At 40.9% G+C, this 54826-nt stretch overlaps 1 protein-coding gene across 1 annotated transcript; it reads right to left on the bottom strand.

The window, feature by feature from the left end:
• On the bottom strand, positions 30251–42081 carry LOC109850065 (rhomboid-like protein 20). The gene is given in 9 exon segments (XM_020419986.1): positions 30251–30749; positions 31525–31575; positions 31577–31645; positions 33577–33678; positions 33768–33916; positions 36101–36167; positions 36416–36556; positions 41761–41861; positions 41958–42081. Coding segments are annotated over 9 exon segments (879 nt in total). The 5' UTR covers positions 41983–42081; the 3' UTR covers positions 30251–30575.

The following is a 54826-nucleotide window of genomic DNA, read 5'->3' as shown; positions in this document are numbered from 1 at the left end:
TCGCACCAACAAGTATGGCAATTATACTTCGATGGTGCTTCGAGAGCAGTTAATAGGGCAATAACCCCCGGATGTTCTACAGTCTCCTCCGGAGTTGGAGTTGTCTTAGTTTCCCCGGGGAAGCATGTGATGCCTCGAGCTTATTCATTGACTAGTCCATGCTCCAATAACGTAGCCGAGTACAACGCGCTTCTCATTGGACTCAGTTTCGCCAAGGAGCTGGGGGTCGAATATCTCGAAGCTTTTGGGGATTCTCAATTGATAGTCAACCAAGTCCGTGGAGGGTATGAAGTCAGGAACCAAGACCTGATCCCGTACCACCAGGAGGCCATCAAAATGGCAGAATCTTTTGAAGAATTCTTCATTGAATATATCCCTCGTCTCCAGAACGCTTATGCGGATGCACTGGCAGCACTAGCGGTATCACTTGCACAGCCTCCTGAAACTGAACTATTAGTCACAGTAAGGACACATCAGCTCTGCATACCCATATACGATATGGATATTGAAGAGGAAGATGATGGAAACTCGAACGCCAAGGAGGTGAACTCAACTCGAATTGGGTCTGAGTCCCGAGATTGGCGTTTTCCCATCATTGACTACGTCCAATATGGTATTTTGCCAGAGGATGTAAAAGAAAAAGAATCAATCCGCCGAAGAGCACCGAGATTCTTTTACAATACCGAGACCCATACGTTATATCGTAGGGGGTACGATGGTTTATTACTCCGATGCCTTTCGAACAAATAAGCAGAAGAAGTTCTTAAGGAAGCACACGAAGGAGAATGTGGTGCGCATCAGCCCGGTCCCAAATTGTATGATCGTATCAGGAGAATGGGGTATTTCTGGCCAACGATGGTTCGTGATGCAATCGAATATGCCCGAGAATGCCATGCCTGTCAAGTACATGCGAATTATATGCATCAACCACCAGAGCAGTTGCACACGTCAACCACGTCATGGCCGTTCGAGACATGGGGAATGGACATTGTCGGTCCTATTTTTCCCCCTTCAGTCAAAGGTAATCGATTCATTCTTGCAATCACGGATTACTTTTCAAAGTGGGCCGAAGCGATTCCGCTTAGAGAAGTAAAGACGAACAACGTCATCACATATACCGATACGGCGTGCTGAGACGGATCATTCATGACAACGGTCCACAGTTCATAAGCAACGCCTTCGTCAGGTTTTGTGACAAGTTTAAAATTTAAGATGTTTCGTCAACAGCTTATTATCCCGCTGCGAATGGATTAGCTGAGGCATTCAACAAGACGATCATTAAGATTTTGTCAAAGCTCGTGAAGACCAATAAACGAGACAGGAATGATAAACTCGGTGAAGCACTCTGGGCTTATCGCACCACCATACGCACACCTACAGGAGCCACCCCGTATTCGTTGGTATACGGATGTGAAGCTGTGCTACCTTTGGAGATTCAAATCCCGTCACTTCGGATCGCTCTCGCAATGGAGATGACGACAGAAGAACAGCATCAAAAACGTCTCGAAGAACTTGAGAGGTTGGATGAAAAGCGCTTGGAGGCTCAACAACACATTGAGTTTTATCAAGCCATAATATCTAGGGCTTTTAACAAGAGAGTCCGACATAGAAGCTTCAAGGAAGGAGATCTGGTCCTCGCTGCTCGCCGACCAATAATCCTCAACTCCAAGAAGAAAGGTAAATTTGAACCCAAATGGGAAGGGCCGTTTGTGATAGCCACGGTCTACTCAAACGGCGCATATCGCCTGATTACTCAAGAGAGCGACAGGCAATTAATGCCAATAAATGAGAAGTTCCTGAAAAAGTACTACCCCTAGTACATTCAGGATAACTCATTTATCGGGAAGTTCCTTGAAGAATATTACACTTAATGTTCTAAAGGATAACCCAAAATCTTTTTCACCACCAAAATCCCTCACCGATCAATTTCTATTGACAGTGAGTCCACCAAAAATGTCTTTCTGGCTCTCTTGACTCTTTCCATGAACAAGAGGTCCACCTTTCAGTTCGGAGTCCCCTTTCGATAAACGAAAGAACTCCCTTCCTCTTCTCTTTGGTTAAGCCCTCTCATGGCTATAACCGAAGTTGAAGTTTCACTTTGATAAATGAAGAACTCATTTTTCAGTTTAGATAACCAATCCTATAAAAGGCAAGTTTATCTAGATTTTTTTCAGATTCTCGGAGTGGAGATCCCACTCCTAGTTTCTTTTGCACTGGAAATAGAATATAAAATTCTTCCTTTTCAGAATCAAGGAATAGAATATAAAATTCTTCCTTCCTTATTTTCGGGTTTGCCCTCACCCTAAAAGAAGACCGGGAAATAGAATATAAAATTCTTCCTTTCCCGCACTGATCTTTTCCAAAATTTGTCAATATAGGATTCATCCTAGGAAGTTTATCCCAAATCCTAAGCAGGGATAAGTCTGCGCCTAACACGCGCTGCCGGTTTAGTCTTTTTCAGAAGAAAAAGATACCGGAGTTCGATTCTGGGGTATTCTATCCTGAAACCTAAGCAAGGATAAGTCTGCGCTTAACATGCGCTGCCGGTTAGTTCTTAACCGTTGAAAAGAACACCCGTTCACATATTCGACATTGTGGTAGGTTGTTATTAATAACACCAAAATCCATGCCTTACACGCGTGGGGAATTTCATCCTGAATCCTAAGAAAGTATATGCCGACGCCTAACACGCGTCGCCGGTTTAGTCTTTCTCCGAAGAAAAAGACACCAGAGTTCGATTCTGGGGTATTCTATCCCGAAGCCTAAGTAGGGATAAGTCAGCGTCTAATACACGTTGCTGGGTAGCCTATTCCCATAACGATGGCGAAGTCTATGTATTCAAAGTCATAGCAACAAGTCTCAGAGGATTCAATCTCTGAGCACAACGTCACATGCGGAACGGACTTAAGACAATCCGCATGTAAGCCCGATTCAAACGGTAGTCGGTAAGAGCACGTCAAATCCGTTGAAGGCTGGGGGTTAGCCAAAAACCCTAAAGTCAACGCTTAACACGCGTCGCCGGGTAGTCTATTCCCGTGAGAAAGACGAAGTCTACGTATTCAATATCGTAGCACTAAGAGCGTTAACTCTCTTAGCACAACGTTACATGCGGAACGGATTTGTACAATTCGCATGCTAGCCCGACTCAAACGGTAGTCGGTAAAGGCTAAACAAATCCGTTGAAGGCTGGGGGTTTGTCAAAAATCCTAAAGTCAACACCTAACACATGTCGCCGGGTAGCCTATTCCCGTAACAATGGCGAAGTCTATGTATTCGACATCATAGCACAAAGTCTCAGAGAATTCACTCTCTTAGCACAACGTTACATGCGGAACGGATTTAGACAATTCGCATGCTAGCCCGACTCAAACGGTAGTCGGTAAAGGCTCATCAAACCCGTTGAGGGCTGAGGGTTTGCCAAAAATCCTGTAAGTTTTACGACCGTTGGGATCACAATCAACAGAGAAACATAACGATAAAAAGGGGAGTGCGCTAAAGAAAAGACTTTGTTTTATTAATAAAATCAGACCAAGTTGAGATACAAGAAGACGTCTCAAATCAGATCTAACAAACTGAAGGAAGCAATTTTAGCCTTAACAGTGGCAAGTTCTTCTGCGTGTTCCGCTCAAACCTTCTCCTCTTCTTCCTTCTGAAGCTTGGCATAAGCAAGAACGGCGGCAGCGTCGACAGTTACGTCTTCTCGGCGCAACGCGTGAAGAACCTCCAGCTCCCCTCTATAAACATTTTGAACTCTGGTGCTCTCGAGCTCAAAATCTTTTAGATTCCTCTCCCCCTGGACGGTCCTAATCCATGTCCTATCAGCAATGCTGTTATAAGCATCTATCTTAGTCCGCAGACGACGTTGTCGTTCGTACAAGTTCGCAACAATGATTTCTTGATCTGATATGCGTCTCGCTCGGGCCTTACGCTCGTGCATCCTCTGAATCTGAGCATCGATCATGAGCGGTGTGACCTCATCATGTGAGTCGAAGTGTACTAGCTCTTCCAAACGATACATGAGTTCCTCTAAGCAAGTCAACCTTAACTCACATCGTCCAGCTAGCCGGAGGCCACCTACACGCTGAATGTCTTTAAGACTATCTGTTATGAAAGGGAGCAAATCATAAAATCTTCCCCGTCCAGAAATAATGACAGTGGCCGTGTTTTGCATAACCTTCTCTACTTTTTGGAGGATGCCTTGCACGGATTCGGAGACCGGGAGGGCAAATTCTTGGTCAGACATAATTGCAGCAATGGGATCCTCTTCCCCTTCATCGTCGGATATTAGGATGATTTCGGGTCTCACCATCCTCCTATCATCCCCACGACGTCCGTTCACCGCATGAGATGAAAAATGCTCCGGAAGGATACTCAGCTGAAAACAAGCAATTAAACGTTTGTTAATTTCAGTTATGAAAGGAAATTGAACTCATCTTACAAATGGGTAAGATAGAGTCATTGCCTTATAAAGGGTGAGACGATTTAGCCACGTTGTGCATTCATAAGATAGGGTATATCGACAATATATCCCTGCCTTATAAGGGACAATGCAGCGTCAAAACGCCCCCTTTATTTTGAGATATGGTTTTGACCAAGCAAAACATATCTTTAAAGCGTCGATCCTCACCAAGGAGAACAACGTGGGGTAAAAAGGACTAATTTGCGAATTTCCAAGAAAAAATAGACTAATTTGTAAATTACAAAAAAAATAGCTCACCAGCATATGAGGGAGGCACGTCATCAGTCGACGCAACAGGGGAGCGACCTCTCGGGACACGCGACATGATGATCTGCGAAATAAATTAGGGATCAGATCCAGAAAAGAAGATTCTTTTTTATTTTGCAATTAAATCCCTCAGAGCTCCAAATTTTACCCCCTGAAAGAGGAGCTCGAGTCGCCAAATCATAAACCCTAATCCTCACATGCGACCCCACAAATTCATCAATTGAATTAAGCATGAAATATGCTAAAATTGTGGAGGATTTACCTGAGAGAAAGCTCGAAGACCCGACAAAAATCAAATCTTGAAAGAGGCTCAGTCCACGTGCTCGAGGGGCCTGAGAGGAATTTTTATATGGAGATTTTTGAGGGATTTCTCAATCAAAGATCCAAAGGAAGGATGGATCTAGGGTATTTATGAAGAATTGAGGGAAATAGAATGCAAGAGGGAAGAGGAATCCAAGAAAGAGGAGGAAAAGGGGGTCGGCCCTAGAGGAGGAAAAGAGGAGGAAAAAGAACCCCTTTTATAATGTGAACCAGCCTTGAACCAGACCGGACCAGGTTGAACCAGACCAGACCAGTCCAAATCAGTCCAAAAGAGGTCAAACTAGGCTGAGCCAGGCCAAACCAGACTGAACCAGACCAGACCAGGATGAACCAGTCTGAACCAATCTTGAACCAGTCCTGAACCAGTCCTAAACCAGTCTTGAACCAGGTTGAACCAGTCCTGAACCAGGTTGAACCAGTTTGAACCAGATTCGAACTAGAATTCAAACTCCAGATCAAAGCTTGGCCTTTGATCCCGAGAACTAAAGGCTATTATTTCCTTGGTGAAATAGTACCCTCTGGCTGTTATTTCCTTAGTGAGATAACACCCGTCAAATCGTGTAGATCCGACCGGATCTAGATCACGCGGGTTTGAACCAGATTCGAACTAGAATTCAAATTGAAGCTGAATCGAGCATCGAAACAACTTCAAATCGACTGAGGGTTCAATCCTTTGTTTATGCTTGCCTCTCCCACATATTCGGAAGGGTCGGAAGATTGTTTGAGCCGAATTACTGCCTTTTTTTGGCTTATTATCAAGCCGGTTCAGCTCATTATCAGGCCGGTTCAGCTCATTCGGGCACAGGAATTACTCCAATAAGGTATATGAGTATAAATTGTTCCCTATTTTTGGTTGAGAAGTTCCTGGAGAATATTTTTCTAAATATTCTTAAGGATAACTCAACAACACTACGCCGGACAACGCGTCGCAAAATAAAGACTCAACGCCAACAATCAGTTCTATGTTGAACCAACAAGCACGAGCTAAAGATCAGAAAATTAGGAACCGACTTCAATCAACGAGTCATCCATCCAAGGGCGGACTCGGACGAATCACGATCGAATCAAGATCAGTTTCGGACTCGAACTCAGAAGTGGATTTACTGCCAAATCAGGAATCAGATTTACTGCCAAATCAGGTCAACGATTCAAGTCCGGATAAATCAACCACAGAACCGGATCACGGACTAAACCGAAAACGGAAAATGACGGAAAAGCCACGCCTAAGGGGGCTCGGCCCAGAGCCGGCCACCTATAGGTGGCCGGCCCAGATCTGTGCGCGGGCACAGTTCAGAGAGCCTATAAATAGGCCCCCTTAGTTCATTTGTAAAAGGTGGGAACTTCTAGAGCCGAAACTCTGCCGAATTGAGAACTGAGCTTGGAGTTTTGAAGACTTAAAGACTTGGACATTTAGATCTGGTTCTTGGCGAGCATCCACGTCACAAAAGGCAGGAGTTCGAGAGAGAGAAATCAGATCTGAGATCTACACGAAGTAATACTCCGGATCAAAGCTTGGCCTTTGATCCCGAGAACTAAAGGCTATTATTTCCTTGGTGAAATAGTACCCCCCGGCTGTTATTTCCTTAGTGAGATAACACCCGTCAAATCGTGTAGATCCGACCGGATACCCACACAAGCGAGCGACCGCAAAACAGGAGCTCGTGATTCGTTCGAAAGGAAAGTTGTAATCTTTTTCTTTTTCTTTGATTTCGTTGTAACCGGATCTAAAAAAGACCGGATCTTTTGTAACCAAAAAGCAATTACTTGAGATAACAATGAATTCAATGAAGGCAATTTTCACCGTGAACAGTAGTTGGCGTGGATTTGGCATTCGTAGTAGCGTTTCGCATAAGCGACTGCGTCAGTAACCATCCCAGGCCAGAAGTAGCCTATCCTCCGCAGGCGATCCCAGAGCTTGGGTCCAGGCTGATGAGCCCCATACATGCCGTCATGCGCTTCGCGTATGGCCCCTTGCGCCTCCGCCTTTGACAGACAGCGAAGCAACAAGCCGTCGTATGACCTCCGATACAACGTTTTAGTGGTTTAATCATAGTAGAACCGTGAGGCACGTCGTCGGATAGACTCTCGTTCCTTCGCGTCTTCGGGCAATATGCCGTATAGGACGTAGTCGATGATCAGGAGACGCTAGTCTTCCTGATCAGGCTGATCCGGTGTTTGGTGAGTGGCGTTCGCCTCTGGGACGTCTTTTAGTCGAAAGAGTTTTCGGCTGGCGACTGTGACCCGTTGGGTCGTTCCCAAAGGCTGGGCTAAGTTAGCCGCCAAGGACGCGAGAGCATCCGCATGGGTGTTCCTTGAACGGAGCACGTGCTCAATGCGGAAACTCTCGAATAACTCAACCAGTCTGACCGCCGCTTCGTGGAGCGGGATGAGATCGTCATTCCTGACTTCATACTCGCCGGTCATTTGCTTGACGATGAGTTGGGAGTCGCCATAAGCCTCCAGATGCTTGATCCCTAACTCTTTGGCCAACTCGAGCCCTATGAGCAGTGCGTTGTACTCAGCCACGTTGTTGGTGCATGGTTTCGTTAAGGAAAAGGCCCGGGGTAACACATGGCCATGCGGAGAGGTGAGGACCACCCCCACTCCTGCAGAGATAGAACCGCTCGCACCTGCGCGAGACGCGCTGTCGAAGAACATCTGCCACACCTCTGGTGACGAAGTCACATTGGCTTCAGGAGGTTCATCTGGCAGATCTTCAAATAGATCGGTCTTCACCCCCAGCGGGTGACTAGCCATGAGATCGCAGATGGCCTGTCCCTTGACTGATTTCTGCGGCATGAAGTGGATGTCGTATTGAGAGAGCAGGAGTGCCCACCTGGCCAGGCGCCAGTTTAACGCTGCAGGTTGCGTTATGAACACCCGAATGGGGTTCATCCGGGAGATGACATGGATGGTTTGGCCAACCAAGTAGTGCCGTATCTTTTGGATGGCGAACACCAAGGCTAAGCATTCCTTCTCGACCATTGGGTACCGTTGTTCGGCGCCCTGCAAGGTTCTGCTCAGGTAGTAGATGCCTTGCTCGTGGCCTGCATCGTCGTTTTGTGCCAAGAGGGCGCCTAGAGAATGTTCCATGGCCCGTATATATATGAGGAATGGCCTCCCTGAGATTGGCGCCGCAAGGACAGGCGGATTTGAGAGATAAGCTTTGATCTCTTCAAAGGCCTTTTGGCATGGATCGTCCCAGACGAAAGAGGTACATTTCTTCATCAGCTTAGAGAAGGGTTGACATTTGCCCGAGAGATTCGAGATGAATCTTCTGATGTAAGCCAGTCATCCCTGAAGGCCTCTTAGCTCTTTAAGGTTTCGGGGCGGCTGGAGCTCTTGAATGGCTCGCACCTTGTCTGGATCAATCCGGATTCCTTTTGTCGTGACGACAAAACCGAGGAATTTACTGCTAGACATCCCCAAGAATGACTTAGTAGGATTCATCTTGAGTTGATGAGTCCTTATGAGTTCAAACATCGCCTTCAAGTCTTGGAGGTGGTCCTCCTTATGGCGACTCTTCACGACCAGGTCGTCCACATAGCATTCGACCGTCTTTCGCAAATGATCTCGAAAGATCATGCTCATGGCACGCTGGTAGGTTGCGCCAGTGTTCTTGAGTCCGAAAGGCATGACGGTGTAGCAGTACACCCCCATGGGAGTTCTGAATGCAGTGTGCTTCTCGTCCTTGGGGTGCATTTTGATCTGATTGTACCCCGAGAAGCCATCCATGAAGGACATCCTCTCGAATCCGCACGTATTGTCAACGATGACATCTGTGATGGGCAGAGGAAATTCGTCTTTAGGGCACGCGGCGTTGAGGTTCCTAAAGTCGATGTAGATGCGGATTTTACCGTTCTTCTTCAAGACCGGAACAATGTTCGCCACCCAGTCGGGGTGTTGCTCCTCTTTAATGAAGCCGGATTCGATCAGCTTCTTTACTTCAGCTTCGATCGCCTCCATGATTTGGGGGCAAAACCGCCTCTGCTGTTGTTTGATTGGTTTGGCATCAGGGCTGATGTTGAGGCGATGCGTGGCGACCCGCGGATCCAGACCAGGCATGTCCTCGTAATTCTAGGCGAAGACGTTAATGTATTTCCGTATGAGGGCGATGAGATCCTCTTTTTCCTGAGGAGGTAGACTACCACTGATGAATATGGGTTTAGGATTCGCCTCGGTACCCATGTTCACCTGGAGGACTTCGTCTTCGATTGGTGGTTCGCGTTGTTCGAAGCGACTGTTCCACTGGGCGTTAACATGGCGATCCCATGTCTCGTCATATAGTGGGAGTTGTTCGTCCTCCGCCATCTCGATGGGGTCTACTGTAGCCATGTTGACAGTAAGGCCATCGAACAAATCCCTCACGCTGACGTCTGAGTCCCAAGCCGAGGTCGTTGACGATTGATCCCCCGAACATGCATAGTCGGAGTCTTCGTCGATGTAAAAACACAAATCCGACGAGGAGGAGGAGTAGCCTAAGCCTATCCGAGTCCTGTTGAAGTAATTTGAGGGCTTCCCTTTGGGTACGTAGGCGGGTTTGATGACCGTCTTACGTCCTCGGCCGTAATTCAGGCCCTCTAAACGAGTGAGGTCATACCCCATGTCGTTCATTATTTGTTTCACAACTCGACTGTACTGCGAAAACTGGGGTGCTGGGTCCTCATCCTCGGATTCATCCCATAGCGTGTGCAGGGGATGATCGATCCGATCGAAAATAATATCTTTTCGATAGTTATTTCGGGCCGGCACGAAGAACACCGGCTGCGTCTTGGCGACGTATGACGAGCACACCGGCAAGTGTAAGGAAGGATCACTGTAGAGTGTCGACCATAGGTTATTAGGTGCCTCGTCCTCGGACATGGAGCAAGACGACAAATAATCAAAGTCGGATTTCTCATTCATGATAATTTTTTCTGCCTGAACAGCGTTGGTTACATGGTGACTCTCGTAACCAATTACAATTGACTCGAAGTCATTCAAAATTAAACTGTCACCGTATTCAGGCTCGCTGTCCGCCTCGTTGCCACTCTCCAGTTCTTCTGCTGGTGGCTCGTCGGGGTCCTGGTACAGCAGAGAATCCGCGAAATAGTTTTTGACGCCTTTAAAGGGCTGTTTGTCGGCCACTACTGTCTTTACGCGCTCGTAGTCGTCCACGTACTTTAGGCACTGGTGCAACGTGGACGGAACTATTCGATTGCCATGAATCCACGGACGTCCCAAGAGCATGTTGTAGGAGGGTTCAGCGTCGATGACGTAGCACGTCACCTCCATCTTCATGTCGCCTATCCGACATTTCAGGCGGATTTTGCCGAGCGGCCGAGTCCCCGTGACGTTAAAGCCGAAGATGGTTGTCACGGTCGAGGCTAGGCGCTTTGCCGGTATCCCTAAGTGTTTGATTAACTTCAGGGGCACGATGCTCAGCGCAGACCCCGGATCGACCTGTATCCGATCAACTTTCGACGAGCCGACGTATCCTGTGAAGTATAGCGGCCGGTCATGGGACGTGCTCTTGATGAGCATGTCCTCAGGAGTGAAAGTGATGCATGGGACCCGTCTCTCAGAGATTTGGCAGCAAGTTGCACATCCCTGTTCTGGTTCTGTCTCTTTCGAGAAATGAGTAGAGAACGCCTCTGAGTCGGCCACGCCTCTTGCAGGGCCTCTCGGGTAGACCTGGACAACCGGAGGAGGTCGTACATGGTAATCCGCGTGGGGATGCTTTTCAGTTGCGCAAGCACGTTGAACCGGAAAGGCTGGCGGCTTGTGCTTGGTCCGTCTGGATTAGGAGGGGTTGCTGCGACTGGCCTTGCGGGAGGTCCTGCCGGGTTCTCCGCCCTCGTGGGGTATTCTTTCGCGAATTCTTTCCCTGCTCTCGTGGCGAAGACGTTGGCGTCTTCTTCAGAGTCTGTCAGGGCAGTCATCGCCGTGTCTTCTCTATCCAGGATGGCGGAGACAACGTTGCAGTGCTTTCCTTTAGCCTCCTTGGAAGGCCGTGCCGTCCATTGCTCATCATTGAGGAGGTCTGGATGAACCCACATCACCTGTCCCGATGGCAGAGTTTGTGGGACCAAACCCTTTTCCCGCTGGTTGTGAGGATCGTCATTAGTGACTTTCAAGACCGCCTTGGGGATAGGGATCACCCCCGCTGGAGCTTGAACCTCCGGGAGATTTGTCCCAAAGCTCAAAGTAATCATGTTCGCAGTCACTTGCTTTTGGACTTTCTCCTTCTTCAAAACCCCCTCGTCGTAGAGGGCCTGGAGCTTGTCCTTGAGGACGTAGCATTTGGTTGTGTGATGGCTAAGAAATCTGTGATATGCACAGTAACTTGGGTCACCGGTTTTGTCCGCCTTCTCAGGCTTGGCGGCTTCTGGAAACTTAATTCGCCCACTCTTGAGTAGAGTGTCGAAAGTCGCTACCACCTGGTCTTCTTTGAAATCATATTGCCGCTGGGGGCGTGGTTCAAATTGTCTGGGTTTAGGCTTTTGAGCAGCCTTTGGCGTCGGGGCGGTGTCGACTGCCATGATTTCTTTTCCCTTCGACCGAGGAGGATTCTTTGGGGCAGCTGGCTCTGCTGCTCCCTTTTTGGACTGCGGCTCTTCAGCCTCCAGCCTCTTGATCATGTTTTCGACTTGCTCGCCTTGGCGAACAAGTTCCTTCCAAGTTCGGGTCTCTACTGCCCCTATTTTGGACAGGATGTGGATCGACAGGTTATTGCGGCACATCTCAATCAGCGTCGCCTCGGAAACTTGGTCCCGGCAGTGGACTGATCGATTCCGAAATCTTTTCACGAAGTCGTTGACCGACTCCGACTTCCGCTGCTTCTCAGCAAGGAGAGTGGCCATTGACACTTCCGTGTCGTCGTCGAGGAAGCGAGCGAGGAAGAGTTTTTCAACGTCGGCCTATGCCTTGATGGAGCCGGGCTCCAGTTTGCAGAACCATTCAAAGGCCACCCCCTTGAGGGTACCTATGAATAGTCAAGTGAGAATGGCGTCATTCCCTGTAAGGAACCCAGTCTGCGCCATGAAGTAGTAGATGTACTGCGAGGGCGATCCCTTGCCATCAAACTGTACCAGGATGATTGGCTTGAACTTTGCTGGGTATGAGATTGTGTCCCATTCGATAGGGTAGGGACGTACCACCCCCAGCTTGTTTATGTTTTGCTGGAGCTTTAGCACGTTGAGCTGGTCCTGAAACTCGTCGAATCTTTTGTCACGGGTGCTATCCCCAGTGTGTGACGTTCCTATCGACGTCTTGGAGGAGTAATCGGAATGCTGATTATCCTCTGTCTTAGTCGCTGGCCAGTGAGGAGGTACCTATTCCTTGTCCCTAGTTTGCCGGGGTAAGGGGCGTTGGGTCCTTTTCTTCTTCTTCTTGTTCAGCAGTTGCTCCATCATCTCTCTTAGAGAGTCGATGGTCGCCTGCTGTTCCTCCAGCTTTTGAGCCATTGTCTGCTCTGTGTTGAGTTCGGTCACGTGTGCTCTCGCCTGCGCGTCTTGGCTTGAGCGCGAGGTCTGAGATGTGGCAGCGGCCGAATGGTCCTCATCTTCGCCGCAGGAGGGAGGTATTAGGTTGGAATAGTCAAACCCAATACTTACCCCCCGGCGACTACGGGTTCGCTGGAATATGCCTTCCTGCCGGCCGAGTGTTAGGTCTCAGGACGGAGTCCGAGTCTGGCGAGTCGGAGAGTACCGCTTTCCCCTTATCCGTCATGTTAACTGTGGCGGATGAGAGCTCTAGGTCGTCGGCAGCGCGTCTTTTTTGGTGACGACGCCTTTGACGGGAAGGCCTTGGTCGAGAGGACTGTTGAGACAGTCTCTCGAACACCGAAGGTTTCGCCGTTCCGACGCATTGGCAGTCGGCGAGGACCGTGTGGATGAGTCTCTCGCAGTGGCACTGAGGATTCACCTCCTGCATAGTGCGTTTGCGAGTTAAGTATTCCCTAAGGTCTTCTGTGGGTGATTGGTGACAACCCCCAGCTTCAGAAGAGTCGCTCGGGTGAGCGCACGAGAGATTTTTGGATGCTCTCTCTGGTGCGCGTTGGGTGGAATGCTTTGGTGTTGGAGTTGGGTGATCTCGCCTTGACTGGCAAGTCTTCGCGTTTGAGCAAGCTCCAGTAGGCATAACGAGTTTTCACCCTTCAGGTTGGAAGAGCGGGTTCGCGAGGAGTCGCGCCTAACCTCTCTACCCTTCGTTATCCGCCAATGGTTTATGCGCGAGGCTCGCAGCCTTCAGGATTCGGCCTACTTGGGTAGGCTCGTTTGCCCTGCGGTGTGAATTTATTCGGCATCAAGGGATGTGGCGCTGAGAAGCGGAAGTCCTCGTACTGAGCGGGGTGTTCTGCACTTACCCTCGGTCGGGCTCCTGATGTTGGAGGGCTTCTGACGCGTGCGGGGACCAGTTTGCCCTCTCGTTAGCGTTCTGCGGGCCTGTATGATGGTTGCAGGCCGTTGTGGAGAAACGGAGGTTTGGACCACGCTGTACTCGACGAGTGTTTGCCGCTCCAGCTGTTGGTTAGCTCTCCCAGTGAGGAGAGCGTCACCAGTGAGCGCGTGGCAAGTACAGTTGTGCCAAGTGAACGCGGGCGTGTTCCTCCGAGGCAGGTGTCCTGCGTGGACGCGGCGTTGAGATCGATTTGGTAGATCGTTGCCTCTTGCGTTCGATGCTCTGGATTGCTTTGATCGATTGCGAGGGAGCGGGTTCCCCCGACGAGACTCGGGTGGAACCTTCAGGCGCGGAGGCTTTGACCGTTTGAGGTCGGCTTCGGCGCACGACTCTGTGGCGTTTGCGGGACGCATCGCCACCAGAGGATGAGGAAGACAAGTACTCTTCGTACTTGGCCTGGTCGAACTCAATCTCCAGGGACTCCACGGTCGTCCCGACAGCAACCTCATCAAATTGAGCCACCACCATTTCGTTCGATGAAACAGCTCCTCCCACTGTGGTCGCCATCTTCTGTATGGTGTAAATTTGATTTCCCGGAAAACAGGGAGTTTTCGTTTGTATTAATAAGAAAGCTTATTACAAACTAATAATCAAATGATCACAACAGAAGCAGAGGGAATGCCCTCTTTGTTTTGTGTGGGGACTTTAGGTGGCTATAGGACGCTTCGCTCGATGCTCGTGTCGAGTCTGCTTCCCTTAGACCGTTCGATCGAGGTTGCTAGAGAGCTTCAGTTCTCAGTAGAAGCTCAAATCGATGGAGTTCGGATCTTCTTAGTTCACCGGCGATCGGAGCTCAGAACTAGGCAGTGGTGCTGTAGCGTAAGGATCTACTAACAGCTTGGTCTCAACTACTTTTCTCCAAGTTTTGCGACCTCTTTCACAGTGTGCTAGAAGGGGCTTTTAAATGGAAGAAGGACAGCTTGACTACTCCTTGAATTATGGGATGTGACCATACATTGTCCAGAGATGTCTTGCTGTTCATTCGTACCGTCAGTGGTCATTTGAAGAGCTGCACTCTGGATCACACTACGTAGGAGTGGGAAAGCCCCTCCTCGTATGCGTGACAACGGCTGTCAGATGCTTGCGTGGGTCTGACCAACCACCGAGCGTCGGCGGCTCTCGTCCCTTCGCCTGGACAACTGAGGTGAGCCGCATTTATGAGGGCGTAGGCTGTTTTGACACCTGCCTGCTCACTTGTACTGTAGGCGGCTATTCGGCGGGCCTGGAGTACCGTGTCTTCTCTCTTCAGGCCAAGAGAGGCGGGAAAGCGTGTTCCTGGTACTCGAGTAGGTTTGGACAGTTCGCCGAATGCTGGCGGATCCGTCTCCTGACTCAGATAGCCGAGGTGAGTCGCATTTATGAATGCTCAGGTCGACTCGACACATGTCCAGTCCTTTGCACTGTTCGTACTGTGAGCGGCCGCTTGACGGCCTTGGGGTAACTCGACACATGTCCAGTCCTTTGCACTGTTCGTACTGTGAGCGGCCGCTTGACGGCCTTGGGGTACTGTGCCCTCTCCCTTTGGGTAGAGAGAGAGAGATGGGAAGGCCCATCTTAGCATGTGGGGTAGCGGGTGCGAGTGGCCTGGAGGTTTGCAGGCGGATTCGACTTTGGACTCGGGCAGGCGAGTCGCGTGAAAGGCGAATTTCCGCTATTCCAACTGATCTCAACTCGTGCAGGCGAGTCGATTATTCAGGCGAATCTGGAACCGAGCACGTTTGACGACCATGTGGCTTAGGCAGGCGACTTCTTATAGGCGAATTTCCTATAGGCTTATCAGAGGTATTTTTTACCGTCTACATTATCAGTTTGCGGTCAACTGCCACGGTCAACCGCACCTGAGTTTTTACCTGCGGAGTCAAATAGAAACTTTCACGGTCGACCGTCACGGTCGACCGTCACGGTCGACCGTCAGCTCGAATTTTCCCACGGTCGACCGCCACGGTTGACCGCTAAAGTCTCTGGAAAATTCTCAGCTTCGAAAGTGGCTCCCCCCCCCCCCCCCCCCCAAAGTGGCTCGCGGTCGACTGCGAGATTTTCACGGTCGACCGCCGTATACTCCAACGGCTATTTTGTACAGAATCTGATTTCGGATTCTGTGGGCTTTTTGGTCATTTTGTTTTGGGTTTTTACTAAAGTTTTGAGTGGGTATAAATACCCCATTGCCTTCAGGTCTTCTATAACAAGAGAGTGTTTTTAAAACAAGTTTAAAGAGTTTTAAGCAAGGGTTTAAGTTTGGTTTAAGAAGCTTTTAAGCATTTGGAAGTTTGAGTTTATAAAATCAATTTCACAAGAGCTTGAGGAGATCATCTATTGGTGTTTGGGCATCCAACTATTCTCCCTCCACCTCTTGATCTATTGAGAAGTTTTCGAAACTCTATTTCTAGCTTTACATCTATTTATTTGATTATCATTTTATTAAAGCTAGTTTTATATTGAGTTTAGATTTGATTTTACTCATTATTTACACACACCCACATTGAGCTTATTGTATTTATATTCATAGTATAATTTAGGTTGTGGGGTTGTAACAATTGAGTGTGAGCTTTCATTGTGTTCTCTGTTAGACCCTAGAGGTGGGGTGATTAGGGTCTTATGCTAATCTAATCCGATTAAATACCAATTAAAATTAATTCACAAGTTATCCTAGCAAGTATGAAATACAACTATGTATATGAGCTAGGATAAGCAATATGAATAATAAGATATATCCTAACAAAGAGATATAGGCAATGTATGTGCAAGGATATATAAACAACTCAAGGGTAAACAATCTAAACAAGATAGTGGATGATATAGAAATGAGCAATGCACAATGGCGATATAAGATATGAACATAAATATGAATGAACGCCAAAGCACACTCAAACAAGCAATATGATCACGGAGTTCGGACCTTCCGTCCTACGTGTCCGCTCCCCACTCCCGGGGAGAAATCTACTATCAACCGGGTTTTCTACGTTCATCCGAATAACGTTTACACCTCACACTCGGTTTTCTAGCTAACCGAAAACTTTACAATCAACACACTATTTTAATCCCACTCTACACCCACTAAGTGTTGGACCTAGCCGTATCTCCCTCAAGTGCTCGGTTACAACCTCTCCCTAGGCTCGTCAACCGACGCCACTCCTCTTGGGACGATCCCCGACTCTCACCACACACTCCTCACTCGGTGTACAAGTGTATTACAAAGTGAATCTCAATAAGGCTCAATACAATAATTGATTGTTCTCAATTATGGATGAGAACACAATGAAAGCACAACTCAAAGTTACAATTCTCTCACCACCCAACTATACTATGTATGTAAATACTAAAAGCTCAATGTGGGTGTGTGTAACAATGAGTAAAACGAAATCTAACTCAAATAGCAAACTAGCAATAATAAGAATATGAAAATCAATAATGAAATTGCTAGAGAAAAGAGTTAGAAAACTTTTCTAAGAACACAAAGAAGAGGATGAAAGGGATTGAGAATGAATTCCTCAATCTGCAGTGAAAACTTCCTCCTTTGTAAACAGAAACCCAAACTCAAACAAACAGTAAAACCCTAAACCCTTGTTTAAACACTTTGTTTAAAAACTTCTTTTATATTGCCTTTGAAAGAGAGCAGCAGTAGGGTATTTATACCCACTCTAAATTTTAGTCAAAACTCTTAACAAAAGACAAAAACAGTCCCAGCAAACAGCTCAGGAAATAGCCGTTGGAAAAGCAACGGATCTATTGTCGGTCGACCGGAAATTCTGTCGGTCGACCGACGGAGAGCAAAAACACGAAGACCAGCTCTGGACAATCGTCGGTCGACCGGTGCGGTCGACCGATGAAAACTTTCGGTCGACCGACGGAAATTTCGATCGACCGATTAGAGCTCTCGGTCGACCGGACCGGTCGACCGATGACTCTCTGGAAAAATACTGACGAATGGTCAATTGACCGGTCGACCGTACCGGTCGACCGAAAACTGACATTACTATATGATATATGCAAGGATATGCAAACACAAGGGTAACATAAACAAATGATATAGTGGATGAAATAAACAATGAGAGAAAGGCTATAAAGATGAACAAATATAAGTGCTAAGCCAAACTCAAACAAGCAATATGATCACGGAGTTCGGACCTTCCGTCCTACGTCTCCGCTCCCCACTCCCGGGGAGAAATCCACTATCAACCGGGTTTTCTACGTTCACCCGAATAACGTTTACACCTCACACTCGGTTTTCTAGCTAACCGAAAACTTTACAATCAACACACTATTGTAATCCCACTCTACACCCACTAAGTGTTGGACCTAGCCGTGTCTCCCTCAAGTGCTCGGTTACAACCTCTCCCTAGGCACGTCAACCGACGCCACTCCTCTTGGGACGATCCCCGACTCTCACCACACACTCCTCACTCGGTGTACAAGTGTATTACAAAGTGAATCTCACAATAAGCACAATATAACAAATGATTGTTCTCATTTATGGATGAGAACACCAATTAAGCACAACTCAAAGTTACAATCTCTCACCACCCAACTATACTATGTATGTAAATACTAAAAGCTCAATGTGGGTGTGTGTAATAATGAGTAAAATGAAATCTAACTCAAATAGCAAACTAGCAATAATAAGAATATGAAAATCAATAATGAAATTGCTAGAGAAAAGAGTTAGAAAACTTTTCTAAGAACACAAAGAAGAGGATGAAAGGGATTGAGAATGAATTCCTCAATCTGCAGTGAAAACTTCCTCCTTTGTAAACAGAAACCCAAACTCAAACAAACAGTAAAACCCTAAACCCTTGTTTAAACACTTTGTTTAAAAACTTCTTTTATATTGCCTTTGAAAGAGAGCAGCAGTAGGGTATTTATACCCACTCTAAATCTCAGTCAAAACCCTTAACAAAAGACAAAAACAGCCCCAGCAAACAGCTCAGGGAAATTCTGTCGGTCGACCGACGGAGAGCAAAAACACGAAGACCAGCTCTGGACAATCGTCGGTCGACCGGTGCGGTCGACCGATGGAGCTTTTGGTCAACAGGACCGGTCGACCGACCAACTCTCTGTCGCCCAGTGATGAAAGATCAAATGATCGATCGACCAGTGCGGTCGACCGAAAACAGATATGACAGAAAAACAGTTTTTGGAAGCTGATTTTGACACTTTAGAAAATATGTTAAAAATAACAAATGAAGTCCAAAAATAATGAAACTTTGGGAAATGTATATAAACATGTAAACGAACATGTTACAAAAAGAATTTTCCAAATTGCATTTCCCATTTATGAAAAAATCGTTCAAAACACGAAAAAGTAAACATGTGAAATTTGATATTTTGGTTAAACCATGTTTTGAAACTTTGCATAATGATTATATAGACTTAATGAAGTATGTATCTGATTATTGTTAAGTCCAAAAACTAAGAATATAATATTTTCACAAAATTGCATATTTTATGCAATGTTTTCAAAAACACAATAGAAAATATGAAATATATAATTTCATATATATAACTATAAAAACTCAAAAACATATGTATGTATCATAGAAACCAAAACTTGTGTGTATATATATAACTATATATATATACGGAGAAACCAATAAATGTGTGTGTATAGATATTGAGCTTAGAGTATATAACACACATAATATAAATCCTAAACTAAATTACCCAAGCTAGATCTTGATCTTCATTAAGCTCGACTTGGTACACATGCGGATGAAGCTTGAACTTGATCTTTAACTTGAATTGCAAGGCTTCACCGACATTTCGCCAACCTCGTTTGGATATGATCGTTGAAGCTCTATTCCATCCATCCTCCAACTACGTTGTTTGTCTACGCCAACCTCGTTTGGATATGATCGTTGAAGCTCTATTCCATCCATCCTCCAACTACGTTGTTTGTCTATAATGCATAGGAATACACAAACACTAGACAAACAACATTAGTAGTAAATTATTTGTAAATCATCATCAAAACAAGAAGGCCAACAATCTCCCCCTTTTTGATGATGACAAACAATTTACAAAAAAGGATATATGCATGAAAGGAAATGAATATATAAATTACAATTCACATGCATATAAACAAGAAAGAATATACATATACTCATAATATTTCTTCCCCTTTGACAATATCAAAAAGGGGACAAAAGAATTAAGAGAGCGAAAGCTCCCCCTATCAATAAGCATATGTGAGTATAAAAACTATATATATGTGGGGATTGCTCCCCCTATCAAAAAGCCATAGAGAATATATGAAATGAGGGCTAAGGCATACATATGTGGGCAAGCATAGATGCTAAACACAACTCACATACAAAAAGATAATGAGAACATATATAAATATATCAAAGTGAAAAATAGTGTCTCATATCAACGAAAACATAAAGATCAAAAATAGATTTATGAAATCAAAAGAAAAGGAGCATGGGAATCATGCAAAATGTTTTCAAATGAAAACAAATCAATCAAATAAAATCATAAATCAAAATTTAAATCATAAAACCAAATCATCATTGATTTTCAAAAATCAAGAGAGGCAATTATATCTAGCTATTGAGCTAGTAATAACCCATATAAACATTTTAGCATCCGGTAAACAAGATTTGGGAATAAACACCCAATAAATCCAGAGGGTTATATAAATACAAACCTCTCATCAAAATCAAAACAAGGAATTATGAAAACAAAAGAATTTGACCAATAAAAGGAATTTTTCAAAGCATAATTTTCAAAACCAAGATAAAGAAGGATAAAAACATTAAAATTCTTAGTTTGAAAATCAAATTTGTTTTGGTACCCAAGAACTCTTGGTACCAAAAGATTTAGGGACATGACCCCTATCAATGAAGCTCAAAGCCTTAGGGTTATGAACCCTCTTAGGTATATGTGGTGCACTAACATGGTCAAAACAATATTCATTCAAATGACCCTTCCGATTGTAATTTGTGCAATGAAAGAGATCCATTTGTTTTTGTGGACCATTAGCTCGTGCACGGGAATCATTTGCAAATAAAGATTTTTTTTAAAAATTATTTTGCAAATGAGAAACATTCTTAAATAATGGTCTATTTGGTGTTGGCCTTCTTGTTTTGATGATGATTTACAAACAATTTACTACTAATGTTGTTTGTCTAGTGTTTGTGCATTCCTATGTATTGTAGAAAAACAACGTAGTTGGAGGATGGATGGAATAGCGCTTCAACGATGATATCCAATGGAGGTTGGCGGAATGTCGGTGAAAAGCTGCTATTCAAAGTTCAAGATCCAAGTTAAAGCTTCATCCGAGAGATTACCTAGAAGAGCTTATTGAAGATCAAGATCTAGCTTTATGTTTGTGTGCATCATAACAAAACTTAGCTAAATGACCTTGACGGCCGCAAATAGAACACTTATAAGTTTTGCTATACATGTGTGCATAATGAGTGGATGATTTTGACTTATTAGCACACATATCCATAAGCTTCTTATGATTATCAATGTATATTTTTAAAGTTGAATCTAAAGATGAAATGCATTTTTTCATAAGATTCAAGTCTTCATTTTTTGGCACATATGCATTTTTAGAAGTAGAACATAAATAGTCATTTATAAATGAAGCAGTGTTATTTTTTATGTTCTCTACTTCTAACATGGCATCAATCTTAGCATGAGATAGGCTAGCAATAGATGAAATCAAATTTCCATTTTCCAAATTTAATAAGTCATTGCTTTCTTTAAGCATAGTATTTTCATTTTCAATGACATCAAATTTGGACACTAGCTTCTCATGATCGGATTTTAAAACATCATGCTTGCTTTTTAAATCATTAAAATCATTTTGCAATTTGTTATAGGCATGCAATAATTTTTCACTAGCACAAGCAAGTTCATCACTAGATAAATCATTATCGGGTTCGAACTCGCAAACCTCACTAGGGCTATCGCCTAGTGGCCGTGTGCATGAAGCTCCTTTAGAACTTGAAGCGGGATCCTCCAAAGCTTGTCGGATCGCCTCCAAGTCTCCTTGATGCGCTTCTATGAATTTCCATAATGTATAAGCGCTATCAAAAGAATCAAGCTTGTTAGACATAAATGAATCAAATGCATTTAATAAAAATTCTAACATAAGCTTGTTCATAATAAACATCTTTTTATCATGTTTGCTCCACTTGGATTTCTCCAACGTGGGCACAATATAAGCACAATCAATGATTTCCCATAAATCGATATTTTTAGATTGAACAAATATTTTGAATCTAAAACACCATTGAGCATAAGGGAAAGCATTGAATTTAGGAGCAATACTAGAATCATAGCCTAAACAAGATGCATCATTCATATCCATAATTTGTAAAAATATGCAAGCAAGATACAAATGCAATCAAAACAAGATTAGCACAAAAAAGATAACTTGGATCTTTAACTCAAGGCGATTAGACCTTAAATCAAAGAGCACCAAGCTCTGATACCAATTGTTAGACCCTAGAGGGGGGGTGATTAGGGTCTTATGCTAATCTAATCCGATTAAATGCCAATTAAAAACTAATTAACAAGTTATATTCTTGCAAGATAGATATACAAAGAGTTAAGTGCAAGAATATGCAATATACACAAGGTGATATATCCTAGCAAAGAGGTATACTATATGATAGAGATATATGCAAGGATATATAAACAACACAAGGGTAAAAATAAACAATCTACACAAGTGATAGGGTAATATGATGAGCAATACACAAAGGCGATATAAGATATGAAAACAAGAATAAGAACGCCAATGCAATCACAAACACACTGAACCCTCTTAGGCACATATGGTGCACTAACATGGTCAAAACAATATTCATTCAAATGACCCTTCCGATTGCAATTTGTGCAATGAAAGAGATCCATTTGTTTTTGTGGACCATTAGCTCGTGCACGGGAATCATTTGCAAATAAAGATTTTCTTTTAAAATTATTTTGCAAATGAGAAACATTCTTAAACAATGGTCTATTTGGAACATATTGCAATTTAGAAGCTTTTTGTATATCAAAACAAAATTTAGCAAGATGTCCAAACCTACCACAAACATCACATTTAAAAACATGTGGTCTATTGGAAGCATTTGTCAAATGAGATTTTCTTTTCAAATCAAAGCAATATTTGGCCAAATGACCAAAACGACCACAATAATCACACTTGAACACACTAGCATGCTTATGATGAACTTTGTGAGAATGAGCATGTGAATGTGTAAGTGTACAAGATGAAGAAGCTATATGAGATGCACAAGGAACATTAGAATTCTTATGTTTGTGTGCATCATAACAAAACTTAGCTAAATGACCTTGACGGCCGCATATAGAACACTTATAAGTTTTGCTATACATGTGTGCATAATGAGTGGATGACTTCTTAGACTTAGCACACATATCCATAAGCTTCTTATGATTATTAATGCATGTTCTCAAAGTTGAATCTAAAGATGAAATACTATTTTTCATAAGATTCAAATCTTCATTTTTAGGCACATATGCATTTTTAGAAGTAGAACATAAATAGTCATTTATAAATGAAGCAGTGTTATTTTTTATGTTCTCTACTTCTAACATGGCATCAATCTTAGCATGAGATAAGCTAGCAATAGATGAGATCAAATTTCCATTTTACAAATTTAATAAGTCATTGCTTTCTTTAAGCATAGTATTTTCATTTTCAATGACATCAAATTTGGACACTAGCTTCTCATGATCGGATTTTAAAACATCATGCTTGCTTTTTAAATCATTAAAATCATTTTGCAATTTGTTAAAGGCATGCAATAATTTTTCACTAGCACAAGCAAGTTCATCACTAGATAAATCATTATCGGGTTCGAACTCGCAAACCTCACTAGGGCTATCGCCTAGTGCCCGTGTGCATGAAGCTCCTTTAGAACTTGAAGCGGGATCCTCCAAAGCTTGTCGGATTGCCTCCAAGTCTCCTTGACGTGCTTCTATAAATTTCCAAAGTTTGTAAGCACTATCAAAATGAACAAACTTGTTAGACATAGATGAATTAAAAGCATTCAGCAAATATTCTAACAAAATATTGTTCATTGTAAACATACGATGATCATTCTTATTCCACTTGGATTTCTCCAAAGTGAGCACAATATAAGCATCATCTATAATTTTCCATAAATTAAAGTGTTTAGATTGAACAAAAAGTTTAAATCTAACACACCATTGGGCATAGGGAAAATTATCTAATCTAGGAGCAATATTAATGGCATAACCTAAACCATGCATATCCATAATATAAAAGGCAAGCAAGATACAAATAAAGCTCAAAATTAGATTAGCACAATAAGCTAACTTGGATCTTTAACTCAAGGCGATTAGACCTTAAATCAAAGAGCACCAAGCTCTGATACCAATTGTTAGACCCTAGAGGGGGGGTGATTAGGGTCTTATGCTAATCTAATCCGATTAAATACCAATTAAAATTAATTCACAAGTTATCCTAGCAAGTATGAAATACAACTATGTATATGAGCTAGGATAAGCAATATGAATAATAAGATATATCCTAAAAAAGAGATATAAGCAATGTATGTGCAAGGATATATAAACAACTCAAGGGTAAACAATCTAAACATAATAGTGGATGATATAGAAATGAGCAATGCACAATGGCGATATAAGATATGAGCATAAATATGAATGAACGCCAAAGCACACTCAAACAAGCAATATGATCACGGAGTTCGGACCTTCCGTCCTACGTCTCCGCTCCCCACTCCCGGGGAGAAATCCACTATCAACCGGGTTTTCTACGTTCACCCGAATAACGTTTACACCTCACACTCGGTTTTCTAGCTAACCGAAAACTTTACAATCAACACACTATTGTAATCCCACTCTACACCCACTAAGTGTTGGACCTAGCCGTATCTCCCTCAAGTGCTCGGTTACAACCTCTTCCTAGGCTCGTCAACCGACGTCACTCCTCTTGGGACGATCCCCGACTCACACCACACACTCCTCACTTGGTGTACAAGTGTATTACAAGGTGAATCTCACAATAAGCACAATATAACAAATGATTGTTCTCAACTATGGATGAGAACACAATGAAAGCACAACTCAAAGTTACAATCTCTCACCACCCAACTATACTATGTATGTAAATACTAAAAGCTCAATGTGGGTGTGTGTAACAATGAGTAAAATGAAATCTAACTCAAATAGCAAACTAGCAATAATAAGAATATGAAAATCAATAATGAAATTGCTAGAGAAAAGAGTTAGAAAACTTGTCTAAGAACACAAAGAAGAGGATGAAGAGGATTGAGAATGAATCCCTCAATCTGCAGTGAAAACTTCCTCCTTTGTAAACAGAAACCCAAACTCAAACAAACAGTAAAACCCTAAACCCTTGTTTAAAAACTTTGTTTAAAACTCTTCTTGATATTGCCTTTGAAAGAGAGCAGCAGTAGGGTATTTATACACTCGTAAATCTCAGGTCAAAACCCTTAACAAAAGACAAAACAGCCCCAGCAAACAGTTCAGGAAATAGCCGTTGGAAAAGCAACGGATCTATTGTCGGTCGACCCGAATTCTGTCGGTCGACCGACGGAGAGGCAAAACACGGAAAACAGCTCTGGACAATCGTCGGTCGACCGGTCAGATCGACGATGGAGCTTTCGGTCGACGAACCGGTGGACGACCAACTCTCTGTGGCCCAGTGATTGAAAGATCAAATGATCGGTCGCGGTGCGGTCGGACCGAACAGATATGATAGAAAACAAGGTTTTGGAAGCTGATTTGAACTTTAGAAATAGCTTAATAAACATGTTATCAGAAAGGACTTCCTAAATGTAAAATATCATCATTTTGCAAGATAGTCCAAAACATGAAAATGGAAACATGTGAATTTTGATATTTTGGCTAAACCATGTTTTGAAACTTTGCACAATGATTATATAGACTTAATAAAATATGTATATGATTATTGTTAAGTCCAAAAACTAAGAATATAATATTTTCACAAAATTGCATATTCTATGCAATGTTTTCAAAAACACAATAGAAAATATGAAATATATAATTTCATATATATAACTATAAAAACTCAAAAACATATGTATGTATATATATAACTATATATATACATAGAAACCAAAACTTATGTATATATATATAACTATATATATATACGAAGAAACCAATAAATGTGTGTGTATAGATATTAAGCTTAGAGTATATAACACACATAATATAAATCCTAAACTAAATTACCCAAGCTAGATCTTGATCTTCATTAAGCTCGACTTGGTACACATGCGGATGAAGCTTGAACTTGATCTTTAACTTGAATTGCAAGGCTTCACCGATATTCCGCCAACCTCCTTTGGATATGATCGTTGAAGCTCTATTCCATCCATCCTCTAACTACGTTGTTTGTCTACAATACATAGGAATACACAAACACTAGACAAACAATATTAGTAGTAAATTATTTGTAAATCATCATCAAAACAAGAAGGCCAACATTCTCATCCATATTTGAGAACAAACAATTATTGTAATTGTGCCTTATTGTGAGAATTACTTTGTAATACACTTGTACACCGAGAAAAGTGTGTGGCGAGAGTCGGGGATCGTTCCAAGAGGACTGGCGTCGGTTGACGAACCTAGGGATTGAATCAATCACTGCGACAATGGTACAAGAGATTCAACGGCTTTATGATTGGCCGAGGGTACACGATGAGCCCATATGACCCATGTGTTTACATGCACAAACTATAGGATGGTGAGTAAATCTATTTGTTACTATATGTTGATGATATGCTTATTGCCTCTAGGAATTCTTCGGCTATTCGAAAGTTAAAAAAGGAGCTGTCATCTGAGTTTGAGATGAAGAATCTTAGAGAGGCGAAAAAAATATTAGGTATGAAGATCGAGAGAGACAGGGCGAAGGGGAGATTGAAGCTTACACAGAGAAGTTATCTACGAAGATGTTGAAGAAATTCAGCTTTGATGGAAATGTAAAGGCAGTGAGTACTCCATTGGCTCCCCACTTCAAACTTTCAACTTTGATGTCTCCTGTTTTAGTTGAGGATAGAGAATATATGTCGAAGGTTCCATATGCCAGTATGGTAAGTAGCTTGATATATGCGATGGTGTGTACGAGGTTAGATTTATCACAGGCCGTGAGCATGGTATCGAGGTACATGCATGACCCCGGGAAGGGTCATTGGGAGGCCGTGAAGTGGATTCTACGGTATATCAAAGGTACCATGGATGTTGGTTTAGTATTTTAGAAGAATGAGAAGACAATGCGGTAATGTATTAGCTATGTGGATTCAGATTATGTGGGGGATATTGACAAGCGCCGATCTACTTCTGGGTATGTGTTCACATTAGCAGGAACACCGGTATGTTGGAGATATACACTTCAGTCTACAGTAACTCTCTCTACTACAGAGGCGGAGTATATGACAGTGACTGAAGCTGTGAAGGAGGCTTTGTGGTTACGTGGATTGTTAGAGGACTTGGGGATTGCACAGAAGACCATTCGGTTGTATTGTGATAGCATGTCAGCTATCTATTTGGTAAAGAACTAGGTTTACCATACGTGCACAAAGCACATTGATGTTAGATTCCACTTTGTTCGTGATGTTTTGGATGACGGTGATGTCATATTGGAGAAGATCCATACAAAGGATAACCCTACGGATATGTTGACCAAAGTTATTTCAGGTGTTAAGTTTGGTCATTGTTTGGAGATTTTGAACATTCTTCGGTGTTGAGGTCTTTGGAGGCCATTTTTGATGAACTACGTTCGGCTTGATTCCTTGGGCAAGAGGATACGTAGGCAGTCTTTACGATGCAGTCGGTTGGATTAGTTGATTTTGATGGGGGTGAGATTATTTGGACTCTCGTTCGGGTTCCCGACTTGTTGTGGATTGAGTCCGTTGTCATGAATTAACTTCACGATGCACTGGACATAACAAGTGGGGCATTTGGATGCTTTGGTGTCGGCTTAGTTTTGAAAGGGCCAGCGCGTCTTTGCGCATGATTAGCAGACAAAAAGAAAGCCTACCCGATTCACTCTCATGCTATAAATATTCACGTGAGTTCCTAGGCAGAGTGCAAGGAAGAAAAGAACGGCTGAGTTTTTTTTTTTTTTTTGGCTGCGGCAAGAGGAAAATTTGAACAAGGTCGAAAAAGCGGCTACAGTGGCGTGAAAAGAAAAGTGCAGAGAAAAAAACTGCAGGGTCTTTTCGGTTGTAGCAAGGCTTTGTGCATCCCTTTGGAAGAGATATTTGTGTGAGATTTGAGAACTTGTTTAAGGGTTTAATTTGTGTGATTGTAAATCCTATTTGTATTCTCTCTCTCTCTAATAGTAAATCTCCCTCCTCCTTACCCCGTGGACGTAGGCAACTTGCCGAACCACGTAAAATTCGTTGTCTTGCTGTGATTTGTAATAGTTTGTTTAGATTCCCTCGACAAGTCAGCCCTAGAACTGATAAGAGAGAGTGTATATTCCACTTTATTGAGATATATCACTTTCGGTTCTTGTTTCATTGTGAAATAGGGATTTAGTTGAGATCTACTCTCTTATTGTGCACCAGAGGTGCTGTCGAAATTTCCGCTGCGCACAACAATGAAGTATGAAGCTAATGACCATTATGGGTGCCCAAACACGAATTGTGCCAACCGTCAAGGGAAAACAACACAAAGGTCTCTTCATTACAACCTCGCGTCAATTACATATAAACAACACCACAACATCGCATCAATTACATATAAACAACACCATGTCTTAACGATTCTTATTGGTAGCTTTACATTCTATGTAACTAGTATAAACATGCATTATAAACATGCATTACTCATTGACATGCTAGGTATAAGATCACAATCGATGTCAAGGATCCCATTGGTAGCCTGAACTTGTGGTCTTTAACCACGACGCAGAAGAAATTCTCCAAATCCATGCTCCAGAGCTAGAGCAACTTAAATTAGAGGTATATTATTAGATGATATAATTTCCCCCCTCGCTTTAATTAGCATTGAAATAGAAAATAAATAAAATAGAAGTGAAATATGTGAAAGAGAACTAAATAGATCGATATAACCTCAGGGCAATGGGCTCTTCAAGATACACAATCTTATCACCAAGCTATTGGAAAAAATTTTAAGTTTGTGTTCCGACATGATTATGCAAATCACAAGTCAAGCTTGAAAGGGCAGTATACAGTCAGTTCAGTGGATTGGTCTCCTAGAGCATTCAACCCAATGCAAAACACGGTTAACTCAGTTGCATCTTCTGATGAAAGAGCTGGTCCTGATGAAAGAGTTGCCTCTACATTGAACAAGGGGTTGCTTGTGAAACCGACTCTAATGAAGGGTTACCGTAGAAGCTTCCTTTCTTCACCTTTTGGCGTGTAAATATAATGGTTTAAGATACTTCAGCTATTTTGAAAAATAGAGGGTTCGTCTTTCCACCTGCTTTTGATTAGACAAACTCTCTATTTTTGGTAACTAAAACAGAAAGATGAGCATCTTTTAACTTTTACTTTTTCCAGATATAATTTATGTATGTTGGAACGTCTACAATGGATAATCCTTGCATTTCCTAACTTTCACCCTTATTACAATCGATATACATATTGCATCTATCATTGAATTCTTGCATATTATAAATTTTACTTTCATGTTTTTAATAGTATTGAACTGTAACGAGTTTCAAGTATTTATTTCCCACTTTTCACTTTCCCCGGCGTCACGCGGGGGTTATTTGCTAGTTTTAAACATATGTTAAAAAAGAACTTTGTTTTCATCTAATGAGAGGTGCAAGGACTAAGTTGAGGGGAAAGAAAAGTGCATGGACTAATTTGAGTATGAAGCCATTGTACAGGAATCGATTTGGCCTTTTACCTTATTTCCTAATTTAAACACTAAAAATTAAATAGTGTTAGTCAGTTAGAACTAGAACTGCTATAAAGCTTTACACTGTTAGTTAACCAGAACTAGAACAAAATTAGAAGTAGGATAATAGTTATCTAGAACAAAATTAGAAGTAGGATAACGGTTAAAAATTTTATCCTACTTTTTTCATTTCAAGAGTTGTACTCGCACAAATTATCATAAGTTTTAGGCTAGAATTGCTTGGTAAAAAAACTAAAACTCTCCTATTTATTTCTTTTTCCCCCTTTAATTTATACTCTCTTTCTTCAATAGTCATCGCTATAATCTAACCACACTATCGGATTATATTATCTCTCACTTAATTACTACTCTATTCATAGGTTATTTTCTTTTTTTTAAACCGAATATTAGATTTATACAACTATTTTAAAGTGAAAATCATATATACATAATTTACTACATGACTTAACCCCTCTTTATAGACCTGAGGCTGAGTGTAAACGGATTGGTATTCATAAAGGGATTGGATACCATACCAGTCGTATTTGTTTTCAATCACAAATCGCGATACTTATCATATCCATATTTGTTTGCAACAGATACGAATTAAAAAATGTGATATGAAAATAAAAACACATAAGTTAGAGCTCAACAAAAGTTGATATAAGAAAATAAATAAGATTGAAAAATATGTAGCCTATTGAGGTAATTTGTGAAATAACGTCGAATTGATAATCAGAATTCCAACAATACTAGTGTCTTCAAATTTACCCAAAAAAAAAAAAAACAGAGATTGAATAAAATGTTGAATGGATAATCTAATGTAGGGTCTTTTCCCCCCTCTTCTTCAAAATCTGCGATGCAGCTAATCTGAGTGCTGATGCAAACAAATAATATGAACCTAAAATTTGATATAAACATGCCTAAAAACATAGCATCCTAAGAGTCCATACTTTACACTGTGGTAGTCTCTTCCGTAACGTACGTCATCCAAGGGAGGGGGAAAAAATATCAGCATATAACATAACTGGCTAGACTCGGTGTGCAACACCCACTCGTTTTCTCCGAATTTTCTGAGGATTTATGCCACTTCTACTAATGAATGGACTCTTAACTATTACAAGAGAAATCGGATATTACAAAGAACAGAGCTTGTATAATCTCTTTCGACCACTGAAATTTCTAAGGGAAGAATATTGGCGAAGTAAAGTCAGTAAGACTGATGAGATTCCAGAAGGATATTTGTGGCGACGTTGATGTCGTTTCTAGCCCTCAAAAGGGCCTGCCTCGCTGCATTGCTATCAAAGCCCATCGATACGAGTGTAGCAATAGAAGACTCCGGAGGATCTGGCATTGCGGGTCTCGCAGCTGCTTGATAGTTCCTCTGCAATCAAATTAGAAGAAGAAAAAAAAAAGATGAAAAGGGATTTTGTTAAATTAGACCCCCGTGTCTTCATATTACTAATTCCAAATTCGAACCCTAAATTCATTAAATTTGTTTTAATAAGACTCCAAATCTATTAAGTTGTTTTCAATAAGATCAAATCTAGTAAGTTGCTTAAATAAGCCCCCCATTTCAAACCAATAAGAAGATTTATGGGTCTAATTTGGAAATATAAAGATTTGAGAGTCTAATATAGAATTAAAAAAGACAGCGGTGTCTAATATGGCAAAAGCCCAAACAAGAAATGGTTATTTGAGGGGTTAATTGCAGGTACGTCTCTTGGACAATGGAGTCTAGCGACTTACACCCCTTAAATATCAGATATCATTACTTTTTTGCCCTCAATTTAGAGGAAAATTTAGTCCTTTTCGCAGTATGGTGTTGGAGAAGATCATTAAGGTAACTATGAGTAAAGGTAGTGAAACATTAAAGTAGTATTATGTATTTTACCCATTAGACAAATTAGAGCCTCTTTAATCTTGACAGAAAATAATGAGAAATTTTCAGTAACAAGCTGAACATTTATCGCAAAGTGTATGCAAACTAATAAGAAAGAAAGGCTAGGGCAATTTTTCAACTGAGAAAAACTTCAGTCTAAGGTGAATAATTCGTGATGAGAAGCGAATAAGTCAAAAAGTCACATATCCAAATTATTTCAATTAAAGAAAAACTGACAACGAACAAATCTTGTCACAAGCAAGAACAAGCAACTTGCCTCTACACGACGAGCAGCAGCAGAAGGTAAGTTTTGTATGCATTTCCTCTGGTGATGTACGTGACGAGCTTCCTGAGGACCATGCTAACCGCGCAAAAAATGATGATATGAATTCTGGAAACTGTAAATGTTTCAAAAACACAAAAATTCAGTAATCAATTCAGGAAGTCATACAACATTATATCGTATATGCTAGCAAGTCCTCTGCTAAGATAATGAAATCTCAATCTCACAAAATCCATGCCCACCATATATACAAAGTTACATACATATATTGCATCCGGATAAGCACAGCCACTCCATACCTAATGGAGAAATAGGATTTAACACCTAATTGTTTACGTATATTGTCATAGTTCGAGAAAAGAAGAAGAAAAGGTCCAGGGTAAAAGGACCATGGGAATGAAACAACATAAAGCCCTTCAACACTTTGACATGTTCTTTGATAAAGGATCTTTTTGGGATATACTATCGTTTCTGATCCTTTGCCTCTTCTCTAGTATATTAATAACTGATGCTTGAGTTATGGGACATAAGTGACATATCCTGTTGTGTCTCTATGCCTGACGAAAGATGCTAGATTGCACATAGATTCTACTTGGATGTATCTTAGTGGTGTGTTCTATGACCTATGCTACATGCATGTCTAATGTGCACAGGATAATGACTCTTGCCTTGATGTGCATCATGCACATTGGAGTCGTGTTAGATTTAGACAAGAAAAGTTGTGTGCCTGAAACTTAGAAGCCATGTTTTACTTAAATATAGAAAACGAAATACACTTGACATTAATATGATGCAATCATAGCAATCAAGACACCTAATTACTGTGTGGGAGGAATCATAAGCTCATAGGCCTGAGAACTATGAAGCAAAGTCAAATTGTAGGAAGCTTTCTTTCAGAGTCTGAAAACACTTCTTAATTATGAAAGTCAAACTTTCTGAGTTTCATATCCCTGTGAGAAGAATAAGAATAGAAGGTTATTATTCATTATCTCTGAGGTTAATCAATACTGCAGCTTATCTCATTCACACCTTTGAACATTTATTGCCTTGCAATTCAGATGATTGTATCTCCATTTTGTTTAACACCTTGAACATGGATTGGAAAATCATTAACCACCATCTATTAGAACAAAAAGATATTCTTGAACTATAACTTTCTGATTTCCTTCCAGTCATAATTCCACTATTCGGGATGCTGGATATGGTCACGCCAATAACCCTATTTACCGGAAAAACCATCAACCCTAGTCACCTGAAAACCCGAACTAAACTGCTTTAATATATTACACAATTTTACAATAAGGATAGTCAATATCCATATTCACATAAGGTACTTCTTAGACCTCTCATAAGAGCAGTTACTGTAAGACGTGACAATGGTAAATAGTTCTCTCCCAAAATGAGAAAAGAAATATCTTCTTCTACATCTCTTCACTCATATCTTATTTTCTTCCTCTTCTTTCCCAGCCACTTTCGTTAAGTGGCTTATAAATTTTTAAAAATGATTTATATGTGTTAGAATATAAAAATATAATTTTTAACCCTCAAGTTGTGGTGCAATGGTTAGGGATTTTAAGATCGTATTAAAGCAAACCAGGTTCAAATCCCACCGGCCACAAATTAAAGCGTATCTTCCAAAATTTGACACCGCTACATGAGTCCAGGTTTCAGCCCATAAAATGGGTGCTTAATCTGCGGGTCAATGTCGGAATATAATAATATACCCTCGACCCTCACCGCAACTTAAAAGTTGTAATGTAATGGTTAGGGACTTTAATAATATGTTTACCATTTCATTCTAATTTCTGATAATTCTTCACATGCATTTACCATTTCCATCAATTAACTTCATATTGAACTGATGACAGAAAAAAAAAATTGTCAAGATGTTTGAAAGATATAGCCTGATTTTAAGTATTCTAATGCAGATGTTTACTGGAATTAAGTATGAAGAAGAAGCCAGCATTCAAGCATAGAAAATTGCTGCATCATAATTCCCCCTAAAGCATTTTGTTGATGCTCTAGAATCTAGATTGTAGCAAGTACCTTAACCCTTCGGATCTTGAATGCATTGACACGATATAAGACACCAGCAAGTATACCACACAATCCAGGTACAAGAGAACGCTTCCACGATGATAGGAGAAGCTAAGAAGAAAATTACAAATAAGCTAATTAGCACAAAACTGCAGAAGGTGTAACAGCTAAATTAACAGAACATCTGAAATTGCTGCAACCTGAAGACCAGCCAGATATATAAATGACTTGTCACTGATGTTTATGCCAAATATCCGGAACCGTGAGGAGACAGGAATATCAAGATAAAAGGGTACGAAGGAGGCAAATATAAGACCATAAGGCCCAGATGCCAGTGAGCTTGTAGAATCTGCAAAAAAAAAAAAAAAAATTGCAAATGATATTGAGAGAAGTGAATCAATTAAATAGAACTATCAACATGGAATTACAAAAAAAAAAAAAAGTAGACGGGGTTAGTTACTGTTGCATATGAGACAACCAAGGGATTAGCACTGGCAAAAAACTGGAGTACCATTACATATACATTTTGCATCTGACAAGAACACCGCTTAAAGAAACTACAACACACTTTAAGATACTGAGTATTATTACACAATCAAGATTGATGCACGGATTATGGAGCACAAATAATCATGATAAAAGTGAGAAAGGGAGAGGGGATGCGAAAGCTGAAATGTAAAGGCTGAAGTTAAATAGCAGTTTGCAAATGCTTAGTATTGTGTGCTGTTGGGACCTTGTCGATGCAATCAACTCAGTTTGATCAATAACAAACGTTCATATGTTTTTAATCTGTTTCGAGTTGAAATATGCTGCTTATGAAAGTATCAAAATACCTCTAAATGAGTACATGAAGTTGTGTGAAGATGGGAGGAAAATATGGTGAGAAGATGGAGTTGTAAAACACTGAACAGCAGCTGCTGCTGCTTTTCACCAGGCTGGTCCATCAAAGCAGGCGGCTGAAAATGTGCACAAGCAGGCTGAAAACATGCAAGGAAGCTGAAAGCTTGCTGGGGCCTGAACTTTTGACTTGGTTCCCGGAATTTCTATTATAATATCTTTTTGGAAAGCTCTCGATAAGCTCTACAGGCTAATATTGTCGCCTACATGTTGATACTGAAAATCAGCCAGCTGATACGCTGAAATAACTTTTTCAGCCGGCCGAAAATGTCAAGACAGCAAGGTAGATTTCGTAAATACCTTACAGAGCCTGCTGGGCTATATTCCACTAGCTGACATTTACCTCTAACCAGCTAGTCGTCGAATTTCTGCAACATCGCTTCGTTTTCGAGAGATGTAATCTGGACTGCTCCTTGATATATCTTTATATACATCCATAGGGCTGTTTTCCAAAAGAATTAGAAAAAATGATTGCAGAGATTAGGAAAGCCCTACTGTGAGAGAGAAAAGGAGAAGGCTTTCTAGGATTTGAAGGAGATCTCTTCCATTGTCTCCTCTCAGAGATTCGGCTGCTTCCTCGAAGCGACTAAAGCGATCCCGATCAAAAAACTTCTTGGAGAATTGCCCTTGCACTTCATCGTCATCGTTCTTCCAGATTTACTACTTTCATCATCTGATGAATGGGTTTACGAAAAAAGTTGTAAAATCTTTCTAGTTTCGTGCTTAAACCGATATTGTCTTTTAGACTATTTTTTTCTATAATCGCTGGTGAGACAATTGGTTTTTGACAGCGTACTCATGCTGGTATTAATTGAGGAATTGGGGCGTGGGCTAGGCTTTTAACTTGTATGGTAGGTTTTGTTGGGAGAGACGACTAGTTTAGGGTTAGTCTAGGGTTCGGTCTTGTACTGCTAACTGGATTGGGTTTGTGATCACACCTTCATACTATACTGGAAGACCCTCAAGGAGGAAGAGGATGTAGGATTTCAATCCGAAACACTATAAAATCCTCGTGGCTTTCTGACGTCGTTCCATGGTTGATTATTTGCTTTGTTTAGTTTAATTCTTTTATTTCCGCTGATATATCCTTCCGAACTAAACAAGTTCTGATGTAAATGAAAAATGAGTAGCAATCCTATTCAACCCCCCCCCCCCCCCCCCCATCTAGATTCTACATGTGGTCATTTTTAATTCTTACATCTCCATATGATGTTTATCTTGAAAAAATTCCAACAGTTTCAGTATCCATCACAACTTGTTGCTAATAAATCAAAGTGGACAAGTAGCATCTTACAATCTCAGGAATCAAACTGTCAACACATCTCTAGAACTACATGATTTTGCCTGAAGTCTTGTATCAACTTCAACGAACTCAAAGTGGTAATATAGTAAGTATCAACTATGCAATTCATCTTTATGAAAATAGTCACTGCCATATTCTAACTAATGTAAATGAAGAGAAAAGGCAAAAAAAAGATGCCAGAAGCACAAGATTTTGTATACAAATGATGGCATAAATATTTATCTGTGAAAAAAACAAATTAGTCATAGCCAGAAGAGGTGAAAACACGCTACAAAAACCTCAGAGTCATCACGTTCCCAGTGATCAGATATCTACAAGGCTACTTTAAATTACCTTTAAGAAGCACTAAAGCTAGGACCTCAAAAAGAAATGATGCCAATACCGAGAATAAAATGAAGACCTGCATATTCAAAAACAATATAAGATAAGCAATCACGCTCTAGGAAATTTCGACCAGCCTAGTTTTATATAAAATTCAAAAAAACAAATGTACTCTAGCTATATTTAGAAGTCAGAAACTAGTACTACTGCTTTAAATAAAACATGACTACCAGTGAAAAGTAAAATATCAAATAACATAGCAGGTTATCACATTCCAGCTTACTTAATAATATCTTTGTAGGCTGTGAAAAGTAGAAGTTAACTTACTGAATATTTGTTAGACCCAATCTGTCGCTCAAATACCCTGAAATAATAGAGCAAGTATAGACCAAACATTAACTCTGGCGTTGATGAGAAAGCAAACTCCGAAGCAACAAATCTCCAAAGCCTGAGATGCTTGAAAATTTCCTGTGGAACCAATATAAGTGTAGATTAGTTTTGGTATAATAAAACCCTAAATGATGATGTGATTCAGAAACTGAAACACGAAAAAGCTGCTCAACATGTTGGTCAGTGAAAGGTTCAGTATTTTTTATTCTTATAATGTGAGATCATGTAGTTGTCGTCTCAAAAGACAAAAAAGAAAAAGAAGAGCAATTGAATCTATGTCTACCTATCTCTTCTCTTCTCTGCCTTTAAATAACTAGAAAGGAACTCCTTGCCATCTGGGAACCTTTATACTTCTAAAATTCCTCCTGGTTTAGGAAAACTAGACAGCCCTATCTCCTAATTTCTACTCTCTGAAAGTCCAGCACATTCTTGCCAACAGAAACATAGTTACTGGTATCCTATAAAACATAAGACAAAGAAATCAAGTTTATGTGAATGTTCCCAAAATCTGATATACACAAACATCAAACTAAATCTATCAGAAAGGCTGCAATACAACTGGGATGATCAACATGACTTCTTTTTGTTCCACATTATTCATAGGCATACTTATAAGGTTACAATTTGATAATGGTTAACTTAACAGAAAGGGTGGCAAAAAATAGAACGGAATGGAAGAATAAGACTCATGTGGCCAACTGGCCCAACCCCAAACATATGGGAAAAAAGCTTTGTTGTTGTTGTTGTTGTATATATAAGGTTAAGATTGATAATTATATAGATAAAATCTTACTATGTTTCTAGCCGTGCATACTCTCTTGTTTTTTATCTTTTCTATTTTCTAAATTTTCTTCTTTTTCTTTTCTCCTAAATAGTTGCTATCAGCAATACATTCTCACACACCAGAAACTGTCTACATCACACTTAAGAAAAATGGTTAGAAATTCTTAAAGAGATTTGGTCCAAAACATTGTTTTAAATATCCCCGACATGGCCCGATATATCCCCCGATGTATTCTTTTACAGGGCTTGCCGCAACCGATATGGTCTTTAAATATCCTTTACCGCTTGTTGGCTATTTTGAGTGATAAATCCCTGATATGACCGATATATTAACCGATATGTGAACCAATATATCTTTTTATAGAGCTTGTTGCAAAATAATATACCGTGTTTGGAATTTTTGAGCGAGATATCAAGATTTCCCCATTATATCAAATGACATTGCGTCCTAAAAAAGCAGATCGAATGTTGCAACGTTGCTTTGCACTTTTGTTTGTTTTAGAAGGTTGATTAGTGATCCTAAACATATATTATTCATATTTTGTATGCTTAAATTTCATTACATATGTTAAGATTACATTTTAATGCATTATACTATGTATGCAAACATTCATTATGGCATTCTGATATTTACCACATATCCCTGATATTTCCCCGATATCCGCAATCCGATATGAATTTTGGTCATCCGATATTTCCCCGATATCCGATATTTAAAACCTTGGTCCAAAAACAGGGCATTGTCCCAAGGGTACAACTACACCAATTCGCCACCCAGTCAGTAGCCAAATTACCCATCCATTAGCCCCATTTTATGAACTGGAACATGATATATCCTGGTAGCAGAAACGACGCATATCAGCAATTCAAAGCATTCTCTACCAGAGACTTTCTTATTCGTGTTTAAGCACGAATAAAGGATACATTATACTTTCCTCTAACATCTACTGTACTACTGCAGATCCAGAAAATTGAAATTCCTAACACTTCAGCGGCACTTCCAATTGCATAACAAACATTACAAGCAGCTCCTGATGAAGTTCCATCATGGGAATCATTGAGATTCACTTTCACACAACCTCAAGGTGGGAGATTCCGACACCTAAATCTCTAGTCTAGAATTCTACTTGGTATAATTAATCGACACAAGAAAGCCTTTTGAAGCTTCTCATGCTGCTAATGAAAGGGGTCCTTATTATATAGTTCTCCAGTAATTACTTTTACATATATGCCATACAAAACATAGTTCAAATATAGTTTTCACTATTTACTTTATATATCCACCTCTAAACATAGGTTACTTCTAGGATAGCATGCACAACATTTAGTATTCTTTCATTATATGATTGAAAATCATAAATTCTTGGGAAATAGCTGAGACCCCTTTATACTATAGTCCAACTGTAGATAGACTCCCTGTAGTTCTATTCTTGCAGATAGACTATAAATCCTTTTGACTCTTTTACCCTCAGAGAGGAAATTATTTTCTGACAAATAGACCTCCTGAGGGTAGAGTCACAAAATTTTCATTCAGGGGATCCATATGCAATAATAGAACTACATGGGTCTATCCACAATTGGGTGATAGTTCAGGTGGTCTATCACAATTAACCCTAAGTTCCTATCCTCTCTTCTTTTAGCATCAGACCCTTTCAAGCTATATTTTCTTTTTATTTCCCTAGTTATAACCTTCAATTTGTTGTGCAACATGTCCCAAACTTTATTAATTATCACAATTTTTAATATATGTTTTTTCTATTAGGAATTTAGGATTATGAATATCCAGATAGTGATATCGCACCATCCTGGTTACCAAACATAGTCATATCACTTGCCAGACCACCAAACATCTTTAAACCATCTCCCTGAAGTACCCTAACCACTAGTAAGCCACCGTGCAGGACCATAATCTAATCTGGCCTAGTTTCGCCTACTAAACAAGAACATCTAAATACAACAGAGGCATGTGCCTTCACATTACATGCAAAAGAATTTACACAGGACTAACTAGGATAATAAAAGAGGGTGAACATTGGCGCAACGGTAAGGTTGTTGCCTTATGACTTGGAGGTCATGAGTTCAAATCCTGGAAACAGTCTCTTCGCATACGCGGGTAAGGCTGCGTACATTGACCCTCCCCATAGACCACAATGGTGGAAGTATCATGCACTGAGCTACCCTTACTAACTAGGATAATAAAAAAAGTGAAACAATAGCTACCTGTGTGTTAAAATAACAACCCACATGCATCAAGATAAGCGAAGTACAGTACCAAAGATTCAACAATTGACCGATAAAATTCCAAAAGTTTCATTACTAAGATGTAGAAAGGACATTTTGAAACCCTTGAAATACAAATTTTTATGCAATTTATACTATAAAACCAGTTTGGAAATATTATGCATCAGTATGAGAATATTTTTTGTAGCTGTCAAGGCCAAGCAAATACTACATCGAAAGGAGTCAGTTTAGGCTTAAATTTTCCTCTCTAGATGATGCAGAAAATCTACTTTCTTCAAGCAGATAGAATAATTTATCTCCCCATTTATTTAATTACGTTTAATAAGCATTGTACTATTCTAGTGGTTGGGATTAGAGGGCTAAGATAGGCATGTAAGTAGACAACACATATCTATAGATTAATTATTTCCCCGAAAGCCTTTTCTCCTTTAGAAATAGTAAAAGCTTTCTTGTGTGTGAATTGATATTAAAGGCAAACTCTCCCGTAAAGAGCTATGTTGCATGGATACAGATTAAAGGTCACTCTATCTGCGTCTATAAGCATAATTTGCACCAGAATATACAAGATACTTGTTGGACATGTTTAACACCTGTTTGGTCTCATACTAGCCTAGGGCTAAATTTGAGTCATTGTTTTCCACGAGTTATATGGTTGGGTGTTTAGAGTTTTATGATATACAATTCATCAATGTGAACCTCAAGATTTATCATGCCTGATCTTAATTTCTTTTACATTTATACAGGAAAAAAATGAGTATCTGGTGCCAACTCATTTTTCTTAATGGGCTAAGAAGAGATAGACAAGCGGTGAAACCCACAAAGCTAGTGACATTGCAATAGGTGAAGTCCACCACTTCTATAACTTGATAGCTCATTTGACGAAATGGGTGGCAGCGCATATCTGGTATCCACATTTATATATAATAATATCTTATACATGTATCTGGAGTGTCTATGTCATAGCTGTTTCTAGATTTTTGAGTTTTCATATATGTATCTTGATGTGTGCGTGTGTCCTGCGTCTGCGTTTGTGCAACATAGCTAAGGAGCAAAATAGATTGCCACCACACAATGCAAGGCAACTAGGCATGCTGACTTCACCAAGGATTATTGATGCATACTTTAATCGAGCTAAAGATGTGAACAAACAACTATAGCGTACACATTACTTCTAAACTGTATGGCCACAAAAACAATAAAGGGATAGACAAAGCAATTCAAGAATGTTTCTGCAGCCCTTTTGGCAGTTGTATTTAGCAACGGAAACTGATATTAATTACACTAAACTTATGACTAATGAGAACAAATGACTAATAATGAGTAGAGTCGCCAGTGTTTTGTGCACCTCAGCCCCTAAATCTCAAACAGAAGTATTATGGTGGCAAGACGTACCTCTTATGGCCATGGAGAGAGTCAAGGAGCAATAATCCCAATTCTCATAGAGTAGGAACGAGTCTAAACGAAGAGGCACGCCTACCCCTAGTTTTCAATGATGAGATTATTTCCAAGCGCAACATCTCCTTCTTTTGAAGTTCTCCTCAAAAGGAAACAAGTCTATAAGGCATCTCTCAACCCTTGATGTGATGAATTCCTATTGCATTGCATTTCTAGCTAACCACCCCCCGCTCCCACCCCCACCCACCCCAAAAACCCAAAAAACAAACGCCCATCTACCAAAATATTAAAATACTGCAACCTTCAACTTCTATCAACAAATTCAACAAACACCCAGATGAGAAAACTAACTACCCAATACAAATCAACCAAAATCAAGGTCACAGAAAGCACTAGGCGAGTTTGGCATTGGACCAAACGCCTAGAGCCTAAACAGGGACGAGGCGTTTTCTTATTTTTTTAGTTTTTTATTACAATTAGTGATAGTAAATGTCAGTGTTATAGAAAGTTTAGGCGCTGGACTGACCCTAGACAGATTTCTTAAGTAGTGGTGGAGGAGCTTCTGTTGAAGGTTGGGAGAGATAGAGGAGGTGTTCATAGTTGGAGCTTGGAGGAGGTTGGAGGATGTGGAAGTTGCAATGAAGAAAATCACGATCAATGTCTAAAGGTGCAGCCCATATATGCTGACCATGCTCCCCTAGGCGCTCTCAAAACCTAGGTGGGCAGCCTAGGTACCGCCTAGACGGTAGGCGCTAGTTAGGCGGTCAAGATACAGCTTAGGCCTAGGTGTACGCCTAGGCGGAGGCTTTTTAAAACATTGATCAATATCACATAAAACTATCAAATCAAGAAGGGGAAAGCACCTGATAAGATAACCCAAGCCTAATAGAACGGCTTCTGATGCCAAAGATGACGGTGAGGATACCGCTCGCGATCACAACCGTCCTGGTCACCGGAGCATTGTCTGCAAAAGAAACAACGAAATTAAGGGGGAAATCAAGCAAAAAATACCCAAGAAAATCCAAAATAAAAGAGGGAGAGAGAGAAAGAAAGGGGTTACTAAATCCAGATGGGCCGCCGTGCATCTTCGAGCGGTGAGGAGGAGAAATCGAAAGACGTGACTCAGGGGGAAAAAGTCTTCGTTGAGAGAGGGGTTGGGGTTGGGGTCGGGGAAAAGAAACGAAGTTTGGTAATCAATATTTTATATGATTTTCATGTTATTTATTGGATTAATTTAATAAAACCCCGAACTTTGGATGTTTTGTATGGGACGCCCTCAACTTTTGGGACCTCGCAAAACCCCATGAACTTTTAACTTTCATCACGAATTTTCTATTTGTAACTGGCAAATAATTAAAGCGTCTTTCAGAGAAAAAGCCATCTCCACAGAAGGGATTTACGTTGTTGAGCAAATGAAAAAATCAGGGTTTTTTCTCTTAACAATTTTTTTTTTAATTTACCGATTATAGATACAGAGGGTAGTGAAGATAATTTAAAATTTTAGAGGTTTGTGAGACATCCCAATTAGAACCCTAGAGGGGGGTGAATAGGGTAATGTGCTAATCTAATCTGATTTATGTCAAATTAAAACTTCTAATGAATGTATTCTTGCAAGTATGATATACAAATTAATATGAGCAAGAATATGCAATATAAATAAATGCAATATCCTAGCAATGTGATATACAAAAGATATATGCAAGGATATATAAACAAGAGAGAAAACAAGCACACAATGAAAGTGTGATAGTGCAAACAATCAACACAAACACACGGAGATGTTTACGATGTTCGGTCTTCTCACCTACGTCTCCGCTCCCCACTCCCGAGGAGAAATCCACTATCACAACCGGGTTTTCAACATTCACCCAAAAATGTTTACACCTCACACTCGGATTTCTAGCTCACCGAAAACTTTACAATCAATACTCTTGCAATTTCACTCTAGACCCTCTAAGTGTTGGTCTCTAGCTCGTGTCTCCCTCAAGTGCTTGGATTTACAACCTCTCCCTAGGCTTTACTACCGACATCACTCCTCTTGGGACGACCCATCTCTCACGACACACTCCTCTCGGTGTACAAGTGTATTACAAAATGATCTCACAAATTAAGCACAAATATAACGTTTGCTCTCTACAATAGATGAGAACTCAATTAAGACTCACTCTCAATGTCACAATCCCACAACCCCAATATATACTATGTATGCAAATACAATAAGCTCAATGGTTGTGTGTGAACAAAAAGATAAATCAAATCAAATCTAAACTCAATATAAATCTAGCTTTAATAAAAATAATTAACAAACAAATAAATATAAAGCTAGAAAAAGTAAAGGGAAACTTCTCTAGTAATCAACAGTGAGAGAGAGAGAATGGATTTAAAGCCCAAACAAGGAATGGATGATCTCCTCTAGTCTTGTGAAAATCTCTTCAAAAAACCAAACTTGTAAACAAGGCTTAAACACCTTTAAACACACTTAAACACAAACTTAAAACTCTCTAAAACTTGTTTAAAACATTCTCTTGGTTGGTGGGAGAGTTTAATGCTGAGGGGTATATATACCAACCCAACACAACAGCAAAAACCCAAAGAAAATGATCAAAAACACGCACAAAAACAAAACTAGAAACTAGCTGCTACTGTGCAACAGTCATACTGGCGGTCGACCGCAGTGCCAGGTCCGGTCGACCGCGAAGAGCTGAAATCCAGAGATTGCTCTCTGGACATTTCGCGGTCGACCGCGGTGACCATGGCGGTCGACCACAAACCGACATATCAGATATGCACAGGTTTGCTGAAAATCTGATTTTAAACACGTCTTTAAAAATAGCACATAAAATCCAAAAAATATAAAACTTTGGGGAATACTTGTAAACATGAAAATGAACATGTTATAAAAACTGGTTTTCAAAAAGCACTTTCCATTTGTGAAATCTCATCGTTTTTTAAAATCACTTAAAATACGAAATCTCGAAAACACATGATTTTGACAAAATGACTTAAACAAACTCCTGAAACATTTTGAATGGATTTATAGACTTATACAAGATATAAAAATAGTGTAAACAAGTCTTCAATCCATAAACATATAATTTTGCAAATTTATAGAATATGAAACACATAAATGTATATATGAAGATATATATTGTTTCATATCTATATAGCTATACCAAAAACAACTTATCCATAAATAAATATATGAATAAATCTATGATTTACAAAAAACTTGTTTTCTATGTGGATAAGTTACAAAATGAATAAACTAAAAATGATAAATATGAAACATGTATGTATGTATGTATATAGATAAGTGTAATTGTTTCATATTTAAACTTGAAAGCTATGAAACCAAAACGTGTATGTGTGTATATAATTGAGCTTAAAGTATCAACACACATAATATAAAACCTAAACTAATTTACCCAAGCTTGATTGATTGTAGCTTGTCTTGGTAAACATGGATGAAGCTTGAACTTGGATCTTGACTAGTATGCATAGGCTTCATTCCACTATTCCGCCAACCTCCAACGTATATGATCGTGATGCTTAATTCCATCCAACCTCCAACATGTTGTTTGTCTATAATACCTAATGAATAAACACAAACACTAGACAAATAATATTAGGGATTGTTTGTAAAATCATCAAAACAAGATTAGAATATGTAGGCTCATAATATGAGACCTAACAATCCCAAAGTACAAAGGGTTTGTAAGATAAAAATGTTCAATAGGTTTTGTGCAAAATCCTTAAAATTTAAGGGTTTTCTAAAATTAACCCTTATTATATATGTGATTGTTATGTGATTTTGTTTGGTTGAGAAGAAGAGGAAAAGGGAGAGTAACGATGAAAAATGGTTGTATTTGAATTTTCTTCTTCATACTAGTTTGTCATTCATGGTACAGCTATAGATTAACCTATATTATTAAATTATTTTTAATATTAAGTTTATAATTTAAACAAATTATTAAAAAATTATATTTTAAACAATAAGTTTTAAGGTGTTGTCTCGTAACGGGCAAAACTTTAGGGTATAGCATCAACATAAGTTTTCATATAAAAAAATGTCTGCCAAAGAGATTTAATATTCTTATGGTCTAAAGTCTACAATTTTTACATAGTGGTTCGTTTTTCATTATAAATGATATTTTAATATTATTTAATTTTTTATTTTGTTGAATTAAGTACATTATCATTTTTATTTATCTTTCAATATCTTTTAATTAAACTTTCCAATTAACTTTTCATCTCTTCAAATAATTTGATTATCCATATTGTGTGTGTGTGTATGAGCAATATGGAGGAATTTGGTACCAAGCATAAGTTTTTGTGCTTGGTAGTGAGATGATTCATTGTTATCCACTCATTCAAATAGGGGACCACATTCACATGGATTAGAGAATATATAAGAATGAGAAACCATCATTTTCTAAATTTTTTTGTGATCCGCTCCGTTGAACTTGATCTACACGTTCTTAAACCCAAACACATCAATTTTGGGATGAACCCATTGTGTTTTGACCCTTTATCTACTCGCTTGGTACCAAGCACAGGTTTTTATGCTTGGTAGTGAGGTGACTTATTCTCCTCCACTCATTGAAATTAGGGCCTACATTCATATGGGTTAGAGAGTGGTTGGGAATTGAAATGAGTGGATGAGAATATGACACCTTGTAAGCGTCTAAAAATATCTATAGGTGTCCGCACACAGCTCGAGACAAAAAGAAGACAATGAATATTATCATTTGAGTCAAAGAGGATAGTCCGAAGCCATAAAGAGGCTAACGAGTACACAAAGCAAGTCAGTGAAGCATACAAGTCAACTGAATGTCAAAATACGCAAAACGGCGCAAAAGACCTCTAAAAAAGTTCGGAAACCGCGCAGCACATAGGTCACCACCTGGTGACCCTCTCACGCGCGAGTCACCCCGGGCTGATCCGTGCCCAGAAATGCCTCGGTGTCCAAAAACGGGTATTTTGATGGTTCTTTTGGGATTTCTTCATTCTAGAAGTTTCCAACTGACTTGATATTATCTCTACACGTGGGTAGGCCATTATTGACTGAAGATAAGGCCAAATCTTCCATTCTCATCCAAATAACCACATCCGGGGCCCAATAAATACAAGCCTAGGGCCTCCTTTCAAGGGGGCGAATTATTATCAAGACGAGGAGGTGTTGCTGGATTGAAGAGTCAAGGAGCACAGAATTTCAGAGGAGGCTAGCTAGATCCCGACGAACTTCGGCATAAAGAAGGAGTCTTTCAAAGGATCTGAAGCTCCGTCCCCCTTTCCTTGAGATTAGGCTTGGTCTTAATCTTGAGAATAGTACTAATTTTGCTTGGTCGATATCAGTACTTTAGCGAATACTTCCTTAGTGAAGTAGGAACTTTGATGGTAAAAAAATATGATCCGTAGGCGGTCCACAGATAAACCTCGGTACAGGCAAAGATCTCACGCAAACAGAGACTAATAAATAGGATTTGTGTGTTGTTTGAAGGAGATTGTAATTTTTATTTTTATTGTGTAAAGGTCTTATAAAAAGACCAATCTTTTTTGAACTCGTTGTAACGAGTTATACAATGAAAAAAATAATTTCTGAACCAAATACGCTAGTGACCATAGTGGGAGCCAACAGCCTTTCTGTGAAGGCTGATGTGTCGTAACCTCGGATCCGGATCCCAGTTGACGTAGAGGTCTAGTACGAGTTTGACCAGACCAAGTTTGAGGAGTATTTGTCGTCCTCATCCTCTAGGTCCTCCACACCTTGTAACTGCAAGAAGATCAATGCCACCGTTGCTACAGTAGCTGCACCTCGCAACGCCCCTCTGACCTCCAATGAAGTCGGAGTTACAGATCTGAACTCCTCCTCAATTAGGGAGTTGAGTACTGAAGGCGTGCCAATCTTATCGAAGAGGGCACGTCAAAGGCAACGTCAATGCCTCACATGCCAGTTCGCTAAGGCTTTAGAGCTGATCGACGGGATCTGTTACTAGTCGGATCTAAAGTTCAGGAAGCGTCAAGCGCCCTAACAGCGAGAAAATGCCCCCTCCTCCAAATCATCAATAAGTGAATGGATCCAAGTCAAAAGGACCCGTTCAACTCTAGAGGAGTGAATCCAGAAATATCGCACACTACTTGTACACGCACGAAACCTTGTGCGGAAAGCGTATAAGTTGCAGAAGGAGGACATGGTCAAGGAACAAGCAAAACCGCACAAATTCTGGAGGCTGATGCTCAAAACAGCAGTCAAAATGTCGAAAAAATGTGAGTCATGCCCAGGTGACTCAGCCAGCTGCGGGTCACCATGAGGTGAACCGACTAGTAGCGGGTTACCACGAGGTGACCCGACCGCCAACGGGTCACCACGAGGTGACCCGGTGACCAGTGGGTCACCACGAGGTGACCCGCACCAGGGCCTAGTCAGATTGACTCCCGCGCCCATTTTTCCGATTGTGTCGAGTTCTGTCTCCGCTCCAATTGATACTGCACCTCTGGTCAAGCCCTGCGGTAGTGTGGCCTTATCCAGAGGTAGGAAAGTAATAGAAGATCACCTTGGTCCTTTACACGAGGATCGAGGCAAAGCTCCCGTTAGAGAACGCTTAGGTCCGGTGAATGAGCCACGAGCAACTCATCAAGCTGGGGGTCGCATACACCCTCGCAACAATTTTAAAGCTTTCTATAATTGGAAAACTAAAATAATTAACTATCTCGGACTACATGTTGAAGTTTAAAAGCCTGTTGGGGTCCCGCGCTTATAAAGGCGTGGCTCCAAACATGCGACTCTTGAAGGTGCTAATAAGATGTTAAATCCCCCGAAGGAAATATTTTCGTCTGATGACGATAACATTATACCTAGTAAGTCGTGCCAACACATGATAGGTTGCTCCGGCAATCATGCCGATGAGTTGTACTATCGGGCTGGGGTACGAATAAATCTCGAAAGAGAAATACCCGGGAAGCGGACTCTTACTGTCAGTGTACCAAACTTATCAGAATAATATTATCAGCGTGTAGCTGGCCCAAGACCGCTTCACAGAGGGTTTCAATATTCGAAAGGATCTACACTGAAGCGTCGAAGCTCAAATCAAGGCGTTTCCACAAAAGAGGATCGGTCGTTCGAGATGACAAACTCCCAGAAGTTACCATTAACATGGTCAATAAGGAAAAGTCTCTTCAAGCGGTTCTAGCCCCAACTTTTCTCCAGGAAGAGGAGTCAATTCGGGAATAGCCCAGCTAATATCTTGACTCCAGCTAGAAGCTATCGGACCTAAAGAATCCGCAGTCACGATTAACATGGCTGATAAGGGAAAGTCAACCTGACCTTCTAGTTCAGACCCCCTCATATCGCATCATCTAACTCAGCTACACACAGGGACTACTAGACGTAGGGACTATCAGAGAATGAATAAAGAATTATCCTCGGATGATGAAGTATCAGATGCCAACTCTGTAGTCGCTTCTGACAATACGGTATCTAGTCCAGGACAATCCCGCGAGGTATTTATGATCAACACCGAGAGAATAGCCAAAATTCTTGAGGATGCTCTAGCCAAGCAGAAAGAAGCATTCAAAATTGAAATAAAAATAGCTATGCAGCAGATAAGGGAAATACATGATCAACAGATTCTGGTTTTGTCTAATCAGATTAGTGAATCTAGTCGTCATAACAATGCCTACCGGACATGTGGCAATATGGACATGGACGAACACCTTGATGCAGATAACCCTCCCATTGACCAAAATACTGTGGGTGGCCCCATTAAAGATAATGACACTGGGGGTGGTCCCACCAATGATGATAATGCCAGGGTGGCCGTGATGTTCCTCCTCAAAATCGACTAAGGAAGGATACGAGCGAGGATGAGAAGATGAAGGACCTCGAGGGAAAAATTAATGCCTTGATATCCATTCAGAAGGTGAAGAAGACCGGTATTCTATGTACCTATGCAAGAGAGTAGGAGTCGATCCCATATCTGGCGAAGTTCAACCTGATCAACTTTACGCCATTCGACGGGAAGGGTTCCCCCACTCAACACTTGATTTATTTCAAGTCCCACTTGGGAGTGATCTCTGGCAACGAGCAATTGATGGTCCGGTCATTCGTTGGCACCCTTTACGATCCTGCCTTTAATTGGTACCTCCATCTCAAGCCTGGAAGTATCAATAGCTGGGACGATATGGAAAGCTTATTCCTCGGCAATTTCTTTGATGATGACACCAAGGTATCAATTAGGATACTCTTTGAGGAGAAACAGGAAGACGAAGAGACGATCGACGACTTCGTCAAGCGCTTCCGGAATAAGGCTATGAATTGCCGAGATCTAGTCATAGAGGATTTTATCCTCCAAATCTGTCATAACAACCCATCCATTGATATTTGGATGTTATAGGAGTACCACCGTCTAACACCTGGAAAGAGTTGAAGGTGCACGGAGAGCAGGCCGAACGCTTCCTCAGAAGGAAGAAAGCCGAGATAAGCCAATCGATGGCTAACCCTCTGAACTTAAGCTTCGTCTTTCGTGGTAAGGGGAAGGCACCTGCGACAGTTGTTGACGTTAATCAGACGTCACAATAACAACCCCGGAGACAGCAAAACACTTCGGATCCGAAACTCCAAAAGGGTACTCCAAAAGGGTACTCCTTCAAGGACGAAGACGTTCCGGCCATTTTCGAATCCCTCCTTAAAAACAACAAGATCAAGCTCCCACCTATCGCAAATCAGGAGGAAGCTGATAATACTTTGGATTCAAAGTATTGTGCATTCCACAGGTGGATCCTTCATCCCACCAAGGCTTACTTCGCTCTCAAAAATAGCATCCAAGTATTGGTTGAAGCCGGCATCATAACGCTGGAATAAGCCAAATGAGAACTCCTCACTCCGAAGAGTATACGAGTATAAACTGCTTCTCCATATACTCCAACAGGGCACACGAGTATAAACTGGTTCCCCTGCCTCCGAAGAGTATACGAGTATGAACTGCTTCTTAATCCTCCAATGGGTATAAGAGGTTAAACTGCTTCTCCGTGATCCTCTAACAGGTGCATAAGGTTAAACTACTCCCTACATACTCTAATAGGTATATGAGTCTAAACTGTTTCCTACCCTTGACGGGAAGTTTCTAGAGAATTTTTCTTAAGGATAACTCGATCATGCAACTGAGTTCAATGTTAGACCTAGTTTCGCAAGGAAAGCTGAGGGTGGATAATTCATGTAACAAAAAGGTCCCGGAAGAATGCTATATGGTGTATTCTTAGGGATAACCCGCTCACTATAAAAAAAAGTGATGAATAAGAAACTCTCACTTATACTCTGAATGCTTCCAATAGTGAAACACATCCAATTGTCGGGATCAATTTCACCAACTTCCAAGCACTCTTTTATTGAGACGAGATTCGATCACTTCATCGGATCAATCTTCTCTCACAAAACACTCCCACTGTTGTTTGACGATTCACAATCTTCCATCATAAAATCCCTCACTGATCAAATTAATTAACGGTGAGTTCACTAAAGTTCTTTCTGGTTTAATTCACTTAAACTCCTATTATGTTTGTGTACTCAACACTCCCATTGTTAGAGTCCAGATATAATGCTTGGAATTTTAGTCTGCTAATCTTTGACAATTGTCAAACCCTTTTGTGTTTAGACCTTATCACTTAACACCAAGAATCCCTACTGAGTGATTTGTACAAGTCAATACTCCTACTGTGATTTGTACTCTCACTCCCACTTGGTCAAACATTTAAACAGTTAGGACCACAACCAAAATTCCCTCTCGATTCTTTCCATGAAAAAGATGTTCACAAATTGAATGATCAAACCTTTAAACAGTTAGGATCGTCTCAAACCCCCATTTGGTCAAACCTTCCTACAGTTAGGGTCAAAGCCAAAATACCCTCTCAATTTCTTCCATGAACGACAGATCCACTTTTAAATCAAGTGATCAAACCTTCCTACAGTTAGGGTCGCCTTAAACTCTCACTTGGTCAAACCTTCCTACAATTAGGGCCAAAACCACAATTCACTCTCGATAAACGAGAAATTCACCTTTAGTTTGGGAATCAAACCTTCCGACAGTTAGGATTATCCGAATCTTTTTGATTCTCGGAGTGAAGATCGCACTCTTAGTTTCACTCTTCAGATTTTCGAATTGGAGATCCCACTTTGAGTTTCCTTTGCGGCTGGAGATAGAATATAAAATGATTTCTTTCCAGTATTGGGTTCGTCTTTGCCCCAAGAGAAGACACCGTTTTGTTCAACTCTCAAAATTCATGCCTTACACGCGCGGGGAATTTTATCCTGAAGCCTAAGTAGGGATAAGTTAACGCCTAACACACGTTGCCGGTTTAGTCTTTTACCGATTGAAAAAGATACCAGAATCCAAGTCTGGGAAATTTTATCCCGAAATCTAAGAAGGAATAAGTCAGCGCCTAACACGTATTGCCGACTTAGTCTTTCACCGAGTGAAAAAGATACCAGAATTCAAGTCTGGGGGAATTTATCTCGATCCCTGAATAGAGATAAGTCGGCATCTAATACATGTCGTCGGGTAGCCTATTCTCGTAATAATGGTAAAATCTATGTATTCAACATCGTAGCACTAAGAGAGTTAACTCTCTTAGCACAATGTTACATGCAGAACAGACTTAAACAATCTGCATGCAAGTTCGATTGAAACGGTAATCGGTAAATGCACGTCAAATCTGCTGATGGTTGAGGATTTTCCAAAAATCCTAAGTTTACGTCTAACATGGGTTACCGGGTGGTCTATTCCCGAAAGAAAGACGAAGTCTATGTATTCAATACCGTAGCACTAAAAGAGTTGGCTCTTTTAGCATAACGTTACATGTAGAACGGACTTAAATAATCTGCATGCTAGTCCGACTCAAACAGTAGTCGATAAAGGCTCATCAAACCCGTTGATGGCTGAGGGTTTGCCAAAAATCCTATAAGCGTGAGAGTCATTGACGCACCAGCTCTATTAGTTAGTCTCGTGATTTGAGGATCCAACAACTTCAGGATAAAATCCATACACGCAGATGAATCAGCTTTAACAGTTGGTCCTGCAACCCTAATATTTGGGACTGTCACCCTTCAATACCTTAAGAGTTTAAACTGTGTAGACTCTAACAAACGTACGAGTATAAACTATGTTAATGCTAGTTAATGCATTACAGCAAAGGTCAACGTCAGTCAACACATTACAGCAAAGGTCGGCGCCGGACAATGTGTTACAGTAAAGGTCGATGTCGGTCAACGCATCGACAATTTCGCCAAAATAAGGCTAAGGAAAAATTCCGGGTTAAAGGATGATTCTAGGGAGTTTAATTGCAATTCAGACATGAATTCCTGATGAAGAAGGTTAGTTCAACGTCAACTCAATGACAAGAGCTAAGTTCAGAGATTTACACACCAACTCTAGTTCAAGATTTCGACAACGGTCAGACGATAAACGTAGTACCGGAAGAATTTTATCTACTTAATAAAATACTGAGTAGACTGAAAGCTAAAGAAGTCAAGAATTGAAACCATAAACAAGTCCTGCTATGCGATCTCCTCGATAAATTACTGAAGAGGTTGAAGACAGGGCCCATCTTATCCAAAGTATTCCAGACTTCTCTATAAAAGAATGAGTCTGAAACACTTTGAAGAGGGTATTTGTAGGCGTCTAAAAATACCTATAGGTGTCCGCACACAGCTCGAGACAAAAAGAAGACAATGAATGTTATCATTTGAGTCAAAGAGGATTGTCCGAAGCCGTAAAGAGGCTAACGAGCACACGAAGCAAGTTAGTGAAGCATACAAGTCAACTGAATGTCAAAATACGCAAAACGGCGCAAAAAAACCTCTAAATAAAGATAAAAAACCGTGCAGCACACGGGTCACCACTTGGTGACCCGCACACGTGCGGGTCACCCTGGGCTGACCCACGCCCAGAAATGCCTCGATGCCCAAAAACGCGTATTTTGATGGTTCTTTCAGGATTTCTTCATTCCAGAGGTTCCCAACTACCTTGATATTATCTCTGCACATGGGTAGGCCGTTATTGACTGAAGATAAGGCTAAATCTCTCATTCTCATGCAAATAACCGCATCGGGGGCTCTATAAATATAAGCCTAGGGCCTCCTTTAGGGGGGGCGAATTATTATCAAGATGAGGAGGTGCTGCTGGATTGAAGAGTCAAGGAGCATAAAATTTCAGAGGAGGTTAGCTAGATCCCGGCGAACTTCGACATAAGGAAGGAGTCTTTCAAAGGATCTGAAACCCCGTCCCCCCTTTCTTTAAGATTAGACTTGGTCTTAATCTCGAGAAGAGTACTGATTTTGCTTAGTCGATATCAGTACTTTAGCGAATACTTCTTTGGTGAAGTAGGAGCTTTGATGGTAAAAAAATCCGATCTGTAGGTAGTCCACGGATAAACCCCGACACAGGTAAAGATCCCATGCAAATAGAGACTAATAAATAGGATCTGTGTGTTGTTTAAAGGAGATTGTAATTTTTATTTTTATTGTGTAAAGGTCTTATAAAAAGACCAATCTTTTTTGAACTCGTTGTTATGATTAAAGTCGTAACAAGTTATACAATAAAGAAAACAATTTCTGAACCAAACACACCTCACTATCAAGCACAAAATTTGTGAGGATACTAGGTTATTTGGGGAGAAAGTTGATATTTTCATTGATGTAGTCATTACAACTTCAAACGTTATAATGAAAATAAAAGTGAAGTCTTTTTATAAGACCCTTACACAATGAAAACAAAAGAGAGTACAACTATCGTCAAACAGTGTAACAGGTGTTTATCGCCCACTGCTTACGTGAGATCTTGGCCTGTGACGGGGACGTTGATGTCTGTGGACCACCAAACGATCAGATCAGATCTGAAGCTTCGTTGATTCGTGAAGGAATCAGGAAGCCGAAGTAATTATCTCGGCAATAGCGAGATAATCACTCTTCTCGAGATCACCGCAACGGGGCAATCTCAAGGCTAAGGACCGGGAAGTGTAGATCTGACGAGCTCCTCTTCTTTATACCGACAAACTCGATCCGATCTCCTCCTTTCTTCTGAAATTCGTGCTCCTTCAGTCTTTAGTTCAGGCTTCGCCAACGCTCGAGAATTCCAGATCTAAAAAAATAAAGGCCTTGGGGCTGTATTTATAGGCTTCGAGAGCTCTGTTTTCAGATAAGAATGGTTGATTCACTCTTATCCTTAGTTGTAACCACTTAACCATATTCTTGGGTGATGTTTTATCAGTTGGAACAAATCAAGGTGGTTAATGGTCAAAAAACGGCTCAAAACAGCCAATAACAGATTTTTGGGGCTGCGGACACCCGTGGGTGTCTCAGCCATGCTTTGGCTGAGACACCATTTGGTGTCTCGTCCAAGCTTTGGCCAAGACACCATTTGGTGTCTCGTCCAAGCTTTGGCCGAGACACAATTTGGTGTCTCGGTATGGTGTCTTGGCCAAGCATTAGCCGAGACACCACTTGGTGTCTTGGCCAAACTTTGGTCTGAACTTGGTTTCACACGTTCCATCTGTTTCCGTCGTATCTTCATCGTCCGAACTCGGAATTATGTGGTTCAAAATGCATCGGAAAGCTAACGAGGAGATCAATAAGTTCCCATGGTTGAATTATATGTGAAGTAGACAGGACACGAGGGGTGCTTCGTCTTTCGTAAGTGACGTGGAGCTCTCGGTCCATTCGTGCTTCCGTTATTTCGAAGTTCCATTGCTTCGCATGGTTTGTCGACTCACTTCATGCGCTTGCCGTCGTCAAATGAGCTTCTGTGACTCGGATAGAGACGTTCATCATCTTCTCTCTATTTCGAGCCACATGCGGGGACCTATAGGTAATTTTTGACGCCTACATAGGTATGAGCTGCCAGCTTACTGTCATGTGAGACTCACCCCATTCTGACTAGC

This window comes from Asparagus officinalis, chromosome 7 (genome assembly GCF_001876935.1).
Source record: "Asparagus officinalis chromosome 7, Aspof.V1, whole genome shotgun sequence".
Taxonomy (NCBI): domain Eukaryota; kingdom Viridiplantae; phylum Streptophyta; class Magnoliopsida; order Asparagales; family Asparagaceae; genus Asparagus; species Asparagus officinalis.
The sequence above is the reverse complement of the archived record's forward strand: the minus strand, read 5'-3'. Positions and strand labels throughout refer to the sequence as shown.